The sequence below is a fragment of the Mytilus galloprovincialis genome, chromosome 6 (assembly GCF_965363235.1).
Source record: "Mytilus galloprovincialis chromosome 6, xbMytGall1.hap1.1, whole genome shotgun sequence".
NCBI classification, from domain to species: domain Eukaryota; kingdom Metazoa; phylum Mollusca; class Bivalvia; order Mytilida; family Mytilidae; genus Mytilus; species Mytilus galloprovincialis.
In genome coordinates, this window is record NC_134843.1 from 27,176,458 (window position 1) to 27,248,546 (window position 72,089).

General features: G+C 33.0%; 2 protein-coding genes and 1 long non-coding RNA gene across 6 annotated transcripts in view; 2 read left to right on the plus strand and 1 right to left on the minus strand.

Annotated features, from left to right (window-relative positions):
• Window positions 1–17,865: 17,865 nt before the first annotated feature.
• Window positions 17,866–20,457, minus strand: LOC143079290 (uncharacterized). The gene is made up of 2 exons (XM_076254537.1): window positions 19,731–20,457; window positions 17,866–18,337 (listed from the first exon to the last, which is right to left on the minus strand). The coding sequence occupies exons 1-2, from the start codon at window positions 20,440–20,442 to the stop codon at window positions 17,952–17,954; spliced, it is 1,098 nt and encodes a 365-aa protein (XP_076110652.1). The 5' UTR covers window positions 20,443–20,457; the 3' UTR covers window positions 17,866–17,951.
• A 7,536-nt stretch (window positions 20,458–27,993) lies between these two features.
• LOC143079291 (uncharacterized) lies at window positions 27,994–31,116 on the plus strand. Its single transcript, XR_012979370.1, has 2 exons — window positions 27,994–28,276; window positions 30,948–31,116. It is a non-coding gene; the product is annotated as an uncharacterized LOC143079291 (long non-coding RNA).
• A 16,420-nt stretch (window positions 31,117–47,536) lies between these two features.
• The window catches only part of LOC143079293 (ETS domain-containing transcription factor ets-5-like), a 28,647-nt gene continuing 4,094 nt past the window's right edge, over window positions 47,537–72,089 (plus strand). Inside the window, exons 1-2 of one of the 4 annotated variants that reach the window (XM_076254540.1) lie at window positions 47,537–47,683; window positions 71,070–71,330. In XM_076254540.1, coding sequence (XP_076110655.1) covers window positions 71,075–71,330 — 256 coding nt within the window. In that variant the 5' untranslated portion in view covers window positions 47,537–47,683; window positions 71,070–71,074. Of the gene's footprint in view, window positions 47,684–57,315; window positions 57,433–59,553; window positions 59,620–70,833; window positions 70,931–71,069; window positions 71,331–72,089 lie in introns of those variants that run through there. The other 3 variants (XM_076254541.1, XM_076254543.1, XM_076254542.1) reach the window with 3 other exon arrangements.

The window sequence follows — 72,089 nt, forward strand, 5'->3', positions numbered from 1 at the left end:
TATTTTCCATTAGGGTTGAATTAGTCTGTGTTAACTTGATAGGTGCAAGTTGCTGTGGCGTTTAACCTTTAAGACAATTTCACTTATCTTCTTTATGTTCTACAGCTGTTATTTGGAAGTATTCAGCCGTTTTGTTTATCCGTAAATCAATACATCAATAATGTTAAAATGTTAAATGTTTTTCCTTGTTGACGGTTTATTGAGTTCTGAAAAACTGCGCATATTGTGTTGCATGATTTTCTCTTAATAAGAGAACGTTCTTATTTTAAAAAGATATTTTGGCTAAAAAAGACAAGGCGATGAAGTACATTGTATGTTTCGTTACAGCGATTCTATTTTTTGTCGTAGCTTATACGTCTAGCAAAGAGACGGGTATGAGCTTTAGCCACAAGAGTGGTTTGTCATCAATATGTATAAATGGAAAATGTAAAACCGACGAAAACAGGGGTTTTGTTTCATTAGAATGTAAGGATGGCAAATGTAAAAAAGAATATTCAAATACAGTGTGTCATGATGGAAAATGTACCCATACTGAAAATCCCAGATCTAAAGAAAACATTGCTGAACCAAAGTTTCCAAAGTTTCCCGATATAGGAGATGCATTTAAGTTTTTAAACTTTGGTGGCATAGGATTACCAACTGGGGAGTGTAAAGACGGACAAATTGATAATATGTTTTATGTCAAGCTGTTCAACACATGTTATAAAACAATCTGTGTAAATGGATTATGGAAGGACAAGACTGTCCATGGACCTTGTTATGAAGGTTGATAACACATATGTAATGTGAGTTGTGTCACTCGTTATGTATTAAACCTTAACAGATTTGATTAGATCAAGTGGTATAAAACCTTTTTCATTTTTAATACTGCTTATATGGGTTGTTAATTCGAAGTCACTGTTATTTTATTACTTTAAATGACCTTGAGAGATTTTTTAATAAGTTTTTAAAATATTTTATTTTCTATGCTTAAAATTGGTAACTAGCAGAAGAACCAAAAACAGATTTAAACAGCTCGACGCCTTTTTTAATTTCCTTATGTGCACTTTTTTCAACTTATCTTATGTATTTAATGATTTAATTACTGTAACTTATATATTACAAAATTGGCAGGCTATTTGGATGAAATAATACCAATAAATATGTGAAATATATATCAAAATGTGAAGTTCCGTAGCCTTTTTGAAAGCTTACGATAATGTTGTTTTGTATTTTGTGATATTTTATTCACCCCTTTGTTTTTTTCTGTTGCTTTTTTGTACTAGTTTTATGGAATGAGGACATGTTTGAAGTTTTCCTTCACTATCTTTTGTTGTATAACAGGTGACGTAAATGGAAAGCTGCTTGTTGGTTTTTTTTTTTTAAATAAATGTTGTTTTTTTCTATCATGAATTTGTTCTTTTGTCATTTCGAGTTTTCGATTGGGATTTTTTGAGTGGTAAATTTTCCCGTTATTTATACATTGGATGTAATATTTTCATCACCCTGCGGAAACGAATTTTGAGATTAATATGTGAACTAGCACTGTAACACACACTATTATTCAGCTTTTCTCCTGTTTGTCTTATTTGAACACAATGAATTAGTATTGATCTATGTACACTTGTGTATTGTCATTTATTGAAGTTATGCTATTAAAACGGTTGTATTGATATATCAAATTGGTATCACATAATTATACTTATCTTTTCAGATAGAAGGACACCATATAGAGAGGAATATCGTCTATACAAGAGACAAAGATTTTCATAAATTAAAGTTTCTTTCGAATTATGATATTTGTTATTTCATGTTACAATTTCAATATCTACATAATCGAAAACATGAAACATCTGGAAGAACGAAAAACTGCAGGAAAATCGAAAAAGAGCGATTATTCTGAAATCGGAAAACCATGTGATAAAATTATGACCACGTGATAGCATTAAAATTCAAAACAATCAAAAGAACAAGCAATATGCAAAGCATTACAGGACAAAAACAATGTCATGCAAAGAAGAGGAATCGACAATGACATCAATTGGTTATATCAGATGATACAAAATAAAACAAATACAGACAAACATACAGAAACGATAGCCCAGTCATTACGATATTTCCATATAATTAGGGACGACATCAAAAGTTCAATGAAGGATAAAAAAAACTTTCATATAGTTTTTTCACTGACCCCCTTCCCCCCTCTCAACTTAATTTGGGAAAAATTGATTGACCAATAAGATGTATGTAAAATCGATGTCAATTTAAACAAAACTTGCAACAAGTTTGACCCCCCCCCCCTCCCACAAACTATTTGAATTAAGTTTTTTATCCTTCATTGACTTTTTGATGTCGTCCCTTAGTCAGTGAACAAAAGTCAGAGTCACAGCATCTCAGACAGTTTGGATAAAAATAACCAATGTTCAAATGACAATTACGTTAAAATATTTCATCTATATATACAAAAACAAACGCATTCGGTACGGTTATTTCTAACTTACCCTTACATCTTATAGTTACAAATTATTGCCAAATCTTTTGTTTGAGAAGTGAGAATAGAAAACATCTGTCCTGTTGAAAATCTTCGACATGAATTATTGTAATTCATAGTTAATCTCATCCAAACTCAACTGTAAAATTACCAATAAAAAATAATTGTTAAAGTATCTGCGGTGTTATTCATTTCATATTTGCATACAACTGACGGAAAAATGTACAGAAAAAAACTCCAACTTCACGTTCATATATATAGATGATTAGAATTACTGAATAATTTAAAGTTTGGGGACTACTATGAACGGATCTATCCCATCGAACCAAAATAAATAATACACGTCCAGATAAATAAAGGCAACAGTAGTATACCGCTGTTCAAACTCATAAATCCATGGACAAAAAACAAAATCGGGGTAACAAACTAAAACTGAGGGAAACGCATAAATATAAGAGGAGAACAACGACACAACACTACAATGTAACACACACAGAAACGGACCAAGCATCAGACAAAATCCCACGAGAATAACAAATATAACATCAAAATCAAATACATGAATTAGGGATAGACAAGTACCGTAACACGTCTTATCGCAATGTAAATTTACACTCAAAAATAAGAGAAAACAAACGACGCAACGTTAAATTGTAACACACACAGAAACGAACTATAATATAACAATGGCCATATTCCTGACTTGGTACAGGACATTTTTAAAGGAAAAAATGGTGGGTTGAACCTGGTTTTGTGGCATGCCAAACCTCGCACTTTAATGGCAATGTTAAATATAACATTGAAATGACAACATAATATTACAAGACTACAATACAAATAAATAGGAGAACGTATTAGACAAAGAAACACATGATTAATGAATAACAAAAAGCATCAGGTTTAAAATTTAATACGCAAAAAACGCGCCTCGTCCACACAAGACTCACCAGTGACGCCCAGATATAAAAGATCGAAAGCGAAAAAAGTACAAAGTTGTACAGCACTGAAGATCAAAAGTTGAAAAAGGTTGTGTCAAATACGGCTAAATTTTATGCTTGGGATAAGAACATCCTTATTATTTAGAACAATTAATGCTATTGCAAACAGTAAATTTTATCAAATGAATATAACAGATATACATAATGAAACTGAAGTATTAACTCATTACATAAAACAAACACGAATACATAATGAAAGACCAACACAGAATAGACAAACCCGACTCAGTCCAGGCCTCAACGCAGTAAATTATGAAAATGACGTCACATACGATGGTGACAAGGCAATAAAAATTACGTCACATTTGAATATATGAAATTTCTGAAACAGCAGAAAAATGACGTCACATATGAAAAACTATATCTCAAAAGTAAGATAGAATTAGGATTGATTAAAGATTAAAATAGAACTAAATACTGATATTGCATTTAAACACAATGCATATTGCAATACTTATTAATAGCAATTAACTATAATATATATATGTGCAGTTTGTTATGAATCCAACTTCAAACGTAAATTATGGTACAGATTACGTAAAACTGTTGGTTTTATGGTACAGATAAAACTGATTCATATCTTGACTTACATCAAGAAATTGACGATAAAGGACGGTTGAGAACACAACTAAAGGACAAAGAAATCATTTAAGCTTCCCAATAATGAATTTTCCATTTCTATATAGCCACATTCCTATAGTGTTTGCATATACAGTACATGTCTCTAAACATATATTATATTACAAAGCTTAGACTTTTGAATGAAAACGGGGGGTTTGTAAATCAGACCTCAATCCGATTAAGAGAAGAAAATAGCCAGCGCTATTATGGCTCTTATAAATACACAACGAAAAAATCCCACACCGGAGGCGAGTTTCGGCTGACTCGTGAGCAATTAGCTATTCAGCAAAGTAGCACCAAACAAAAGTCCGAAACATATAAAAGAACCAAAACCAGAATGTTTTTTTTTTTTTATTTTTTTGTCCTTTTTCCCCTTTACTGACAGTTTGTTTTCAATATTTCAGTGTGGCTATCCTTTTGGTATATTCCGTCTCACTTATATAAATAACCCTCTGGTATAATTAAATTGGCTTCTTTTAACAATAAGCCTTGTTAACTAATGGGATGTGAGTAACTAATTCAGAGATGAGATGAAAGACCTCTAGAAGTGTGATTTTACTTGACGTTTTTTTTTTTTATAGAAAAGGAACAGAAAAATATAATTCAATTTTTTTTTGGTTTGTATTCATTAAAATGTAGGTGTTCAAACCTGTGTTTCTTGTACAAAATAGTTCATAATACTAACCAAAGGTTTGTAATCATAGGCTATGAAAAATTGGAATAACAATTCTTGTTTATTAAATATGTGCCTACTGAGTGCTATTTCTAGTTTACTTTCATCGGAAACGCTCAAACCCAAGCAGCTGAAAGCTGAATTGAAATTTTTTAAAAAGAGCTTTAAAATATTTTTAAAAAAGTGAAAAAAGATGTGTTCAATCTGACTGTGTTTCGAATTGTTTCAACGTTTAAAATAGTACTTTTACAGAAAATGACAGGAATAATGATATTTCATGCCAGTACAGTAGTACTGACTCCTGGGTTATAGTGTTTTTATTTGTCTTTGTATATTTTTAACCTGTACTACTCACTGACAGTATATCTTTGGTCATTTACTTTTGGTATTTATAATGCATCGTGACATTGTGTTATTGTGCTTTGGTCAGTTTTTGTATACTTTTCTTTCTTTTATGCTTATTTTATTTGTCTATAGAGTTATTATCTGACATTTTGTTGTAAATGTTCTTTGTTGACATAGTTGTTTGTTTTAAGTTAATAAGATTTTTAAACAATGTTAACTGCTGTTCCCCTATTTTTGACATTTTACTATGTGATTTTCTCAAACACAGTTGTCAATATAATAGAATTATATGAGACTGTCGTACAATTGAGAGGTTTAGCTGGAAATAAAACAAGGTTTAATCCACACTATCTGCAAAAGGAAAAAGAAATAATGCTTTCTTAGTTAGTCGACATCAAATGTTTTTATAGAAAATGATAACAAGAAACTCTCAAGTTTTAAAAACAAATGGAGGTTTCGAAAACAAAGTTGTATTTGATCGGTGCGATGCATTCTATTAATTCAACAGAAGCAATTATAAGGTCTAATGTGATTGTTGTGAGATATTTTGAAATCTTCACCAGACAATAACCGTGTTTGACCAGATTGATAGGTTATTATGCAATGAATTCTAATTACACGACCGATACTCAATATTGTATCTGGATTTGATTTTCTTGAATTGAGAGACTGAAGCTACGCTGTGCCGGGATTGTCTGTACTTTAGTAAGTGCATTAGAACACAGAAGTTTGCCAATGAAAAAAGTTAGAAGAACTTTTTATTACAACTGTTGTCATGTAATCAGGTTATATTTAAAAAGGAAAATCAAAAAAATACTAAACTCCAAGGGAAATTCAAAACGGAAAGTCCATAACCAAATGGCAAAATCAAAAGCTCAAAAACATCAAACGAATGGATAACAACTGTTACATTCTTGAATTGGTACAGGCATTTTCTTATGTAGAAAATAGTGGATTGAACCTGGTTTTATAGCTAGCTAAACATCTTACTTACAGTCGCATCAAATTTCAGTATATTGACATTATATCAGACACTCTTTTTATAAATATATGTACACTGAGTGTTTTCAACGTATATTAAACATTTTGATTCCAGGCCGTTGGTTTTTTCATCAAAAAAGCAAGACGGGTTATGAATTATTTAAGCAATGATAATATGCCGGTGATGTACAGCACAATACCAGCTGCATGCCCACACTATAGAAGAATACTACACGGTGTTTTCTTTTTTCGACATAGGCAAACACATTGTTTTTAAGACCACACTCCTACATGTATCAAAATTTGTCAAACTAAGATGGATTAGACATTGACAGGTCTACTGAGATGTGAAGATAATTTTTTCGATGATATGTATGTTCGTAATTGCATATGGTGATCCCAATACCCAAAGTGAAGTCAGAGTTATCTATAAGATAATTCTTTGGATAAACTACCATCATCTGTGGCATCGATCAGACATTCTTAGAGATTTTCTGCTGGAGGAATGTTCATAATGTCAAACCATTAGGATTACATATGGAATATGGATGCAGAATAGGGATAGTTCTGAAAGGAATTTTTGAGAGTTAGGTCCATTCGGAAATTGTTGGGGTTCAAAGTTACTGTTAAGGAAAAAAAAATGTAAACACCCTATATTCTTTCAGTAAGCCTCGCCAGCGCTGTACGGTAAAGTTCGATACCGGACATGGCTCAAATGAAAGGTAATAACTTGGGGAAGGCCACTCTGAAAGGAATATTTGGGAGTTAGGTCCCTTCGGAAATTGTTGGGGTTCAAAGTTACTGTTAAGGGAAAAAAATATGTATACACCCTATATTCTTTCGATAAGCCTCGCCAGCGCTGCACGGTAAAGTTCGATACCGGACATGGCTCAAATGAAAGGTAATAACTTGGGAAGGCCACTCTGGAAGAGATTTTTGGGAGTTAGGTCCATTCGGAAATTGTTGGGGTTCAAAGTTACTGTTAAGGACAAAAAATATGTATACACCCTATACTCTTTCGGTAAGCCTCGCCAGCGCTGTACGGTAAAGTTCGATACCGGACATGGCTCAAATGAAAGGTAACAACTTGGGGAAGGCCACTCTGAAAGGAATTTTTGGGAGTTACAAAAAATGTAGGTCCCTTCGGAAATTGTTGGGGTTCAAAGTTACTGTTAAGGAAAAAAAATATGTATACACCGTATATTCTTTCGGTAAGCCTCGCCAGCGCTGTACGGTAAAGTTCGATACCGGACATGGCTCAAATGAAAGGTAATAACTTGGGGAAGGCCACTCTGTAAGGAATTTTTGGGAGTTAGGTCCATTCGGAAATTGTTGAGGTTCAAAGTTACTGTTAAGGAAAAAAAATATGTATACACCTTATATTCTTTCGGTAAGCCTCGCCAGCGCTGTACGGTAAAGTTCGATACCGGACATGGCTCAAATGAAAGGTAATAATTTGGGGAAGGCCACTCTGGAAGAGATTTTTAGGAGTTAGGTCCATTCGGAAATTGTTGGGGTTCAAAGTTACTGTTAAGGGAAAAAAATATGTATACACCCTATATTCTTTCAGTAAGCCTTGCCAGCGCTTTACGTTAAAGTTCGATACCGAACATGGCTCAAATAAAAGGTAATAACTTGGGGAAGGCCACTCTGAAAGGAATTTTTAGGAGTTACAAAAAATGTAGGTCCATTCGGAAATTGTTTGGGTTCAAAGTTACTGTTAAGGACAAAAAATATGTATACACCCTATATTCTTTCGGTAAGCCTCGCCAGCGCTTTACGTTAAAGTTCGATACCGAACATGGCTCAAATAAAAGGTAATAACTTGGGGAAGGCCACTCTGAAAGGAATTTTCGGAGTTACAAAAAATGTAGGTCTATTCGGAAATTGTTGGGGTTCAAAGTTACTGTTAAGGAAAAAAAATATGTATACACCCTATATTCTTTCGGTAAGCCTCGCCAGCGTTGTACGGTAAAGTTCGATACCGGACATGGCTCAAATGAAAGGTAATAACTTGTGGAAGGCCAGTCTGAAAGAAATTTTGGGGAGTTAGGTCCATTCGGAAATTGTAGGGGTTCAAAGTTACTGTTAAGGACAAAAAATATGTATACACCCTATACTCTTTCGGTAAGCCTCGCCAGCGCTGTACGGTATAGTTCGATACTGGACATGGCTCAAATGAAAGGTAATAACTTGGGGAAGGCCAATCTGAAAGAAATTTTGGGGAGTTAGGTCCATTCGGAAATTGTAGGGGTTCAAAGTTACTGTTAAGGACAAAAAATATGTATACACCCTATACTCTTTCGGTAAGCCTCGCCAGCGCTGTACGGTAAAGTGCGATACCGGACATGGCTCAAATGAAAGGTAATAACTTGGGGAAGGCCACTCTAAAAGGAATTTTTGGGAGTTAGGTCCATTCGGAAATTGTTGGGGTTCAAACTTACTGTTAAGGAAATAAAATATGTATACACCCTATATTCTTTCGGTAAGCCTCGCCAGCGCTGTACGGTAAAGTTCGATACCGGACATGGCTCAAATGAAAGGTAATAACTTGGAAAAGGCCACTCTGAAAGGAATTGTTGGGAGTTAGGTCCATTCCGAAATTGTTGGGGTTCAAAGTTACTGTAAAGGAAGAAAAAAATATGTATACACCCTATATTCTTTCGGTAAGCCTCGCCAGCGCTGAACGGTAAAGTTCGATACCGGACATGGCTCAAATGAAAGGTAATAACTTGGGGAAGGCCACTCTGAAAGGAATATTTGGGAATTAGGTCCATTCGGAAATTGTTGGGGTTCAAAGTTACTGTTAAGGAAAAAAATATGTATACACCCTATATTCTTTCGGTAAGCCTCGCCAGCGCTGTACGGTAAAGTTCGATACCGGACATGGCTCAAATGAAGGTAATAACTTGGGGAAGGCCACTCTAGAAGGAATTTTTGGGAGTTAGGTCCATTCGGAAATTGTTGGGGTTCAAAGTTACTGTTAAGGAAATAAAATATGTATACACCCTATACTCTTTCGGTAAGCCTCGCCAGCGCTGTACGGTAAAGTGCGATACCGGACATGGCTCAAATGAAAGGTAATAACTTGGGGAAGGCCACTCTAAAAGGAATTTTTGGGAGTTAGGTCCATTCGGAAATTGTTGGGGTTCAAACTTACTGTTAAGGAAATAAAATATGTATACACCCTATATTCTTTCGGTAAGCCTCGCCAGCGCTGTACGGTAAAGTTCGATACCGGACATGGCTCAAATGAAAGGTAATAACTTGGAAAAGGCCACTCTGAAAGGAATTGTTGGGAGTTAGGTCCATTCCGAAATTGTTGGGGTTCAAAGTTACTGTAAAGGAAGAAAAAAATATGTATACACCCTATATTCTTTCGGTAAGCCTCGCCAGCGCTGAACGGTAAAGTTCGATACCGGACATGGCTCAAATGAAAGGTAATAACTTGGGGAAGGCCAGTCTGAAAGAAATTTTGGGGAGTTAGGTCCATTCGGAAATTGTAGGGGTTCAAAGTTACTGTTAAGGACAAAAAATATGTATACACCCTATACTCTTTCGGTAAGCCTCGCCAGCGCTGTACGGTATAGTTCGATACTGGACATGGCTCAAATGAAAGGTAATAACTTGGGGAAGGCCAATCTGAAAGAAATTTTGGGGAGTTAGGTCCATTCGGAAATTGTAGGGGTTCAAAGTTACTGTTAAGGACAAAAAATATGTATACACCCTATACTCTTTCGGTAAGCCTCGCCAGCTCTGTACGGTAAAGTGCGATACCGGACATGGCTCAAATGAAAGGTAATAACTTGGGGAAGGCCACTCTAAAAGGAATTTTTGGGAGTTAGGTCCATTCGGAAATTGTTGGGGTTCAAACTTACTGTTAAGGAAATAAAATATGTATACACCCTATATTCTTTCGGTAAGCCTCGCCAGCGCTGTACGGTAAAGTTCGATACCGGACATGGCTCAAATGAAAGGTAATAACTTGGAAAAGGCCACTCTGAAAGGAATTGTTGGGAGTTAGGTCCATTCCGAAATTGTTGGGGTTCAAAGTTACTGTAAAGGAAGAAAAAAATATGTATACACCCTATATTCTTTCGGTAAGCCTCGCCAGCGCTGAACGGTAAAGTTCGATACCGGACATGGCTCAAATGAAAGGTAATAACTTGGGGAAGGCCACTCTGAAAGGAATATTTGGGAATTAGGTCCATTCGGAAATTGTTGGGGTTCAAAGTTACTGTTAAGGAAAAAAATATGTATACACCCTATATTCTTTCGGTAAGCCTCGCCAGCGCTGTACGGTAAAGTTCGATACCGGACATGGCTCAAATGAAGGTAATAACTTGGGGAAGGCCACTCTAGAAGGAATTTTTGGGAGTTAGGTCCATTCGGAAATTGTTGGGGTTCAAAGTTACTGTTAAGGAAATAAAATATGTATACACCCTATACTCTTTCGGTAAGCCTCGCCAGCGCTGTACGGTAAAATGCGATACCGGACATGGCTCAAATGAAAGGTAATAACTTGGGGAAGGCCACTCTAAAAGGAATTTTTGGGAGTTAGGTCCATTCGGAAATTGTTGGGGTTCAAACTTACTGTTAAGGAAATAAAATATGTATACACCCTATATTCTTTCGGTAAGCCTCGCCAGCGCTGTACGGTAAAGTTCGATACCGGACATGGCTCAAATGAAAGGTAATAACTTGGAAAAGGCCACTCTGAAAGGAATTGTTGGGAGTTAGGTCCATTCCGAAATTGTTGGGGTTCAAAGTTACTGTAAAGGAAGAAAAAAATATGTATACACCCTATATTCTTTCGGTAAGCCTCGCCAGCGCTGAACGGTAAAGTTCGATACCGGACATGGCTCAAATGAAAGGTAATAACTTGGGGAAGGCCACTCTGAAAGGAATATTTGGGAATTAGGTCCATTCGGAAATTGTTGGGGTTCAAAGTTACTGTTAAGGAAAAAAATATGTATACACCCTATATTCTTTCGGTAAGCCTCGCCAGCGCTGTACGGTAAAGTTCGATACCGGACATGGCTCAAATGAAGGTAATAACTTGGGGAAGGCCACTCTAGAAGGAATTTTTGGGAGTTAGGTCCATTCGGAAATTGTTGGGGTTCAAAGTTACTGTTAAGGAAATAAAATATGTATACACCCTATATTCTTTCGGTAAGCCTCGCCAGCGCTGTACGGTAAAGTTCGATACCGGACATGGCTCAAATGAAAGGTAATAACTTGGAAAAGGCCACTCTGAAAGGAATTGTTGGGAGTTAGGTCCATTCTGAAATTGTTGGGGTTCAAAGTTACTGTTAAGGAAAAAAAATATGTATACACCCTACATTCTTTCGGTAAGCCTCGCCAGCGCTGTACGGTAAAGTTCGATACCGGACATGGCTCAAATGAAAGGTAATAACTTGGGGAAGGCCACCCTGTAAGGAATTTTTGGGAGTTAGGTCCATTCGGAAATTGTTGAGGTTCAAAGTTACTGTTAAGGAAAAAAAATATGTATACACCCTATATTCTTTCGGTAAGCCTCGCCAGCGCTGTACGGTAAAGTTCGATACCGGACATGGCTCAAACAAAAGGTAATTTCTTGGGGAAGGCCACTCTGGAAGGAATTTTTGGGAGTTAGGTCCATTCGGAAATTGTTGGGGTTCAAAGTTACTGTTAAGGAAAAAAATATGTATACACCCTATATTCTTTCGGTAAGCCTCGCCAGCGCTTTACGTTAAAGTTCGATACCGAACATGACTCAAATAAAAGGTAATAACTTGGGGAAGGCCACTCTGAAAGGAATTTTGGGAGTTACAAAAAATGTAGGTCTATTCGGAAATTGTTGGGGTTCAAAGTTACTGTTAAGGAAAAAAAAATATGTATACACCCTATATTCTTTCGGTAAGCCTCGCCAGCGTTGTACGGTAAAGTTCGATACCGGACATGGCTCAAATGAAAGGTAATAACTTGGGGAAGGCCAATCTGAAAGAAATTTTGGGGAGTTAGGTCCATTCGGAAATTGTAGGGGTTCAAAGTTACTGTTAAGGACAAAAAATATGTATACACCCTATATTCTTTCGGTAAGCCTCGCCAGCGCTGTACGGTAAAGTTCGATACCGGTCATGGCTCAAATGAAAGGTAATAACTTGGAAAAGGCCACTCTGAAAGGAATTGTTGGGAGTTAGGTCCATTCTGAAATTGTTGGGGTTCAAAGTTACTGTTAAGGAAAAAAAATATGTATACACCCTATATTCTTTCGGTAAGCCTCGCCAGCGCTGTACGGTAAAGTTGGATACCGGACATGGCTCAAATGAAAGGTAATAACTTGGAAAAGGCCACTCTGAAAGGAATTGTTGGGAGTTAGGTCCATTCTGAAATTGTTGGGGTTCAAAGTTACTGTTAAGGAAAAAAAATATGTATACACCCTATACCCTTTCGGTAAGCCTCGCCAGCGCTGTACGGTAAAGTTCGATACCGGACATGGCTCAAACGAAAGGTAATATCTTGGGGAAGGCCACTCTGGAAGGAATTTTTGGGAGTTAGGTCCATTCGGAAATTGTTGGGGTTCAAAGTTACTGTTAAGGAAAAAAAATATGTATACACCCTATATTCTTTCGGTAAGCCTCGCCAGCGCTGTACGGTAAAGTTCGATACCGGACATGGCTCAAACGAAAGGTAATATCTTGGGGAAGGCCACTCTGGAAGGAATTTTTGGGAGTTAGGTCCATTCGGAAATTGTTGGGGTTCAAAGTTACTGTTAAGGAAAAAAAATATGTATACACCCTATATTCTTTCGGTAAGCCTCGCCAGCGCTTTACGGTAAAGTTCGATACCGAACATGGCTCAAATAAAAGGTAATAACTTGGGGAAGGCCACTCTGAAAGGAATTTTCGGAGTTACAAAAAATGTAGGTCTATTCGGAAATTGTTGGGGTTCAAAGTTACTGTTAAGGAAACAAAATATGTATACACCCTATATTCTTTCGGTAAGCCTCGCCAGCGTTGTACGGTAAAGTTCGATACCGGACATGGCTCAAATGAAAGGTAATAACTTGGGGAAGGCCAATCTGAAAGAAATTTTGGGGAGTTAGGTCCATTCGGAAATTGTAGGGGTTCAAAGTTACTGTTAAGGACAAAAAAAATGTATACACCCTATACTCTTTCGGTAAGCCTCGCCAGCGCTGTACGGTATAGTTCGATACCGGACATGGCTCAAATGAAAGGTAATAACTTGGGGAAGGCCAATCTGAAAGAAATTTTGGGGAGTTAGGTCCATTCGGAAATTGTAGGGGTTCAAAGTTACTGTTAAGGACAAAAAATATGTATACACCCTATACTCTTTCGGTAAGCCTCGCCAGCGCTGTACGGTAAAGTGCGATACCGGACATGGCTCAAATGAAAGGTAATAACTTGGGGAAGGCCACTCTAAAAGGAATTTTTGGGAGTTAGGTCCATTCGGAAATTGTTGGGGTTCAAACTTACTGTTAAGGAAATAAAATATGTATACACCCTATATTCTTTCGGTAAGCCTCGCCAGCGCTGAACGGTAAAGTTCGATACCGGACATGGCTCAAATGAAAGGTAATAACTTGGAAAAGGCCACTCTGAAAGGAATTGTTGGGAGTTAGGTCCATTCTGAAATTGTTGGGGTTCAAAGTTACTGTTAAGGAAAAAAAATATGTATACACCCTATATTCTTTCGGTAAGCCTCGCCAGCGCTGTACGGTAAAGTTCGATACCGGACATGGCTCAAATGAAAGGTAATAACTTGGAAAAGGCCACTCTGAAAGGAATTGTTGGGAGTTAGGTCCATTCTGAAATTGTTGGGGTTCAAAGTTACTGTTAAGGAAAAAAAATATGTATACACCCTATATTCTTTCGGTAAGCCTCGCCAGCGCTGTACGGTAAAGTTCGATACCGGACATGGCTCAAATGAAAGGTAATAACTTGGGGAAGGCCACTCTGAAAGGAATATTTGGGAGTTAGGTCCATTCGGAAATTGTTGGGGTTCAAAGTTACTGTTAAGGAAAAAAAATATGTATACACCCTATATTCTTTCGGTAAGCCTCGCCAGCGCTGTACGGTAAAGTTCAATACCGGACATGGCTCAAATGAAAGGTAATAACTTGGGGAAGGCCACTCTGGAAGGAATTTTTGGGAGTTAGGTCCATTCTGAAATTGTTGGGGTTCAAAGTTACTGTTAAGGAAAAAAAATATGTATACAACCTATATTCTTTCGGTAAGCCTCGCCAGCGCTTTACGTTAAAGTTCGATACCGAACATGGCTCAAATAAAAGGTAATAACTTAGGGAAGGCCACTCTGAAAGGAATTTTTAGGAGTTACAAAAAATGTAGGTCCATTCGGAAATTGTTGGGGTTCAAAGTTACTGTTAAGGAAAAAAAATATGTATACACCCTATATTCTTTCGGTAAGCCTCGCCAGCGTTGTACGGTAAAGTTCGATACCGGACATGGCTCAAATGAAAGGTAATAACTTGGGGAAGGCCAATCTGAAAGAAATTTTGGGGAGTTAGGTCCATTCGGAAATTGTAGGGGTTCAAAGTTACTGTTAAGGACAAAAAATATGTATACACCCTATACTCTTTCGGTAAGCCTCGCCAGCGCTGTACGGTAAAGTTCGATACCGGACATGGCGCAAATGAAAGGTAATAACTTGGGGAAGGCCACTCTGAAAGGAATTTTGGGGAGTTAGGTCCATTCGGAAATTGTTGGGGTTCAAAGTTACTGTTAAGGGAAAAAAATATGTATACACCCTATATTCTTTCGGTAAGCCTCGCCAGCGTTGTACGGTAAGGCTCATATTAGTTATGAAAAAACTAGATATTTCTATACACATTGACACCAACATGCCGGATTTAGAAACCAAGCTAGTGAGTGCTTTCAGTTACTGACGTCATTTGTGTTTGTTTGTTCAACGTTCACTGAAGGCTGAACATCTGTGGTCAATTAGACGTTAAAGAATAATACATATCGTATTGGTAGCTAGAATTTTGAAAATGTGGCTGCTACCAATATTATTGGTATTTGAAACGGTCTGAAATCCTCTGAGAATCACTACAAGCCGTGAAATTGTCGAATTCCGCTCTTAAATTACATTTAACTTAGATTTTGAGATTTTTGGAACGTTCGAGTCTGTTATAGTTTTTGGGTTTTTAGACATATCATCAAAATTGGCAGCTGGAAAAAAGTGGCTGCTATCTTGATTAGCTGCTAAAAGTGGCTGCCAGCTTGAGTCTAGTGTCCATATCAGTTTCACGACTATTTCGAGGCCCTGTTCCATATGTCTTGGTCCAGAGATTTTAAATTAATAAGCAATGTTGCTGTACATCGGAATGTCTTTTTACGAATATTTTGTCGAATTATAGGCGAGACATATCTCTTTGTCAACAGTTTGTTTTCTTAACCGTCATCTTACTTTATTAAATAAAACAATCCATCTAATGTAAATCTTTTTTATAAATGTAAATATAACAAACATAAACTTTTAGCTACTTCTTTACAAGCAGAACCAAACACAATGAAAGTCCCAACTATGTACTGGCTTCCGAAGCTGCACAAAAAACCTTACAAATATAGATTTATTTCATCTTCTAGCCATTGTTCAACTACTAAATTGTCTGTTTTACTTACTAGTACACTTGGTACAATAAAAAACCTGATAATAAATTGTTCAAATAAGGCCTTTGAAAATAGTGGAATTAATTACTTTTGGAGTGTCAAAAACTCGTTGGAAGTACTTGATAAATTGCATGCATATATTGGTGATTTTGAATCTGTTCAAAGTTTTGATTTTTCTACCCTATATACCACTTTGCCTCATATTCTTATTAAGAAAAAATTCACATCCCTAATTAACTGGGCATTTAAAAAGTCGGAATGCGAGTACATATGTTCAAACTCTTTTAGATCATTTTTTAGTAGCAATAAACAAAAGAACTATGTCAATTGGACATGCTTTGATACTATTTATGCACTTGAATTTTTACTTGATAACATTTTTGTTCGCTTTGGAGATTCCGTATATCGTCAAGTTATTGGAATTCCAATGGGGACTAACTGTGCACCACTTATTGCGGACCTGTTTTTGTATTGTTATGAGTTACAATTTATGACTAAAATTAGCAAAGACCCATCAAAACAACATTTGATACAAAAATTTAACAATACTTTTAGATATTTGGATGATATATTGGCTCTAAATAATGACGACTTCAGTATGTATACTAAAGAAATTTATCCTGTAGAACTTACTTTAAATAAAGTTAATGATAACAATGACCACTGCCCTTTCCTCGATCTTGATATCTATATCATAAACGGGAAGCTTAATACAAAAATTTATGATAAAAGAGATGATTTTTCATTTCCTATTGTTAATTATCCATTTTTAGATGGTGACGTTCCCTTGTCACCATCTTATGGTGTTCATATATCTCAACTTGTACGATTCGCTCGTGTATGTAACAATGTATTAGATTTTAGCGAGAGAAATTTATGTATTACTGAAAAATTATTACACCAGGGTTTTCGATATCACAAACTGGTCAAAACATTTACTAAATTTTATCACCGGTATAAGGAAATAATTCGTAAATATAACTCAACATGCAGACATCTTATACGTTCAGGTATTTCACATCCAAAATTTTATGGAAATATTCTTTATAAAGCACAAAAATGTCAGTATTCTCCTCAGAAACTAACAAAACCTTTAAATAGACTTATTAAAAGGGGATATAGTTACGATACTGTTGTCAGGTCATTAAAGATTGCATATTTTGGCTTTAACATTGATTCACTGATAGGGTCTTTGCATCGGAACTAAACACATTTATTCCTAAAAAAAACAGTTGTTGGCATGACACGGGTTATGTTCTTCTCATATATTTTATGATAGTATGATACTAAACCCCTAACGGGAGGGATTGTACCTGATATTCATATGATGAAGACATAATCTTTCAATCAGTTTAATTGAGGTCTGGAGCTGGCATGTCAGTTAACTGCTAGTAGTCTGTTGTTATTTATGTATTATTGTCATTTTATTTATTTTCTTTTGTTACATCTTTTGACATCGGACTCGGACTTCTCTTGAACTGAATTTTAATGTGCGTATTGTTATTCTTTTACTTTTCTACATTGGCTAGAGGTATAGGGGGAGGGTTGAGATCTCATAAACATGTTTAACCCCGCCGCAATTTTGCGCCTGTCCCAAGTCAGGAGCCTCTGGCCTTTGTTAGTCTTGTATGATTTTAAATTTTAGTTTCTTGTGTATAATTCGGAGTTTAGTATGACGTCCATTATCACTGTACTATTATGCATATTTTAGGGGCCAGCTGAAGGACACCTACGGGTGCGGGAATTCTCGCTACATTGAAGACCCATTGGTTGCCTTCGGCTGTTGTTTGCTCTATGGTCGGGTGGTTGTCGCTTTGACATATTCACCATTTCCTTTCTCAATTTTATAATATACGAGTTGCTTGGCATTCATGTGTTATGACATAATGTATAGATTAGCCAATAAGCAATAAGTTATGATATAATTTTCAGAGAGAAAATATTGGGCTGTTCAAAGTCAAAAATATTGGTTGCCACAGCATCATAATTTTTGTTATGTTTTGACGAGTGCTTTTTATAATTTGAAGCTTGTCATCGAGTATAGGCTTATGTCAATCGTTGTTGGTCTTTTTGTGTCTATTTGGTTAAATATGTGTGTTAATGTTGCTATTTGCATGATCTTTGCTATTTAGAATCGTACGCATGTAAAGGTTTTTATTAAAAATGCATTCTTTATAGCATTATTAAAGAAAAAGACCAATGAAAAATAGTGTCTGTTCGACGTTAATTCAATTTAACCTAAATGCTGAAAATGATGACCACCTGTCGTAAAGTTCAACGCTTCCATCAACATTTCTAACGTTAATAGCATCACCAACATGAAGTTCAACCACCGCTGTTCCTGTCGCTGAATCGCAACCACTTGACGTATGGCCTACGTAATATTCCATGAATTGCCAATTGTTTCTATAAATTGCAAATCTGGAATCGCTGCTTGAACAACTCATTACTGTAACAAGGATTATATAAAGTCCTTTCTTCTCACAAATAAAAGTTCCAGTATTCTTAATCGAAGACACGTTAGATATTCCAAATGAGGATTTGATGGCAGGGAATTTAAGCTGGTAACCAGCATATTTACGTCCATTTCCTGCACCAAATGCTGTGAAACCAACTGAAAAAGGATATATCATAGTAAATTAACTACTTCAAATTGAAATAGTAAATAATCAAATTAATTCTTGTTTTCAAATAAACATCTAAGGAATTAAAAAAAAATACCTGAAAAAAGTTCTAGAATTCTGAATTTTACGTTACCCATATAACAGTACCATAAGGAATTTTTATCATCGGATATACATGGTAGTTGGGACGTTTAATCCGATGTCCTGTTTAGGAGATAGTCGCCCTATTTACACATATATATAAGAACCCCTCCAATAATTTTCAAAGGCTTCCTTTTGAATATTCTTAAAACAACTGTATACATTACCAAACTTTCTTAAAACATAATTATACATTACCAAACTTTCTTAAAACATTGTTATACATTACCAAACTTTCTTAAAACATTTTTATACATTAACAAACTTTCTTAAAACATTTTTATACATTAACAAACGCACCATTTTTGCATGTCAAAGTCCAAAGGACAAGGTAGAACCAAGTTACATAGGTTTTTAAAATGCGGTCCTATTTATTCAGCAAAAATGGATTATTGCCTGATAATGTTACTTATCAAAATATTCAAGTTTAGAAGAAATATGTTATAGAAAATAAGATTAAGCCAAGACCTGATGACATGTATGTTGTTCTTGACGACTTTTGAAGAAATGTATTTTTTTTTTGCAAAAATAGGATAATCGTTAAATCAACATAGAGCTTACTGCAGGCGTCGCAAAAATATTTTCTTGCAAGAGAAAAGAAAATACAAATTACACAAGCCTTTTATTTAGTTACGGTTGTGCTCGATTTGATAGTTATGCATTAGTCCGATATTACTCAAACGACTGTTTTGCCAGACAATCTACGACCCCATAAATGAAAGTAAAAAAATACGATTATTGCAAAATGTTGTCAATTACTGTCATATGATTATCTCGCTTGTATTACATTGGAAAAGGCTTTTTTGTTCACCGAAAGTTTCATAAAAGTACATATATTCAAATTTTAATTTTTGAAAAACCGAGATAGATTGATATATATATATATATTGAATAAATAGAGCAAAGTTGTCCCACATCGAAATGTACTTTTTCCTTTTGCACATTTCTCAACGGCCTACCCATTATTCATAACAGTGAGTGAGACCTATTTCATTTACTTGTTAGTATTGTTAGTTTGATCTCTTACCGAAAATTAATACAATATTTGCAACTGGACATTGAAAAAAAAAATACCACCACTAACTAATAAATGTTTAAACCTCCATGTATCGCTACATATCGTATTAAGTTATCGATAATCCTTAAATGTGACAATATCTTTATTCAAATTATAAGCTTTTTCAAACAATAAAATGCATCTACCTTGTGAGAGCTCTCAGTACTAAAGATCTACAAACTTACCATATTCGTTATATTTCTGAATCTGTCGTGTATTATTATCAATTTTGGCTATTAGAGTTTGCTGACTATTGTCAACTAATACCTTCATACTAGCCATTATAAGGCTCTGATTATTTTCCATAGATTTAGCATTGCTCTCCAGTACGATAATTCGTTGTTTACTTGTGTTTTGGTCATTATGCATTGCAATCAAGTCCTGGCTACGGGCCTGGTTACTGACAATTACGGATTGGATATCGGCTGTCAATGTTTGAACCTTCTGTTTAACGTTGCTTAATGTCTGAAGTTGGTCGATAGATTTAACTTGTTTAAGATTTATAACTTCCTGTTCCAACATCGAGGTCTTATTTTGAGTAGAAGCCAACTCCTGCTCTAATTTTAGTTTCATGGATTCAAATTTCGAAGTAAGCTCCTGATATTTCGCTTCCAGTTCCTCTGTCTCATTCTTTGGTTTCGTCATCGGTGGTTGAGTGGACACGCTTTGACAAGTGTTGCACTGCTGCGCCAATGTATCAAATTTTGCCTCCAAATTTAAGACATATTGTTGCAACTGCATTCTCGTTTTTCTTTCATCAAGAAAGAATCTAAATAATGTTTCGTAGTGATCATCAGTCATCAGTCCATTTTTAGGTGGTAATGATGTACTGGAATCAAGCAGAAAAGCACCAGAAACGGAGAGTACGCAAGCTAAAAGCAGAACTTTCATGAACATATCGATAGGTATATCTCTGTGCGTACAAATATTTTATCAGTATGTTTATATTTAGAAACCTGCATTGATAACCTTTTTATCTCAAAGTACAAGGTTCACTTGTTAAAATTCTTGTCTGTAAAGGAAATCAGTTATCCAGTATTTTAGTTTAAAGTATAATTATATAGAAAAGGAGAGCGTTGGACCTTCGATAGCATATTAAACTCTGCCTGGAATTTACTGACATTTAAAGGGGCATTTAGCCATTAAATTTATGTTCACCGACTCAAATTCTCACATTTGATTTATGAAACACTGAAAAGTATATCCAAACAATAAAAATTTAGCCTAAAAACAATTAACAACGCATGGACTCTGTGATATGTATCAACACTTGGTGTGTATTTCATTTACGACGCCATCTACTTTACTATCGAGATGACCTACTAAGACTTCCCGATATAAAAAACGTAAATATACATAGATATTGATCACGTACAGTATTGGATTTTTCTAGGTCTGTTTGATTTCATGTTACAGTTGAAGAAATGTGTTCATCATCGTTTTTACCTGTATAAGAATGATTTTTTGTGTGGATCGAGTTAGTCAACGAAATAGTTCACCCTTGTTTCTCTTACAAAGTTGAAATTATTATTCTTTAAATAGCTAAACACGCCTGGTACATGCGTTTTCAATGTCCAGATAAGGGAACATGAATACAGATTCACATGAGGTCGAATCATTGCTTTGCAAGCCAATAATTATATCAGCGATATTTTTTGTATGTCATTTTCAATTCCGAATTGTCTTCTCATAACGAAATATTGCAAAACTCCGCTTTTATAGATTCTTGAAACAAAAAGAATCCGATGTTACATTTTTGTTTCATTCGTAGCTTATCCCCCCTACAATTTTTTTTGTTTAATTTAGTTATCAATCATTTGTGCTTGATAAAATGATATAATACATGTATGTAGTATGTGTATATACGCTTAAAAGTAAATACATACTTAAAATCATGTACAAACATAATGGCAATTTAAGCTGTCTCCGTGATTTTATCCAGATGTATGATTGTTGTATTAAATTTAGTTAGTGACAATGGTAGTTCCATTTATGATGGAAAAAGAAATCCTTGAAAACTTAATTTAAAAGTACTTTAAAACCATTTAGGCGCTTAATGATTATTACAGTCAATTGGTAGTAATCCTGACTTCATAGCAAATAAGATTTCGTAAAACGGAAATGTGTGAACTTTGATTCCAATCATGGAAACAACAAGTAAATTAAAATTTCTTCAAAATAATTCATCAGAAAACGTTCTAGCTTCAAAATGTGTTATTAGAAAATTATCTAATGGTAATTCTAAAGTTCTTCCATCCCCTTTTCCCTCCTTTTTGTAGTAATAGTAGAATAAGATTTACAGGATCTCAAACTAAATAGATGCATAATTTATTTAAAGCTATTTATATAAACAAAAACACAATTCTGCTATAAGCAGTTTGTTAAATACGCCACAGCTGTGATTTACATGTCTTTAAGCCGATATATTCTTAAATCAATAAAGAAACGATGTTAAAAGAACTGCTTATAAACGGTTAGCTGAATACCAACAAAATACGCAAATATGACTTTGAGTCATTTTCTTGTTTATAAATGACACGTATATGATACTTTTTTAAAGAAAAAAAACGAAGTAAAGATGCGGTACGGTCTTTGTTATATTCTAGTCATTCTAGCCGTTATTGCTTGGACATCCGGTTACTCAAGCAGTCAAGGTAGCAGTAGTGGATCTTCTACCAGCTGTGTCAACGGAGTATGTAACACTGTAGAGGATAAAGGTGGCGTACAATGTGAAGGTGATGATTGCAAAAAGCAATATTCCAATACTATTTGTCATAATGGGAAATGTACCCATACCGGAAATGCTAATCCAGGGGATTTCCTTAAAGATAATTTCAAGGATATGAACATGGACGATATGGGTTTTGGTGACGATGACTTTGGTGATGATTTCGAAGATTTTGGAATGGATGATTTGTATTGAAGATATATACATAGTAAGTTGTTATATAAAAAAAAATATGCGGTATGATTATCAATGAGACAACTCTCCACCAAAGACCCAATAGAAGGTTAGCAACTATATGTCCCGTTGGACCGATAAAACTCGCTATGAAACAGAAGAAACAAACTTTACATTTCCTTACAATGTATGAATACATGTATTATATAATTTCAAACAGTAGGATCCGTTTATGTTTTTCAAAAAAGTTGAGGATGTTCGAAGTGTTTGAACACTGTGTAACAGTATGTTTCGTGGGTGCGATTTGGATCGATTTATACGTAGAATTTTTTTTTGTCCTTTATAAAACCGACATTGTTTTTTTTTTTATCTTAGTGAAAGTGTACCAAAGTTTGAGTAATCTATCTTAATGCAAGAAAATCACTGTAGCACAGTCTACAAAAGTATAATACTTATACTGCCATTAAGAGATTGATCATTATTTCGAAATAAATGTGAAGATAAAGCCTAAGTGTATTGGGTGATGTCTGATATACTGTAGATGTTTTAAAAAATAATCGGATATATTTGAAAATAAAATCTTATGCACCTTTATGTAAAAGATGCAATGTTTTGTCGATACGTGTAATTATTTGAAGTTTAGGAATATAGAAATGATATAAAAATAAAAAAGATATGGTTTCCTTGTAATAAGACAAATCTCTACAATTGTACACAAACTGGTGTAGAAGGGCATCAGATAAATTTCACCGTTGACTTACTATAAAAACAACGGAAAATATGGGACACATATGATACCCCGCTTGCATATAACATTATAAATGGACATAATTAGATACATGTAACTGTACAAGTGACGCCACCCCAAATTCATTATTATCTGTATTGTATGGCAATGAGCATTGTGTATAAGTTTTATAACATTTATTGAGACAAACTAAAGTTAGATCACGGAAACCAATTTTGGGATGGAAATTTTGACGTGTAACACTCAACATGAGATTGGCAATTACTGTTCGAGTCTCCTCTGCCTGAATAATGCACCGCTATATAAAGCTGCTTTCCCCTTCCGAAGCACCTGAGATTACCCTCAGTTTTGTGTGGGGTTCGTGTTGCTTAGTTTTTAGTTACATGTATATCTATGTTGTGTTTTTTTAAATTTATTGTTTGTTTATTGGTATTTTTCTTTTATAGCCATGGCGTTTTCTGTTTATTTTCGACATAGGAGTTTGAATGTCCCTCTGGTGTCTTTCGCTTCTCTTTTTATATTTTACTAGTATTTACATTTATAATGGGCATGCAACGTTTATTTTTAGATAAAGAAGACGTCAATGGATCAACACATGAAAAGATGCAAAATAAGTTATTACCCGAAATAAAATATGTCTTCAACTTTCGTACTTGTCTTGAAAGTGACGTGTAAAGTCGAGACAACTCTCCACAAGGGACCAAATGACACAGAAATTAACAACTATAGGTCATTGTACAGCCTTTAACAATGAGCAAAGCCAATACTGCATGTCAGCTATTACAGGTCCCGAAATGACAGTGTAAAACAATTCAAACAAGAAAACTAACGGCCTGATTTGCATGTATGTACACATCAACAAACGACAACCACTGAATTACAGGCTCCTGACATGGGACAGGCACATACATACAAAATGTGGCGGGGTTACAGCCGATTTTAATAAGTATGTAGCTAAAGGTAATATCTTTTGTTAGCTTGCTTGCTAGCTGAACCATGAAGTCATTGTCATTATGTAATCTACCCTCCTTTAAGAGTAGACTAGTCCGACAGATAAACAATCTATCTGTGTGTAGGACTAGGCTATTTTGAAAGGAGGATAGTATACCTAACAATGATTGCACGGTTCAGATATTGCCTTTAGCTACATACTCATCGACTGAGAACATGTTAGCGGGATCCCAACCCTCCCCATACCTGGGAAATGGTGTAACAGTACAACATAAGAACGAACTATCGAAATCAGTTGACAAGGCTGCACTCATCAGATGGTTTCAAATAGAAATACATCTAACAATAACACAGAGTAGAAGTTTGTTACAATCAGCTAAATTGGTTGATCATTGGTGTTTGCTTCAAACCATTTAAGCGCAATAGGCTCTATCGCGGTGACAGTTATGCCTTACATAGTCAAGTTTATGGCAATGATACTTTAAAGACGTAAATTAAGTCATATCAAACAATACAGTAAAACATAAGACCTAGAAAAAATACTTTAGACTTAGTAAACACAGTTCTTAACGAAGGAGGAGATCATTTATCAGGAGTGGATCCAGGGTTGTAGTTGATATTTATGCCTTGAGTCAACCACTGATACTAAAGTTTTTTTTCTGTCAACACTCTTATCGTTGTGCCAATAACCGTAAAACATCTCCAAAATTTACCACGTCATCCTGTTCAACAAATAATCTTGCTGGTGATAATTCGTATGTTAAACAATTAACAGTCGGAGAAGTCTGTCGAATTGAGGCCTCTCAAACAAGGCTAAGTTGCATCAAATTTCTAATACAGCTTACCACAGTCTAGTGCTTTATCATTGGCTTGAGAAAAAACATCAATCCCTTAAAAAGAATAGAAAAGTTTAAATGTGCTATGATTTTTACACATGTATATTAAACATAAAAATTTATATTTAATTGGCATGTTGTAAAACACAGTTAGTGTTTTGATCTGTCGTATCTAGAATAAATTGTTTGTAAGTGTTTTCATTGACATGTATGGGGAAAAAAAATCAAGTTGAGAATCGAAACGGGAATGTGTTTAAGGGATAACAACCCGACCAAAGATAAAAAAAAAAAAACCCATCCCAAAACCACCAAAGGGTCTTCAACATAGTGAGAAAATCCCGCAGCGGAGGCGGGTTTCAGCTGAACCCTTACCAAAAATTTGTACTAGACTAACAAAGAGCAGATGCTCCTAACTTAGGACTGGCAAATAACGCGTCGTGAGTTAACATGTTTTGTGAGATCTCGCCTCTTATACTTCTAGCCAATGTGGAATTAACAAAAGAAAAAGAAAAGTTGGAATATATTATCTGTCGGTTTCATTCCTTTGATAGGTTCCATATTAGAATAACTCAATTTAGTGTATAAAATTGAGAAAGGAAATGGGGAATGTGTCAAAGCGACAACAACCCGACCATAGAGCAGACAACAGCCGAAGGCCACCAATGGGTCTTCAATGTAGCGAGAATTCCCGCACCCGAAGGTGTCCTTCAGCTGGCCCCTAAAATATGTATACTAGTACAGTGATAATGGACTACATACTAAACTCCGAATTATACACAAGAAACTAAAATTAAAAATCATACAAGACTAACAAAGGCCAGAGGCTCCTGACTTGGGACAGGCGCAAAATTGCGGCGGGGTTAAACATGTTTATGAGATCTCAACCCTCCCCCTATACCTCTAGCCAATGTAGAAAAGTAAACGCATAACAATACGCACATTAAAATTCAGTTCAAGAGAAGTCCGAGTCCGATGTCAAAAAATGTAACAAAAGAAAATAAATAAAATGACAATAATACATAAATAACAACAGACTACTAGCAGTTAACTGACATTCCAGCTCCTGACCTCAATTAAACTGATTGAAAGATTATGTCTTCATCATATGAATATCAGGCACAATCCCTCCCGTTAGGGGTTTAGTAACATACTATCATAAAATATATGAGAAGAACATAACCCGTATCATGCCAATAACTGTTAAAAAAAATAAATGTGTTTAGTTCCGATGCAAAGACCCTATAAGTGAATCAATATCAAAGCCAAAATATGCAATCTTTAATGACCTGACAACAGTATCGTAACTATATCCCTTCTTAATAAGTCTGTTTAAAGGTTTTGTAAGCTTTTGAGGTGAATACTGACATTTTTGTTCTTTGTAAAGAATATTACCATAAAAGATTGGATGTGAAATACCTGAACGTATAAGATGTCTGCATGTTGAGTTATATTTACGAATTATTTCCTTATAACCGTTTCTTACTCATTGCATATAAACACATTGGTATATGAGTAGACTAAAAAATAGGGGTAGACTTTTGAAAGTACATAAAAATACAATTTACAATAATTTGTTTGCCAAAAAAATGGGCCCCTTGCCAGCCCGGCTCCTACACTAATGAAATTATGATTTCAACTTAACATTTCAAAGGATAATGCACCTTATGGCGCCGCAGTAGATTGTTTTTGTCTTTCGAGGGAAAATGGAGCATTAGGGTATGAAATATTTTCCACTAGTTTCTTCTTCACTTTATAAACGATGAATTTGACCATAAGCTCTTTTTTCTTTTGTAAAGACCAAGACGCCAATTTTGAATAATAAAGTTTTTATGACTTACGGTTTTCAAAAAAAAATTGTTGACACATTTAGACTACTGCTGACAATGATGACAGGAACACCTGATAATAGTAAAGGTAAATTGAATTTCATTTTATTTTTATCTCGAGTTATTAACAATTGTGTATTACATTTTTGTCATATTCATTAATACTGTTACAGTTTAATTATCCTGACTTTTTGTCAGAAAACAAATACTTTTTTTTCTTTTTTTTCTATTTTGATGGCAAATTTTGTTCATTCATTATATTCTTTATTTTTAGAAAAGATTATTTTAAAAAGTGTATGTCAACATGTTTTTGTTTTCCTGGAGAAGCTGAAATAAATAAACTAGAAGATTATTCCAAAACAACCATTTAAAAAAAATCTTTTTTAATATGTTAATCTACAGTAATTTGAGTTGTTTTATAACTTTAATTTTCCCTCTCAATGCTCATCCAAATATAAAGCATTTTTTTTACTAAATTCCTTTAAAAAAATCCGACAAACCTCTGAAACAGAACAAGGCCATCACAGTAAATTGCTATTTTTTCTACACACATTGTTTAATATTTCATTATGTATAAATTTATAATTTTTAATAAACTTAGTCATTCAACAAATGGACTAAAATATATATAAAAAAAAGAAATCTATAATCATGTTTTCGGATATGAAACTAGACGGCAAAATGCCAGTCAGAATCTTCAATAAATTGACAGTCCCAAAACATAATTCATTATAACGGAACATTTCCAATTCAAGCGCCAAATAGTTTCACGTGCATATTTTATACACAAACACGAGTGTATTTAAACCCGAAATAATTGCAAACCCGTTTTACAACTGCTCTAACTGGTTTTGCACATATAAATAGCAAGCTAAATTTCAAATTAAAATACAACGAAATGATTGGCTGAGAAATATAAGAGGGTCTAGAATGGGTTTGCAGAATAGAGAGAAATGGACCAAAAGGCAGAATAAAGACAAAATACAAAAAATAGAGAGAGAATAATAAGGTGCTAAAATATAAAGAATAGAGAATAATGGGCAAAACTTAAAAAGAAAACAAAAAAAATGTGGCCTCCAAATTTAAAGAATTCAGAAATTGAGGACCCCAATCAGACCCTAACATAATGTGAAATCTGTTTACAAACTGGATATATAAATACATGAACACTTTATAGTACATTTAGCAGGAACACTTCATAGCACGTTTAACATCAGGGTATATTTCGACCGGCAGACGATGGACATGAAAACTTTCGCTGTGTTGGTTATATTTCTTACCATGCCATTTAAGTCTATCCAGACTGAGACTGTATGTGAAACAGGAGAGTGTCTGTATGAAGGACAATGCTGGGAAAACTATCGAGGAATACAAACAACCGTCGAAAGGAATGTCCGTACCGGATGTCTGAAAGTTCTTGTCTGCAATGAAGGAATGGTCAAAGTACGGAATGTTTGTAGACATTGATGTAAGTAAATTTCCATTGACTCAGACTAGGTTAAGTGGGAAGCGTTTTACATATCAAGTCGTTGTTTGTCATCACTAATGTAAGTAAATTTCTGTTGACTCGATTAAGTTACGCGGGAGGTTTTTTTTTTACATGTATAGTAACCCGTCGTTTGTACTGAGCGCCAACTACAATACAGTGTATTGCTTAAGTTGCCATTGGTAACTCTCCTTGTATTTTTAATATTTGGATAAAAGATTTGTCGTATTTAGGACATATGATATATGTGAAAGGCAATTCTTGGCACTTTTATTAAGAAATGAAATGACTTATCATTCTGAATTATAACTTCTTCAAAATGTGCAAAAGCAAAAATGAAATATAGAAATTATGTTTTTATCGTCCTTACAGCCTTACGCTCCTTGTGGTCGAAATATAATTGCCTTTCTTCGGAGTTCATTGATTCTATAATGTTTTTCATTTAGTGTGAAACGCGCATACCTGGGAAAAAAAATAGTTGAAAACCAAAAACTTGACAAATCTATCCTACATTTTAACACGTAACTGGATATTTTAAACAATAGTTTAATAGATTATACTAAGAACGGCAAGTGGTCATAAAAAAAATCAGTTAATTTTCTATTACAGATCATTACATGAATAATCATAACGAAAAAAAGGCAAATTTTCTAAAGGGGAAAAGCCTATTTCGCGCTGGTTATCCCTATCCTGTTTTACTTTTAATGTGTATGAAAATAGACGAAACATCTTTTCTGCATAAAATCAAACGAATAATTGTTCACTGCTTGTGCAACTTTTTCTAAGTGATGATATACCAATTAACGTAAATTATATACTCTTGCTATAGTAAACGTAATTTAGGTGGTATGGGAATTGCCTGCATCTTGTGAACTGTAAACTAACAGAACACAATAGGTCTAGATGTTCAATCAAGTCGGACTTTCCCTATCACTGTGCCTAATGTTACGAAGTATCAGCTATTTCATACTGTTCTTCATCTCATTTTCTTACTTAGTAAACGCAATTTAGGTGGTATGAGAATTGTCTGCATCTTGTGAACTGTAAACTAACAGAGCACAATAGGTCTGGATGTTCAATCAGACTTTCCCTATCACTGTGCCTATTGTTACGAAGTATCAGCTATTTCATACTGTCCTTCATCGCATTTTCATGGTTTTAGCGACATCTTAACTATTCCGATGATTATGATATTTAAGCTGGTTCTCCGCTGACTACTACACTAAGCGTAATATAAAGAGATTCCAGTTTATGATTATGATCTAGTCACCTCCTATCCGTCGATTAAGCCAGAATTTGTAAAAAAGTATATTAAGATATCTATTCATCGCGGCTTTTATACGCCCGTCAAAATTTTAATGGGACGTATTATAGTATACAAATGCCCGCCCGGCGTCCGTCCATCTGTCTGTCTGTCCGGCGTCCACATGTCGCACCGTAACTTTAGAGCCATTTATCCAAATTTTATGAAACTTAACATATACTTAGCCAAAAAAGTTTAGCAACAAAAATGTGAAATTTTATTTTATTACAAAATCATAACAACATATAGTTTTAATAATAACAAAATGGAATTACGACATGGCAGAAGCATTCATTAGGATTTTCTTTGTATGGAGCGCGGGAGGGTTAAAATGCGGAAATGAGTATAGTGTTATTCAAAATCAATTTCTCAGCCATGCCCTAAGTGCACCATTGCAGGATTTGCAGTCACACCAGCAGCTGCCCTTATTCAATGCACTACATTTGTGGCCGGAAAAAAACTTATCACGTGTTGACGTAACGCGAAGGTAGCGCTCCTCCCTTGACGATATTTTTTTTTGGTCTACGAGATATCGACCTATCCTGTGCAGTTGCAATTCGTCGAAATCTGTTTGTTAGTCTCTAAACTGTTGCTTTATGCACATTGAATTGAGCCACGATGTCAGCAACATTCATTCCGGCATCAATAATTCCAAGAGCTTTCTGACGGTCACTTTTGGGGAGGCCTAGTTGATGCCCTATGCATTTTTTTCAAAAGTGTATGTGTTTTTCTTACCAATGGTGTGTTTCTGAACGTTAGTGAAAAAGATTTTTTTAATATCGTTTTTAAAGTACAGGAACAGAAGGTAAAACATCAATTACACATGCAAAGCTGAAATGGCGCGAAATCGATCACCAGGAAAAAAGTTGGACAGTTTCGAATTACTGGTAAAACTAAGGATTATATCAATGATGTTTAAATAATTTTTTTCCAAAAACAACAACAACAAAAAAAGTGTTGCTAAACTTTTTTGGCTCAGTATAGTTGTTTCTGATGATGCTAATCAAACGATCTGTATACTTTTGGTAAAAATAAGATTAAAACTTTTTGAGTTGCGGGACTTTATAAAAAATAATAATTTTAGGAGTATCTATTGAACAAACGCATTTATAACGAGCGATGAGGAATGTTATTTTGAACTCGATATCATGATGTCTGCGTTTTATCATGTTTTTAGATCGGTTACAATCCAAACCCGAAAGTTACGTAATGGAAATCTAGTCGACTGCAATACACCGGAATGCTCTCACGGTCATCCGATGTAAAAAGTATTTGTGTATTAGTGTGAGTTCCTGTATTTCAAAAATATTGTATTTAAAGTAAACTATAGTGTTAATTTCTGTATTTTAGATATTCCTGATGTAGCCTACAATGATGAAAGAAAATAACAATACTAGAGAAAATACGACACAGACTTTAGCAGTGCGCTCTTGTTGTTTCAACCACACAACTATTTATTAAAGTAATAATATATGTAATGAACGAAGTATATCTGTGATAATAAACAAATGTGCTACGATTTTGAATTAATTTTCTGTAAGGTCCAATATTTTAGACTGCGAAGATTGAAAATAACAAATGAAAAATGAAAATAATAAATGAAAAAGAGTAAAACAACATGTTTTAAAAAAAAGAGATGAGATGTATGTTAGAGGATTCAAGCCATGAACCTCTATAGCCTTTGTTAGTGTTGTGTATTCATTTTAGTTTGGTTTGTGTGTATGCTTTGGAGTTTAATATGGCGTCCATTTTGCTGAACTAGTAGACATTTTTATCTTTTTTTTTCCGGGTGAGGGATTTTCTCTGTTTTGATGACTCATTGGTGAACTCAGGCTGTTTTCTGTTCTTGTGTGAAAGTTGCCATCTATACTCATTGACACTTTTTTCGTTTGCATTCTCTATTCTATGAGATTTAACGTCAATCAATGAGAAAATACACCAACGACAGTTATAACCAAAATACACTCGCATGGGGCTGGCAAGCTAACAGTTTTCAGAAATGGACCAATGTCAATACAAAATATATCGAGCTCTAAATCGTCACAAGTCGTAAAGTTGAGGTTATATATGTTGAGCTCGTCAGACATACCGATAATTGAATAATGCGCTGCCCATCATTCAAATGCCATTCAACCTGGCTCAATTTCTATAGACAATCTCCTTTATTACACAGAAGAAACCAGACTGGGACTGTCTTCAATGTCTAGAATATGTTGTCAATTACGTTCTAAATCATTTCTTATCAAACAAAAAAATCAAACACCAGACGTAAAAGACGCGTTTCGTGTACAAAAAAAAAATGATTAGTGATGCTCGATAAAAAATAGTCAAAAGGCCAAATAAAATACGACGGTGAAGAGCATTGAGGACCAAATATTCCATAAGGTTTTTGCCAATACAGCCAAGGTACTGTATACCTTCGTAGAACAAAATCCTAGTAGGTATTATGAAAATGTCTTGTAAACCGTTTTTTAGAGCGCGTATTGCTTTTAGAAAATTGGGTTAACAAAGAACTTCCACGAATAATTCGGGTCAGGTGAGCTAACCATTACCACTCAGTCCAAGTATCTAGTCAGATGTCATTTTCCTCATCTGGTTTTCTATATTTTTTGTGTGCTGTTTTTTGGGTCTTTTTGTCGATTTTTATTTTTATTTGGTCATGGCATTGTCCGCTTGTTTTCGACAGATGAGTTTTAATAGTTCTTCCGCCTCTCCTCTAGTACCTGCTGTTATAAACTGATTTTATAAACCAATTTGTAATTTATAATAACAATTGGAATAGTGCACGATTACATCAATTACTAGATACTATAAAGCTGGTTGACTGGTATCTATCGAATGTATTCTCACCTCAGTAGCAAGTGCTTCGGTACCGATTTATAATATACACATTTATAATTTTCCGTTGTTGATAACGTGGTTTTTTTTTTACAAGAAAAGGTTCACTCCCTCAGGAAAAATAAACATAAAACGAATTATTCTATAAGTCATGTAAGTGATTGATTATTAGTTGTGAAAGTTCCTATAAGTCATGTAAGTGATTGATTATCAGTTGTGAAAGTTCCAGTGGCATATATTTCATACATAAAGATTGGTAATTGCAAATTGAGGGTATATTGGATAGTTAACGTCCCCATTTTGATCGGACGTGGCTGCGAATTTGTACATCCAAGTACTAGTAGAGCTTTCTTACAAATTGACGAAAGGTACGAACGAACGTAAGGGGAGCGTGTATTTCATTTCCACGATAACATTTGGAGTCTATATTTTATCCTGAAAAAATGAGATTTTTACTTAATAAATTTTATCCTACACAATTGAAGCATTTCACAAATAAAAAACGCATGTTGTATCTGAAATAAACGAAAATTGTTTGATACGTTGTTTATGTTCATCACGACAACACACATTTGCGCGGGAATTTTCAAGCATGAATTTTAAAACATAAATACAATTTACAAATTGTTTAATGAAATTCTTGAAGTATATTACTTTAAATTGAAACACAAAATTCACAATTATTTTAACATTTATTAGTTTAAGGCTATGCTAATTCGCCTGACAACAAATCTGCTCGTCGCTGTGCCAATCCTGCACACAACTCAACAATTGAACTGAGTTTCCATCTTGGATGACGAAACAGGCTGATAACACTCTACGGTTTCTGTGTAAAATGTTAAATTTTCTTCGAAATCTTTTCTCAGCCCTTGTTTGTCTTATAATTTCTACAGATTTGAAGGGTGTTACAAGTGGATATCCATTTGGATAAATACTGTCAGCCAAGATGTAACACTGTGGTGGTAAATCTAGTGCGTCTCCGGGTCCAATCGGGCCTATACGATGATATGCGTTAGCATCATTGTCATGTCCGAGAAAACCTGAGTGGATATAACAGATTTTTTTGTCGTTGTCACAGATAACCTGCAAACATAATAAATGGGTGTAGTTTTTAATTTATTCGTCAAAAATGGAGAAAAAATCCTATTGTATGGCATCTTTATTGTTATTTAAACATTATACATTAAAGATTATTTATTAACATTGAAGATGACCTTAACCTTGTAACTGATTGATCTTACATTCCTTTCCGCTTGAACGCATTTGACGGTTAACGGTCTGCTCGATTACTAAATAGTGATATATACAGTATTCGTTGCTGCACAAATTACAATCTGAATGATCAATGGTAAGTGATGAAAACAATTATTGAATGTATTTCGATATTCTGTCATCTTTTATTTATTGTGTAACATATGGCAATATATCATTTCATTGGCGGATCCAGAAGGGGGGGGGGGGGGGGTGTCGGCAGTTGGAACCCTCTTTTTTTTGCCGATCAATTCCTTTGAATCGGAGCATATAGCTGGAACCCCCTCCCTTTATAAAATGGCTGTATCCGCATTTTGTCATAGGTGGAGAGTTGTCTCATTGGCAATCTATCCCACATCTTCTTGCTTTTATAGTATGGTGGAAAGGATAACCCCCATCAACGTCTAAAACGCGATTATGGTGTATTTTTGAATACAATAGATTTGCCAATGAGGATTTTTCTGTAATGCAAGCATACCTGAGTATGGATACAGTGGTATTTTCTGTGGCCACTATAGAAATCCTGCTGCGGTTCTGTTGAGGGAATCAGGATCTCATGTGATGTTCCATCAATCATGCCAACCACATTGGGCATCTCTGGCCATTTTCCTCTGCGGTTCAGCCATTCCTGTCTAGTTGGCCACCGAACGTTGGGGGCACATATCTCCCACAAAATAATCCACATTTTTTTAATAATTAGTCCAACAGTTGCAATACTGATACCAAAACTCATAGACAGAAGTGTATACGTGGGGTATTGTCTCAACCAAATAAGTGTCAATAAAATTCGATTTTGAACTGAAGTAATTTCTTTTCCATGCAAATTTAGGTTTTGAGAAACGTCGATGACGATGTTCTGAAAAGAAGTGGTCGATTCTCCGGTAAGTATCCAAAATTCATACGGTCGTTGAATAACAACAGAGTAAACATCATTTACGATAAATTCGTCTCCATCAGCGTTATCTAAAATTCTACTTCTAATACTGAAATTATAGAGGATCGGTGGTCTTCTTCTAGAAATCAAATACTGTCTAAAGTTTTGTAACAAAATAAGAAAGTACATATCATCATTAGCGTTGAACAGTGGAGGTGGACATGCGGTAAGCGATTTATATCTCATATAAGTCATCAAAATTAACATAAAACTTCTGCGTTGTTGTTCATTCATTGTATTTGCTTATGTAACTTATTATAAGTTTATCAATCAGACAGACCTTTTTACCTATATGTATATCAAACGTTGGTTTCGCGCACGATTTCGTGCACACGTTGTGTTCGATTGGTCAGCACATACATGTATCATATAGCATTCAATTACAAGCAATGGCAGGGCGTACACATATAGACATTTCTCTGATTGAGTTGACAGCAATAGTTAAAGGATATAGACAATTTGGCAACAACTGGGGATCAGTGTTAGCAGACGTAAAGAACAGCGCTGATTTACCCATGGCAGCCGCACAACTTTACCAGGACGGCAAAATAGAAAAGCTCAAAAGACGCATGAGCGACCAAATCAAGAAGGTTTCAAGGGACAGTTATGTGCCAGCTAACAACGAAATAGCCACAATGATACAGGAAATCAAACAAAACAATACCAGATACCAGCAGAAAGGGCACCCCTTAGAAAAGAAACAACCGGTAATTTAATTTATTAAGTGAAACAATATAAATCGCTTCATCAATCAAATTTAAAACATTTTTCATACATACAAAAACTAAGCATTTTCAAAAGAGTTTCAATGTCTAAACAGCACCCCCCCCCCCTTTTCCCCTAAAAAAATCAGAGAAAAAAAAACCAGAAAAAAGACGTGCTGATTGGAAATAGTAATTATGAATTATATTGAAAATTAAGCAATGATTTTACAAATAAATCCATATACTTGATTATTTAGAATGTAAATAAATCCTAGATTACGCAAAAGTTTATGTTGTGCTAGTCTTTTTGTTGTTTACAAAAAATCGAGTGCACCTTACAATGTTTTATTTTAAAACTTGTTTTAGGGGGGAATAATTGCTCTAGATTCATGCAGAAATCTTTAAATATTAAGTTTAGAAATAACAATATAACAGATCATGCGTTAAGACTGTAGATTTGTAAAATGTTCATATAGTGCATTTAAAAATATTAAGGAAACATAATGCTTAAGGTGCTCTGTACACGCAAAAATGTGAAAAAACGGAAAACTTTACCGTTATAAAGCTGTAATAATTATGAGTCGGAAAAAACATGCTTGTGTATAACAAATAACAGTGAGAAAGATGTTTTAACTATATGTGTGTCCTAATTTATATTCCAGTTAAAGACAGTTATACCTCCAGCAGTTGATGTCCGGCATCAGATTGTGGATGTCGATTATCAAGATTTGCCAGACTTGCACGCTGATGAGACAGACGCACATGATAATGATGTCATCCGCGTTGACAATATCGCACCAGAGAACAATATTCCAGCACACGAAACTGTACTAGGAGAAGTTAATGTACCAGCAGCGGCAAATGTACCAACAGTGGTAAATATACCAGCAGTGGCAAATGTACCAGCAGCGGCAAATGTACCAGCAGTGGTAAATGTACCAGCAGTGGCAAATGTGCCAGCAGTGGCAAATGTTCCAGCAGTGGCAACTGTTCCAGCAGTGGCAACTGTACCAGCAGCGGCAAATGTACCAGCAGTGGTAAATGTACCAGCAGTAGCCAATGTACCAGCAGAGGTCAATGTAGCTGGGGAACAGAAAGACGAGGAAGAGCCCCCAAAGAAAAAAAGAAAGTCGGTCAGCGAACTAGCAAGAGAGTCGTATGAACAATATTTATCGGGCTTAGAAAGAGGGCGAGAACTTGAAACGAAAATGTTACAATGTATGGACAAATTTATGAACAATTAAAATACAGTTAGCAATAAAAGTTTGATTAAAAATATTATTATCCGTTTGTGAACGACAATTTCAGTATGAGGTCATGTGGTTATCGGTTTCTTTTCAGCAATAATATGCAAGTTTCCCATTTTTATAAGAAAAAGTCATGATTTTTTTTTCATTGATTAAACAAATTTTTAAAGACCGAACTGAGGTTAATTCAAAAATTGAGACAAAACAAAATAAGTATGAAATTATTCTGTTTCCTAACTATTCTCCAAATTATTTGCACGGTTTGTCTTTGCTGACAGTTATATCTAATTCGTCAGTTAATGCCAGAACTAATTTGTTCTCATTCTTTTAAACGTGACTAATTGGTTTTAAATTGCTAATTATTATTGATCGATCAGTGGTGGATTTGTTTATACATGTTTTTCCTGGTTTGAACACAAGCAAGGACGCTGGTACCACATGTGTACATGGATTACCGTCGATCATCCCAGTTTTCGTTTGAGTTCGTATTGCTCTGTTTTTTAGCTTGTGTTTTCTTACCTGTTTTTTTGTCTTTTTGGTTTTTTTCCATGGTGTTTGTCAATTTGTTTTCGACTAGTGAGTTTAAATGATATATTTCACCCATTATCGTTCACATACACACACACACACACACGCGCATTTTTTTTAAAACAAGTAGTTAGATATAAGATAAATGTCCAGGAGACAAATATCCAACAAACAAAGATATGGAAATGAAGATCAACGAAAATATAATTGCTGTAGTCTCTTTAATATTAACGTACTATTTTATATATATGGCATACTACATGTATATAGAAAGTTTCAAATGGTCAAAAACAAAAAGGCGAACAAGCACCCAGTTATACTGTGAAAAAAAGCGTTTCAAAAATTTTAACGGTCTAAGTGAAGCAACGCATTTTATAGCCAATGCCCGGAGCCAATGGCTATTTTGAGATTGCACACGTGTAAAAATATTGTGATATTAAAGCATTCAAAAGTCAATCATTATTTTATGATAAACACGTCAGGCAGCAACCATTTGATTTTCGGGGGGGGGGCTATGGGTTTTTTTTCTGGGCAAACTTTTTTTTTCGCCTATGGCGAAGAACAATTTATTTTTTTAGCGACAAACCGAAAACATTTTTTTTTCTTTCAATTTTAGCATTACATATAGTGGCAGCTGAGGGTGAAACAAACAATTTTTTTTTCTCGATGTCCAAAACAAATTATTTTTTCACCAAAACCTGGAAACAAACTTTTTTTTCCAAAAAAAACAATAACCCCCCCCTTCCCCCCCAGAAAATCAAATTGTTGCTGCCTAAATGCAAGGTGGAAGTCATATCCGACTGTTCAAGGGCTGTTTAGCCAGTCAAGGTCGTTCAAAACTTTCATCGTCGTCACCTGTGCACTTTATCGTGGGATCACGTGTTATCATGAATAAAGGATCCCTCAAATGTGTCTTACGTATGATTCGTCAATCATACGTACCTTTCGTCAATTTGTAAGAAAGCTCTAGTACAACAAAGACGTCCAATTTTACATAGGATTCAACTATGATAATCGGTCGGAAAAAGACAGAAATAACGATATTTCTATTCCCTGCCACCTTTTGAGGGAACTCGGCTCTGCTTTTACGTGTAAATATCCTTTTGGTAGTTAGTTTCTACTTATTTATATATATATATATATGGCTTTCAAATGTGAATGTTGTAGCGTTCCGTATGATGGTAAAACCAGAAATAAAAATGCTTCTGACGCACGTATTTAAAAAGTGTTATTTTCACTTAAAAAAGTCATTAGATATTTTCTTGCTTGTGTTCGATTAGAAGATGGCGTATATTGTCAAGATTGTTAGCATTACATGTATGGTTTCTATCTGGTTCTTTTTTCGTAGATTCGTTCTTTTTCTTTAGTTATTGGCTAAAATTTATGTGGTCCCATCAAAACTCTACTTGATTACAACAATACACGTACCTACTGATATTGAGACAACTTATGTTTTGTAATCATTCCAGCTATTTTCGTAGTGTGTCAATTTATCTCCAAGCTGCTGTTAGGGCACACAGAACTGTTTGTCTTTTTTATCCTTGAATACGATATTACAATGGCTGCTTGCTCGATGCGCACAGTGACTTCAAAGATTTTAATGATTTGTTTTCCTTAAAAAAAGGCTACTGCATTCATTATTGGTAAAACAAAATTGCTATTTTTTTTAATAAATTATTAAGATTTTATTGAGGTTATAAAAAAATTGTATCCGCCACCATTGATCTTTTCATCGTTAACGTTTTCCTTTTTATACATCAATGTTCCAGTAGTACATGGATACGGCGTACATTGAACGATACTGCTTGTTGTAACTCTCAGAACTTTTGTGAACGATAGTGTGTGTCTGAAGGCAGAGGCAGATTTAGGGGGAGGGGGCAGGGGGACATTGGTTGATTATATAGGGAATCCCCGAGGCACGACTGGAGCAGGCATCCCCTCCAGGGCAGTCAGTGGGCCATCCTTATGAAATTGTCTGGATCTGCCACTGAAAAGGAAGCTACTGTTCATATGGTTCTTACTGATAAAGCAGAAAAGGTCTTTCTTCGACAGACATTTAATCTTGATCTGGTTATAGTTACTGAATACATGCACAAGAGATGACAATAAAACATGTACCTTATGCCGAAGCCGCAATCCTACTTACTTTATCATATCACTACTACATGTAATAGTAGTAATTACCAAACCTGTTCTTACAATGGTCAACTAGACGGGTGCGATAGTGGAGGCAGGAACCTATAAGCCATTCCAGAGCACATTGGTCAACACTAAGTTTTTCCTCGTGTTTCTAATGCTCAATTTGTGCATCAATAGTCAGCAAGGCTTTGAGTTGTCTCATATTATTTTTGTACAGCAAGACAGTTGTCAGCGAAAACTCTGGTGTTAATTTATGTATATGTATTTTTTTAAGACTAAATTGTTCCCTATGGTTCTACTGAAAAATCACTTTTTTTGAAGACACCGTCTTGAAAAACCTGCTGAGGTGAATGTTCAGCGTCTTAAATTACATGCATGATACGGAAGAAAATAGCTAAAAGATAAAACTGCCGCGAAAAATTGCCTGTTTACAGTATATTACTGTAATTCGAGTGATAATTTATACCGTCCATAGAATACACAGAACTTGTACCCCTCGGCTTTATTCTCACCTCATTAACGTACGTGATTTACAACATATTTAGAATACATACGTCTGATTTCAACTCTTGATAGAAAAAATAGTGTCATATATCATTCATGCCATAACATGTACGACGCATGTCTGAGACACATGTATGCCACAACATCAATTGAATACTAGTACTATATACATATTCAATATGTTATGCACCAAGTGAACTGACAGTGTCATTCCTCCTTCTAGATCCATTCACCATCACAGAGTATCATGCTGGCATCAAGTGCAGAATGAGATGTTTGTGTTTTTTAATCACATGCCTAGCCTAATAATGGTATACCTGCTGCTTCGTAGTGGTATGTGTCAACCTTGGCCTTAAATGCATCAACTATTTGCCGCTGGACCCTTATTTACCATCAATCAAGACAACCGACATACATTATGGTTTACTTAATAAGTTTTGTAACTATGATATATTTGATACATATTGAAATGTACGATCGAACTTATTTCTATATGCAATATCTTTTAAATGATTGATATTTTTGTCGAGGATCTTTACCCCACTTAGTGCTATGGCGATATTTCATATACACCTTATTCGCCTTTCTTTTTGTCTTTTTGTCTTACTGTTACATATTATTTCTGACGCCTTTTTCTCGTGAACAACTGAATACAATTACTTTATATTTAATCAGCAACTTGGTAGTGATGAATTGTAAAGTATGACGACTTTTTGTATCTGTTGGATATCTTATTCCTGTATGTCGACATTATGATTTTTTCAAAATTTTGATTGAATTCAAAATAAAAATACTACATTTTTCTTAGTTACTTTTAAACCTAATGACGACATGTTTAGATCACAGCTTTAACGATAATGAGTTGATGATATGGTAGATACCCTGTTTTCTGAAAGGAGTAGGTTCAGTAAGACCCCATTTTGGCCCCAAAATATAGCAGTTTCTCAAAATTGTGAAAATGTAATCTTTTAGCTATTTATTGGAAAGTATAATGTTTCTGCTACACAAATATGGGCTGTTTTTGACAGTACAATAGATATAGAAAGATGTGGTGTGAGTGCCAATGAGACAACTCTCCATCCAAATAACAATTTATAAAAGTAAACGGTTACCATTATAGGTCAATGCACGGCCTTCAACACAGAGCCTTGGCTCACACCGAACAACAAGCTATAATGCATATACACGGCCGACACTCGGCTAACCGAGAGATTGGTCGGTTAATCTATATTGAGTATACGGCTATATGGGCGATTGGTCTGTTAATCGGGTTGGTTATACGTCTGTTAAGAGTAAAACTCTTTTAAATTTAATGTTAAACTCTATTAAATATACAGATTTTTGGCATGTTATAAGAACCAAATCAAAAAAAGAAAAGTGTCTGACAAAATGATATCTACAATAGAACATTTTGCACTTGTAAAAACATTTCTTAGTCTGCACAGTATTCAGTAAAACTAAAAGGCGTCGCGCAAGTATGTAGTATATATGCTTATACGCATAGCAATTTTTTAAATAAAAGGCGAAACAAACAAATTTAAATATCATTTAAAGGACAAAAAAATAGTACTGTGGTTCTAAAAAATAAATTGACATTAGTAAATATTTCATAATTGTAAAATATCGTGAATAATACCACGTTTTAGTGAAAATAATGGGAATAAAGTCTGTTAATGGGTTGGACAATTGAAATTTTGTCAGTTAAGAGTTATTTAGCCACGACAATAATTGTGCTACCTTTATATTTTCCCCTTGAAAATTTTAAGAATGAGATGTTCCTGAGTAAACAAAAATGACAATACGGTACCACAGTATCATAGAAAGAGTATTTTTATTTTGAGTTTCTTTGCATTTTATTGAAGGGTGTGTCACTTCTAAATAGCGTGATATGGATTGGCCTCTGGAATATGCATGAATTTTTTATTGACGTTTTCAATCGACCTTAATTTCTGTGTCTGTTCGAAGTAGCACGTTCTCAATTCCGACTGAAAGTGTCTTTTTTATACAACACAGGGTACATATAACGTGTTCTGGTCACATATAAACATGATATTTGTCACTGGACGTTAAACCCTAATTCGTCAGCATCATCCAATTGGTTCTTTTTTGCTATTACTTAGTCATATGTTGTTTACAAATCACTCTAAAGAAATAAACGGAAAAGAGCGAATGCAGCTACATTTGGTTATTTTAAGTTTCAATTCATTTTATTTCGTTTAGTTCCTTTCTACTTAAGTGCAGAGGAGAACTACAGTTGTCTATGTTGGCCGGTGAAGTCCATTTCGCGTTTTCACGATTTCGCCTTTCATATTCTAAAGGGCGAAATGCGAAATCGCGAAAAGGCGAAATCGCGAAGTCAAAAACGTAAAAACGCGAAGTTGAAAACAAGAAATCGGTTTCGCGTTTTCGCGTTTTTCGACTTCGCAATTTCGCGTTTTCGCCATATAGAATATGTAAGGCGAAAACGCTAAAGCACTAAAACGCAAAATGGCATTAACCTGCCACCATAGTTGTCCGCATGTAAACTTCTAGAATTTGTCACCAATATAAGTACATCGCAATCCGTAACTGTTTCAACAGCCATCGGTGTTTCATGTGTGTATTCCTAAACAAGTATTATTTTTCTCTCGTTTTTAGCAATGTATCACTCTCTACTGTCCTTATATATTATTCTATAGTCTGCGTTTCCATCCAGATTCTCGTGTATACCATGTGGGTCCGGATTGGGGGTATTGTTTTCTTTGAATTGTTATGTCATTTTTTCTACATTTTATTTATTAGTCATTATTCTTTCTTTATTTTTCATATTTTGTCATCCCAATATATTTTACTTACTGATTTTTAGTTACATTACGATGTTTATCTCTGATTTATATACTGGTTACCAATGTAGATGACAAATTTGTGTCATTCATTACAATTAAACAGAATCAACATGATATATGCGATCATTCTTGGATGAAATTAATATAACTTTAATATTACACTTTTTGAAACCACTTTTATCAATTTTCCATTTCATGTGTTCTTTCCGTATATGTAATGTTTCATTTCTCTTGTGTTGTTTTCGTAAATTTTTGCCGCTCGTCTTGAGCCTACTCATTTGATCCGATAACACCTTATATAGCAGTAAAATATACTTTTATTGCCATCCAAAACTCTTAACAGACCAATTAACAGACCGGGTTTTATACATCCGACCCATTAACAGACCAGGTTTTAAATAAAGATTGATTTATGTCACTAAAATACAGATTTTCGTGTAGATTTTTCACACAATGATATCAATATGGTTAACAAATATAATGCCTTTCTTTTTTCGATGTTAAAGATATTGAATGCAAGTAAATTTAACCAATGTGTCATTTTGTGTACATTATATGTGTGTAAAATGTGTATAAATTTATTGATGAGTAACCCGCCTTTTCATTTTATAGATCGTACATCGAAGCTAGAAAAATAATAATTACACCACTGAATTCAGTACATTGAATTGTTTTGTTAGACATGAATACTTTTTATGATGAAAATATATTTAGAAAGTTGTACAATGAAACATGCTGAACTTTCAATGATTTTCTCGATAACACCTGATTAACAGACTTTAGCCAACCCGATTAACAGACCAACCGCCGATATAGCCGCATACTCAATATAGATTAACCGACCAATCTCTCGGTTAGCCGAGTGTCGGCCGTGATATATATCGGGTACTAACATCATTAAGTCATGCTAAATTACTAAAATCTTCACAACTTGAGCATTTAAGTTAAAAGTGGACGCATTCGTGTTCATTCATAATGAATAATGAAGTATAGGTTCCATTTGATGATAATACATAACATATATAAAGGTTGAGGATGAACACGGCTGCGGACTCTTTCATCTTTGACAAAAACCATCTGAACAGTGACGATTTTTTGCATATTTGATAGATTTTTCATATTTTAGCCTGAATCGGAGGGTTTTTAATGACTTAATCAGTTAAAATCTGTCACATAAACTATTTGAATCAATTGAAATAGTCACTTAAGTGTTTAAAAGTGTCCAAAATCTTATGTTAGATGAACCTGAAATTTGAGGCCAAAATCGGCCCTTACCGGACCTACTCCTTTTACATTTTTCATTAGATTTTAGACAATAAAGTGTTTTTTTATTGAATTAATGTGGTTATGCTTATCACGCTTGTTTTCACGTGTTCAACGGGAGATAACCCCATTTGAAAAATATAAAAATGAAAAAAATTGTATGATTGCAAAGGTAAAATTCACTAGCAGAGACCAAATGTCATGAAAATTAACAACTATAGTTCACTGTACAGATTTTAACAATGAGCAAAACCGAAACTGCACAGTCGGCTATAACAGGACCTAGTGTGATAAATGTTAAACAATTCAAACGAGAATAGTATGTACAAAACAGTCCTGATTTATGTACCATGTGTACATACATGTATATCAAAAAACGAAAAACAAAAATGATATACAGCAACAAACGTCAGTCAGTGAATAAAAGGCTCGTGACCAGGAACAGGCATATGTGTAGAATGTTGCGAGGTAAACATGTTTGCACTACCTTTCATTGTCCATGATACATTGTCCATTACAAATGCATGATGCAACTTATACATTTGTACTTACGTAAAGAATAAATTAAGTATAAGTTATTGTTGCTTTTCCGCACGTCTGTAATATACGAGACCTAGATCTAGTACAGCATGTGACACTGGTTTTTATCTTTAATGGATATTGATAACACATCAAAACAAATTGTATTACGCCAAAATAATGGCAAATAAAATTGTATTACGCCAAGGTAATGGCAAATTGTAGTTTGTTGATTGGAAAAACACATGCATGCATATAGCCATCTTAAGTTTAAAATTGTCTTATAAACGTGTAGTTACTGCATGTACATGTACCGTGATACACCTAAAGACTATGAATATAAATTATCAAAAATATACTTGCATTCAACAATTATAGGTGTGCATAATAAAATGTGTTTTGTTTCCTTTTTATTTCTAACGTTTTGAGATATGTTTAATGGTTAAACTGAGCAACAAAAAGGATGGAATAAGAAACGTAACTATAAACTGTTAAAAACTGAACACTTATTATTTTACATGATTTCCTTCGTACGTGCAGTATGGCAGTTCTTGGTAGCAGAAAAAAATAAGAAGTTTTCGAACGGAGCAAAATTGTATGTCTCCAAATTGAAAATTCTTCCATCTTTTTATTTTATTTTAAGGTGTTATACTACTATAAAATTGAGAATGGAAATGGGGAATGTGCCAAAGAGACAACAACCCGACCATAGAGCAAACAACAGCAGAAGGTCACCAACAGGTCTTCAATGCAAAGAGAAATTCTCGCACCCGGAGGCGTCCTTCAGCTGGCCCCTAAACAAATATATACTGGTTCAGTGATAATGAACCCCATACTAAACTCCAAATTGTACACAAGAAACTAAAAGTTAAAATGATATAAGACTAACAAAGGCCAGAGGCTCCTGACTTGGGACAGGCGCAAAATATATAGTATGTAAATGTTTTCGGCTGCGAACAAATCAATGAAATGGCGTGAATTATAATTAGAAATCTGAGATAATAAGTATTAAATATTCTAGATATTTGTTTAAAACGATTTTGAATAGTAAGATCTTGTTTGGACACAACCACAGTGACATGTAAGTAATACATATTACATGTTTGCATAAGTTAGTTATAGATATGGACCGATGTTTATACTAGCATCTGATTACATTGTTGGAGTTCTTTAGTAGTTTGATATCTTTTGATTTCAATGATAAGTACTCAAAATGACCCTTTTTTAATTAAATGAAATTAATTCAAACTTATTCTTCTAAACAAAAATTTATAAAAAATGTTAAAAACAAAAGTAGAAATGTACACGACAGATAGGATGGGTTTGTCATGTTTTTATTTTTAATTCAGATCCTGATTTCATTTTCCATTTTATTCATTATTAAATATTCTAACTATTTGAATTATTCTTGTTAACTACATGTACTGTGACCTTGGAATTCTTTTGATCTATAAATTATCCGTCATACGTCATAACTGTATAGATACATGTCTATTATATATACAGATCTGTAATAATATACATTCTTTTAATGGTTTGAATTGTTTTGTCATTAACTAATATGACATGTATGTGATCTTGAATTACTTAACGTGGTAATACATTTCTCACGCCAATAAATACTATTTATGAATGGGATGAAATACTTCATCTCAAGTATAAGCACACTCTTGAGACAAGTATAGGAAAGAATAATTTTATTGTAACATCAAAATAAAAACTTTTAATCTTGTGTTCTTTTATGTCATGACGTACAACTTTAGATTATATAACAACTCCTTATGATAACACGAACCTTCAAAAATAAAGTGTCAAGACTAGACTTTTATATGTATTCCCCGGATCATAGTAATTTGAAAATTCTCGTTGACTTTTATTAAAACCTTCCAAATTACACTGTCGAAATGCGTCAGTATATTTAGATAAAAACCAACCAGAAACAGATTCAGGTTTCTGAAAATAGGAGGAGAGAGGGAGGGGGGGGGGGGGGGGGTAGTACACCTTCAAGGTAACGTTTAGGAGTGAGACCTGTAAAAAGTATGTTTAACGGTCGCTGTTTCAAGGCCACAAATAGATTTTTCTCGAAATGTTCATAATGGAGGGTGCAGTCATTGCCAAAGTGGGGACCCTCTCCATTCATACTTCAGTGATTTCTTTTATAATCAACCATTTTTTCCCACCAAAGGGGGTCGGCACCCTTGTCCCGCCGCCTAAACCCGCTTCTATTTGTGTATTTGTAGCTTAATGGGTTTTTGTCTTAGACCTTTCTTGAATTCTTCATATCTGGGATTGATATCAAGTTATTATAGTCCTGTGTCTCTGGTTAATACTGCAAATGGTTTCGAAGGAAATTTTTATTCATTTTCATCTACATGTATTTTTAAGCCAAAGCACATGAGGCAACTGCTTGATATATTTTTTCGCGTTATTTGAACTGTTGACTACTAAATCTTCGACAGACAAATATTAAACTTTGGTGGTCGATTCAAAAATTAAATTTCAAAAGTCAGATGGAGTTTATATTCCCCAATAAGCGATAGTTGCTATGCAGACACGTTTCACCACGTTTGACAACTACTTCTTACTTTCTTCATGTTTTTTCTCCTTCAGTTTTACCCCAAAAGATAAGGGAAATTTTTCATTTTTCCTGTTTTCATGAAAAGAATTATTTTTACTCGATCAAGGACATGTTTTTTCGTGTGTACAATTCGTAGTAAAATTTCCGTAAATGTAAAGTACTATCATTTTACTATTTGAGGTTAAAAGTATAATTTTCATAATTGTCGCCGTTGAATTGTTGATTGTACTTATTTTGTAGATAACAAAAAATCAATTGAGTCACCCATTTATAAAACCGCAATATGAACTTTAAAGTACACTGGAGTACTAGCTTACCTCAGATCAAGATAGACAACTCTTCTTTGAATTTACATAAAAATGTATTGCACTAAATTAAATAGTAAATATTTTTCGATATTTATTTTATGTCTTAACGGCTTTGTTCAAGTACAAATTCCAGCAAGAAAAAAATATATTAAAAAATTGTGAAGTGCATTTGATGCATTGTAAGTCAAAATATTTTCATATTAATAAATAAACACATAAACATACAAACCACACTCCTTTATTTTGGACACTTTGACAAAGAGAAGTCACTTAGTGCAAACAGTACTTGTTTAGTAAACACTTGAAAATTTATTTCATTTATTATTTCAACTTAGTAAATGTAGCCTTTGTATATAACTGTGGTGAAGAAATATTTAATAGTGTTGGCTGTTTTAAAAATTTGTGAGAAAAGACATTGAAAAATGCTGGACTTTTACCTGCAACGAAGGTAAATACTTTAAAAAAATATTATTTATATATATTTTATTATGAATATATTGTTTCTGCATGTATTTGATTATTTATTTATATATATATATATATATATATATATATATATATATATATATATATATATATATATATATATATATATATATATATATATATATATATATATATCATCTTTCAGAGGAAAAAACTATTTAATCTTATAGCAATATAAAAAATTAACTAAAAGATGTATCGTAAATATATAAAGCATGTAGCAAACAAAATAGAAAATTTAAAAATATTAATTTTCAAATTTTATGAATATTATTCAATTGTCCTTTTTAACCAACCAATTTGTTTGTGTTTGGTTGATTTTTATATGAAACAATCAACACTTTTATATGCAAGTGAAAAACTAAATATTAAGAGTAAAGATATGATTCATCCGCGAGTATTTGACAATGTAGCTAGTAACAATATCCAGTCAAACGCAAAGTAATACACGTGTTCTCCCAATTGAAATTTAAGTAAAATTCTAAGATAGCAATCACAGGAATTTTATATATTTATATGGGTAAGAATTTGAGAACAAATGCCTGCATATCAATTACTTATAATGTGTACATTCTGTAAATACCTTATATGTATAAATTTTAATTAGTTTAATGGGCTAGACAAAATAATGTCGATTTAATTATTTTTATTGATATTGCCTAACCTGCATTGATAGGATAATAGATATCCTCATTTTTTTTAAATATGTAACAGACAACTATAATGAAAAAAAACTTGGAACAAAACGAGAAAAAAAGTAATGTATTAATTCATTTTTTTTTCCGGTGAAAAAAACTAAAATATTAGGAAAATATATAAATGAATATGATATATATGAATGAATACAGAAAAGAATAATTGAGTTTTCATTTATTCCGTGAATTAATTATATATGCAACACAAGAAAATACAAAAAATATTCAACATTTCGTTTCATTTTACTTTTCCGTAAAAATATTGAATTTTTATTTATTTTAAGATAAATCCCTTCCGTTTTTTTTTTGCGGTTTTATTTGTTTACAGTCTCAACTTTTTATACGGTTCTTTGCTTTTAATTAACTGAAAATGAAACCTGTTAAAATATACGCTTTTGTTTCCATTTCGTAGTTTTATATTTCCAAATAAATCCACTTATTTTTTTTAATTACTAGCGAATTTTTGTAATGCCCTATATTAATACAAACTAAAAAAAAGGTAGACTGACTTATACATTTTGTAAAAATATAATAAAATTTCAACAACAAAAAAAAAGATATTTGCGGTACAGACACGGGCATTAAGTGAAAAGAGAACAGAACATGTTCTTTAATGGTTTTCGAGTTCGTATATTGTAAGTGAATTTTTCTGTGGTATTTCCATTTCATAAAACATGTCATTCTAGCTTTTAAAATGTTTGCAGTAAGAAATGCCTACACTTTGTGCTATTCTTGGCCTACATGCCTATGCGGTCAAGCAGATTTCTTTTAAAGTTAGCTTGAAGCATAAACTTGATCTTACAAGGCCTTTGAACGACCGATGAATCACTGTCAAAATCATTATTACCAAATCGAATTAATCCTCTTTTTAAATTGTTGTAATTTTGTCTTTTGATGAAAATTAGAAGGAATTATCTTTATGTACAAATATCAACACTTAAAACAAAAATATCGCGACTGAGAAAAGAGAATTCATTCAATAGTTAAAAATTTTACTTAGAAGGACAGATGAATCACTGATGAATTATTCTAAGTGAACTTTTAGTACCAAAAAGGCATCGTTTGTATCTGTTTTGTTTCTTAACATTTACATTTACGTTTGGTTAGTATTGGAATCTGTAATGCTGCTATATATACACTGATATTTCAATTTTATCTGGGGAGTCCGAAAACATTGTTGATTGTCTTTTACAGAAATTCAGAAATATTTTCTAATATTCTAATATTCGGATTTTTTTTTAAAGCGCGAGGTTTGGCTAGCCGCAAAACTAGGTTCAACCCACCATTTGTTTCTTAAAATGTCCTGTACCAAGTCAGGAAATTCAATTGGCTATTGTTATATTATAGTTCGTTTCTGTGTGTGTTACATTTTAGAGTTGTGTTTCGGTTGTGTCGTAGTTCTCTTATATTTGATGTGTTTCCCTCAATTTAAGTTTGTTACCCGGAGTTTGTTTTTTTTTCTCAATCGATTTATGAACTTTGAACACGGTATACTACCGTTGCCTTTATTTAGACATGAGGTAGTCTCTTAATAATGCCAGATAGTAAACTTTAAAATTTATACATTTTAAGGATATTTTATTGTTTTGCTTGCTTGTTTGGTTCTTTTTCTGTGTTTTTTCTCACTCCCTCCTCGCCACCCCAAAACAAACGCGTTTGTAATTGGAAATGTATCTACACATCAAAACATAAAAACAACCTAATGGCACAAGATACCATATTATTGTATAGCAATATAATACTTCCCACAGAAAGTAACCAAAAGTTAGCGTGCAATAAATTCCAATATTGCACTAGTGCAATATATCTTCAAAATCCATGACGTCATCAACTTTAAAATCTTAGATTAAACCAAAGTTTTACTTTCAAATATTAAATTGATATAGTATACAATTAAAGGATTATTGCATGTAGACCTTATTTAAATATTTACTGCAAAATTTTTCACAAATATTTTTATTTATAATTCACAAATATAATGTATTTCTGAATCTGATTGTACCATTCTAATGTATCATTTGCATGTTTTGAAACTATTATATTAACTATATCTACTAATGATAAAATCTACTAATGATAAAATGGTGTGTAATCAAAGTTTCTCATATATATTTAATTTTCAACTAAACAGTAATATACAAAAGAAACCACACTATATATTATATACATACTGACCGGTTATGTATTTTATAAAAATGTCCTAGCTTTGTTACATCTTTAATATTGTTGGTCACTTTGTTACTTTAAAATTTCACACCGCTTTTTGGTCACCACCAACTGATAAAAACCCAATGCAGGCGCCATGAAATGTTTGAAAGTTCGTGATCATTTTAATGTTTTACCATGAGTAATGGAGGAGCATACACACAATCGTCGGATTTCGTCGCATACACATATGATGTGGTTTTAGAGGAAAAAGCAATTAAAACCTTAGCTTATCAATGAATTAATTTACTTATGTTAAGTGAAATCATAATCATTACATATTTTCGTCCTGTTTGAAACAAATAAAATAATATAACCACAAAATGTTAAGTTGTGTTTAAGTTATTTTTCAATTACATTTTCGTTCAGTAGGATCATGCATGTTCATATTTTGTTAAGCTTTGTTCATTAAGTTTATCGCTAACAAATAGTTTGACAATTTACAGTAACACTTATGAGTTGATGAAATATTGCTTAGATGTTTGAAGATGATATTAAAATGACCAAACCAGTTCAAAATTGTTTAACTGGTGTTAAATAAACAAATTTCCCAAATGAGTTTCAAGATGCAGTTTGTAAAATTAAAATGATATGCTCAGTAACAGTCTAGGACCAACCTCAAGTAGTACTCTGAAAGAACAGTTAGGTTACTTGTCTAAATCTTTAATTTGCCTCCGTATTTGCAAACTATTCAGATGCAGATCCAGGATTTTAAAAAAAAGGGGCCTCAACATTACACAATGTTAGGATTAGAACTCCTTGAGTGGAGAGGCCCGGGGCGGTTGGCTCAACAATCTGTCTCTCCTATCATCTTAACATCTTGGCATGGATATATTCTAAGATGTTATATATACGAGGACTTGATTTTTACACGTTATATAACTGCATGTTTAGAAAAGGTTGTTATAGTTCCTTTTCGAAAAATTTAATTTCTCTTTTCTGAGTACTGCATTTACAATTCCCACACATACGGTCATGGAATTTCTCTTAAGTTTGGTTATTAATGACTTATGTTATAAACGTGAACAGTGACTTCCTAAGTTAGTAACATTGCTGAATCAGCTATATTTGCATCATGTGTCCTGTTTTATTATTAAATGCGTCAACATCCAATTTGATAAATCACACATTGGATATGAGGTTAGGTTTCCAGTATTAATTTTGTCATCAAATCTGAATCAACTATTTTTCATTGATTCGGTTTTTATAAAAAATTAAAGTTTATTTAAGGAATGACTGTAATATTTTTTCTGTCTATGAAGAAATAACATAAAAAAATTGGTGCACACTGAATAACGCGCGTAGCGGGTTATTTAACAGTGTGCACCACATTTTTTATGTTATTTCAAATAGACAGAAAAAATATTACAGTCATTTCTTATAATTTAATTCTAAATTCCATTTTAAACCGTAGAAAACCATGAAAAACGTTGATGACGTTACGGTCACATGACTAAATTATGTCTATGGGCTCATAACAAAATAACGTCAGCCAATCAGAAGACGCGTTACATCCAAAATTAAATTATTGTCAAATATATCTGTTGGTATAAATATCTAGATATTCATTTTAACTTGTCTTTTCTTCTTTCATATGTATCTTCTTTTTCTTCAAGGTGTAATTGTTTAATTGATTATTAGAAATAACCATTTTAGACAGCATTACAGCCCATGTGAAACGTACATTCTCTTGTTTATAATGCTGAAGTAAAATGACATTCAAAGCAAAAGTGTCGGACAAAAAGCAAAATTATCGGACTAAAAGCAAAACGGACAAAAAGCAATGGACAAAAAGCAAAAGTATCGGACAAAAAGCAAAAGCGGACAATAAGCAAGTTGCGGACAAAACGCACCGTATCATGCTGAGGTATCATGGGGTAAAAATGAAAAAAAAAATAAAAAATGATGTTTTGTTAAAATAATTTTGAATCTATTACCAAAGGTCGAACAGACAGCTTTGTTTTTCCATAGCATATAACCTTTTTCTTTTATATCAGGTCTTAATTTCATTCAATCGTTTTAATGAAATCATAATAATATTTTCGAAGATATGTACGATTGCCCATGAGACAACTTTCCACAAGAGACCAAATGACACAGAAATTGACAACTATAGGTCCGAATATAAATCGTCGGTATATCAAGCTCTTTTTTTATCTTTTGATTGTATATTTGGTGTTTTATTTAGACAAAAGGCTCCTCATCCCCGAAAAAAAACCACTGTACACAATATTGTTTATAAAGATGAGTAAAAAAGGAAGAATATGGGATAATTTTAAAAATATAAAAAATATTAAAAGGAACACTTTGAATATCAAACGTTGATAAGTTTAAAATGTACCCGCAGCTATATTCTCAAATATTATATATTTTCAAAATTGATATTGTGTTACTGTGCCTTAAAAAGATAAATGATTAATAAGTTATTGGGCTGAAGTCGAAAGAACAAACCATTCATAGAAAAAGTGAAGCATGTGTACAGTACTTCAAACACAGTGTAATTTGAGACACGTAGTAGATTTTCTTTGAACTATGAACTTAAAAACGAAAAATAATAATGCATAAATATAAGTCCCACTCCTTTAACCAAATTATTTCATGCTTCAAAGCGAAAAAGGAGATTAACAAAAAAATAAGTCAAACTTTCCTTCATAATACTATGCCTTTTTAATATGCGCACAAACACTCTTTTCAATTTTTCAATATTTGAACAACAGTAAGAAATAATCATAATTGATAGAATTTGTCACACTTGATAACCTATATTAAAAAGGGACAGAATATACCACGAGGACTTTGAAAATCCTAAGTCGAGCGAAACTGGCAATGTCATGTCAAAGAGACAAACAATTTCATAAAGCAATAGCACAGAAAACTAAAGACACAGCAACACATACCCACTAGAAACATGGATGAATTCAGGTGCTCTGGAAGAGTAAGCAATCCTGCTCCACTAGTGACACATTTCGATGGAAAGTCTCATTTTTTTTGTTTTACAAAAGAAGATTAATAGCTAATGCTACTTAAAAAAAATCATATAATTTCATAATCGACTAAATGCAATAGTTTTCTCAAATATAAAAGTTTTTGCCACAAATTCGACTGATTATTATTTATTTTTTGGCTGTATTTAGAATTTATTGTGTAGATTAATTGTGTTCTTGTGCGGTTGAATTCAACCCGATTTTCTCTTATTGAGTTTTATTTTAAGACCAAATCGTGTCTTATAAAATATTCAACTAGTAATAAAACTACATATCCAATTTCTGACAATTTTGTAAATACTATTTTGAATCAAATTGACCTTTCGTATAGATTAAATTGACAACATGCATGAAAAGTGCATATTTTCAATATACATGTATGTATTAAGTTTAGTGAATTCTCATGGCACGTTTTAAGTTTCAGAATTATAATAACTTCTCTACTCTTTCGGCCATAAACAATTCCAATGTCATTCTAATAGTACAAGAAACCAAATAAAAGTTTTGCCGTCAAAACAAAATCACCGAGGAGTGTTTCGCAGACGGTGACATATAAACTGATAAAAACGAGTTGAGAACCAGACATTAAGTGGTCAGACGGGGTCTTTTGTCGTTGTTATTATGTGTGACATTAAACACACCTTGTTGTAAACCAAAGTATCCTTCATCATTTTGAGTCCATCATTTATTCAGTACAATAAAATATCCACAAATACTTTTTTCAAATATTATAGTGCTAATAGTCAGACTTTATGAAATATGTAGCAATAGTTTTTTTTTAATTGTTCTATATTTGTTTGAAACATCAATCTATGTTTCGATTTAAATCTTTGATGTATTTGCAATATCAAAATAACAAAATGCGTTTTTGCGCTTGTGAATTTTTATGCTTAAAAATGCGTATCATACACAGTTACCAAAATATAAAGGCGGTATACAAAAGTTACTACAAAATTAACAAAATATCAAAGTAATGAAATATGTTTATGCATTTGTGATTTCATAGAATGAAATTCAAAACAGTGTGGCTGTGGCCATTGATTGACACATTAAATTCATCCATTGACTGGGACAATTTACGTGAACGTTTGTCTGTAACGACCACTGTTCACGACGTACCTACGATAGACATTTAAACTGTGGGGTCACCAAAGGTTTCTTAACGCCTTTAATTATAAAATAATTCAAAAAATTAATCAGGAATAACCTTTATGTTTTGATTTATATAATTGATATAAATCAAAATATCGTGTTATTTCTGATTAGTTTTTCGAATTACTTTATTAAGGTGTTGAGAACCTTTAGTGACCCCATAGTTTAGGTGTCTTTAAAAAGTACATAATGAGCAGTAGTTGTTACATACAAACGTTCAATAAATTGTCCCAGTCAATGTATGAATTTAATGTGTCAATCAATTGCCACAGCCACACTGTTTAGAATTTCATTCTAGTAAAGCAGATATAAAAATGGTATATAAAAGATGCTTACAAGTTTTAAATGCTATAAATTTGGAAGAGAAAGACATATTTATAATGCAATATTTGTATTGCTCGCCATGCGTTCCCTTTCTCGTTTAAATAAAAGTTTGCTTATTTAATCAGTGACCAGTCAGAAGAGAGGTTTATTGGCAACGTATAACAACCGTTCAACACAACCGCTAACCTAGCTTTTTGATAAAACATTGGGTTCACCTAAGTGTCCGGTGGGGTTTGTGTTAATCCTGGGGAAGTGTTTTTGTTGATATGTTGTTTGTTAGTTATTTTTTTTTTGGTCATAGTTTTGCCTGTTTTTCTTCAACTTACAATATAATTTTGAATTGCTCTCTTTGTATCTTCTCTTCTGTATTGTACACAAGTAAAGTGTATTTTAGTATAAACTATTCTCTTATTCGTCCTTGTTTCAGTAGACAAGTGCATATTTGAAAGAAGTATTCTAAACCAATTTTAATGACCTCCGTGGAAGCGAGCGAAGACTGCATGCTGGAAGCACGGCTTTCGAACCTCTAATGGATCCAATCAAAGGCTTGGAGATTGATATATTCAGCTTAAGGGCATACGAAACAGTTTTGATCCCGTATTTACAGTTTGATGAAAATGTCCATATAGGATATTTTTTGCCTGATTAAATCAAATATGTAATAAAAATATACCTTCATGTGCTACTTTTTAAGTTAAATGAGGTCGAAATTTTGTATATTTCCTCAAAATTCCGATTTGTTGCCGTATTCTTTCGAAAGAAAGAAATAACTTTTTTGTTTTAAAAGATAAACACAAATTGTTTCTTGTTCATAAATTTGTAATTTCTGTATTTTATAAGTATCCTTTATGCATTTTTTATTCAGAAATAACTCATATTTTTCAAATGGTCATAAATTGAGAAAAAAAACGTCATTTTTGCTGTATATTTATCAAAATTTAAAAAAATTGCACTATTTACAGTTTTATAAAATTTGATCCACATAATCTTCCTGCAAAATGAAACAAAATGTCGTTTTAAAAGATAGGGGTCCATGTACTCGTTTTCAAATAAAATTAGTTTGAATGATAAAAATCAGTCGAAAAATGCATCTTGTCCCGATATGTCACAGTTTACGTTAGCAACGCCATTACCTCCCCTGTAACTGTATCGTATACCCCTTTGAACTGGCACTGGTACGACTATGCTTATGATATCTAACTTAATTCAAGATAGTAAACGCATGGTTATGTTGATTTGTAAAACATCAACTTGTTTGCACCATAAATAGAGAACAGATATTTGTTTTATGTTTTACAACCTTCTTATATCAAATGCGAAACATAAGGATTTAGAAAGCTACTAAAATACAAAAATGTAATTTAGCACATGTGCATAGATATGCGCTTTATCTCTTTATCTCAATAATTCGAACATAAATGTGCAACTGCGCCAAATTAAATCTATGACACCGGAAATGAAAAAAGTAAGATGGAAAATATTGTTTATTTTGAAAATGCAAGGTATACAAGTTAATAGCTATCAACACAATACCATATAAAGTAAAACATCATATGACAAATCTGCATTATCTGTTAGTCAGGTGATAATGTATTTTAATCTGAATTGAGTCGGTTCTAAATGTGGACACGTGCATGTTGCGGTTTTGTATTAGTGTGCATCTAATGTATAGGTGTGATATATATTAGGTTTAAATTACTATACTATGTGATTCATTATCAATTTATATAAGTTTAACCATAGCATTTAATACTTGGTCTCAGACCTCCCAAAACCAATAGATACCATTTAAGATCACTAACCTAGTGTCTAGCGTAAAAGGTTAAATGGGGCAGCAATTACCTACATGTATAATTATTTTCAATACATAACTACTGGTGAAAAGGTACTAAAATTGTTCTTAAGGTTCGTGAAATATTTAATAAGATTTTAATTAATCGTTAAAACAACTATTAACAGTACTGCAAAAAAGAAGAAGAAAGTAAGAGATAAAATGATATTTTGAAAAAGAAATACCATTCTAGCAGGAAATCACCTTGTTACATTTATCTACATCAGAAAGTAATAAAACACCAAATAACCGCAAAATGTAAAACTGTTATCCCGACTCCATATTTTTTGTAATCTTCAAAGATAGGAACACTTTTTATGATTTAACTGAAAAATGAAAGCCTATTCACCCGAAAAGAGCCCCAAATATGATATCATTTGGGGATATACCGAAAAAAGTGTGAGTCAACGTTTAAACAGATACAAAAAGATTCAAATGTAGTGACCTCACTATTTAAATACTAATGTATCTTTATACTATTCTATACTGTATGATAATCCATTGCTACTGGCTAACCAAGGTAAGTAGTGTGTACTTAAAACTTTTAAATTAGCAAAATATATCAAATAGCAATTAAAAATTTACAAATTTGGTTTCACTGTCGAAGAAAATAAATATTAAATGTTGGTATATATGTGTATATATGCAGTGCATATGCGCACTCCAAGATTTAGCAAGATTGATTTTAGTGCTATTATTATTTTTTTTGCTATTTCAAACACGTTATATTTAGATTTCTTACAACATTGGTATTTGAAATAGTAAAATAATCGAAAAGAAGCTGACATATATATAAGATTAAACAAAATTTAATTTGATGAATCTTTATCAATAGAATTTTTGATTTGCATCGTTCTTGTTAAAAGTGGACTTTTGACATACAAATTAAGTAACTGCTAATTGAATAATGCAATTTTTTTTAAAATTTAATTTTTTTACTAATAATTGATAGATTTGTTTACATTCATTTCTCGGTGGACTTGGTGCAATTCAGAGTGATTTATCTTATTTTGTATACTCCCCCCCCCTTTTTTTTTATTTCATTGCAGATTTTTCTTTTTTTATTATCAAAAAGAAAAAAAATATTGTTAGATGTTTTCTTCTTTTCGATTTTCAATTTTGATATTTTTCTTTACCTTCTTTCCTTTTTCATATTTTATCTATCTACGACAATAGTCAAAATTAAAAAAAAAAGTTATTGTATTTTTTATGAATGCTGTCATTGTTTTAATTCTCTTTTGGTGGGTATAAATATTTCACATGCTATGTTAATTTTAAACATATTATACATTTGAAATGTAATTTTTAATTTGATCTCTTAGCTACCTCTTTAAATAATAAAATATAAGTGTTGCATCCACCCACAAATTTAAGATGTCTAATTATTGCTTCCGTCAAATTACTCAGATGAAAAGCTTCTCTTTTTTCAACTTGTTATTTTTTTTTTATAATTTTGCGTAATAAATGTCTTTTTAATGGTCTTATTTCGTCTAAAGGGAACCAGTTACAAAAATATTTTTAGCATATGATATATTTGAAGAAAAAAAAAACTATTGAACATTATTCAAGTTGCTTTTGAAGTGAAAACAATAAGTAACAGTTTTTTTTTTTAATTTTGAAATAATAAATCAGCAAAAATAAAAAAAAATATATATGTGGATAAAAGTTATCAAAATATCACTTCCATTATTATTTTTTCGTTGCTACTATGCTTTTTTGTTGTTGTCATAGTTTACATAGTTAATTTGAGTAAGTTTCTGTCCTTTGACTTTTAATGTATTTTGCAATTTCCATCCGATATTAAAGTATGAAACTATAATATACTTAATATGTTTTATTCTCTATGTATCCAAGAATGGAAAATAGCATACATAAAGTGTATACATACTGTTGACTAAAATATTACATGACTACCAGATATTTTCCTACGTTTTGACAAAAAAGTGTTCGAATTACAAAAAAAGTAAATTATACCATATTTTTATTTTAAAAGCAAAGTTTCTCTAGTCCAAAGTGCAATAGCCTCAACTTGAAATGAAGTTTTAAAATATGTGACAATTAACTAAAAAATGTTTACTTCATTTTGAGAACTTTTAACTTAAGATTGAAATATAAGCTCTGATAAGTCCAATAAAAATTTGATCTTACTTCAAAATACTAGCTTTAAGATTTTCCTTCGAATCTTAACTACAACAATAAAAGTTTGTATAGAAATTAAGCATTTTTGATAAAATTAATGACTATAAATACTATCTATAATAGCCATTGAATTAAAAACAGAACTGAAAAGACGTCAATGCTATTTTGTTGGAAAGTTCGGAAATCGTTGAAACTCACGCTTTTTGTTCAACAATTTCCAAATCCTATATATATTTTTAAAAAAATGAGTACAAAAGTCTTGAAAATAATATAAATCGAAACGTTGTTTTAAAGTATTGTTTAAAATTTGAATGATTTTTATTTGAAATTAAATCCCGATTATGCCTTTTTTGCATTACATACTGTTAAATAAGGAGATGCGGTATTATTGCCAATGAAATAACCATCCACTAGATGCATTCAATTTCAAATTACATTTTTATTAATTAATACAAATTGAATCATGAGCAATATGGTTTCCTCTTAGGGAATCGAACACAATAGGTCGAGAAAGAGAACGGCAACAAATTTGCATTCTATGAGCTATCAAGACCACGTGTATATGAAGGTATATATCTATATATATTTTCCCGCTTCTTTTGAAGAAATTATACAAATATTTGATTCCATATGCAGTTGTATCATAGTAAGGTATCTAATAAAAATAAAACACTGTGAAACGATAAATCTAAATAAAATAATAAATACATCGATTTAACAGAACATTTATATCCTTATATAATAATGTTTGGTAGGATTGCCAAAGACACGTTTTCTCAAAATACCAAGTAATGTCAAATCTAGTTACTATCGTTCAGCGCACGGACTTCAAATATAAACAAACCATAGCAAACAAAAAATGCCCCTAAAAACAAAATGTATAACAATTCAAACGAAAAAACTCGCTTGTTTAATTGCAAGCAAAAATTACCAAACATAGGTATAACAACTGTTGGTTCCATTTAGTTACACATATCTGCATTTATTCAAGCATTTTGCATGCTTCAACTTTGTCCTTGACCGTTTCTTATAAAAGTAATCGAACAACATATTGATCAAAGAAAGGTATGTTTTTATTGACCCATTCCACTGCTAGAGGACTATAATATTAATCCACAAGTGGAAAACGCAAGAATAAAACCACCCGTCTTACAAAACTTTGTCTATTTTTTAGTGTCTCGTTTGGTTCAGCACAGATTTTAGAATGACCTTCGTCAGGAACGCGCAGAGTTACTCATTAAACAAAAAAGTCATTAAATGAGCAATGTCAATACACATAATCATTTAATAAATCATTGCCAATTTGAAACATTGGACTGTTGCGGTGGTAAATTTATTGACCCTTTGTAATGCTTACAGTAGTCATAATCAGACCAACTGAGAGTATAAATATCACCAGCAAAGAAGTTATAAAGTAATTTAACTTTTTAAAACTATTTGAAAGATGAAATTAAAAAAAAATTTTGTTTGAAAACTAGGTTTACCTAATTATGTAAACTGAACTGATTTTGCAACAAACAAATTGTCGAAAAAAGTTTGCATATTTATCTCAAATAACAAAAATAGAATTAGTTTTAAATTTCGAAAGAAGCTACACGTTAATATCCTGTAATTCTCAAAAAAAAAAAGAAAAAAAAAAAAAAAAAAAAACACTCAAAAACCAATTCTTATTATTTTCTTTGTTTTAAATATAGGACCTTACATTAAATATTTTCTCTTTTCTAGAACGAAAGGCATACTATTTCAACTTCTTTGTTGGAATTTTTGTTTTAATTGAAATCATACATATCGAAGAAATTTGAAAAGAAAAAAAAAATGATATAGGATGTACATGTGTCTAGTAAAATCACCCAGACTCAATCTAAATGTTAGCCTTTATCAGTAAAAAACGAAACATTGATATATCAATATTTTAAAAAAATTCTCGGGAAATAAGAAAGATTCTGTCTAAATTTCATAAAATTCAATAAGGGTTCGACAAAGTTATTTATGTCAACACAGAATGACGGAATCTATGATTGCCATTTCTCGCTTTTGGGACATGAATTTCGCAGGCTGGAACTTTTTTTATATCAGTCATAATTCGGTAACCTCTAGTTATATCTGGTAAATTACTATAGTATAGTTTACGCATATGTATTTTATAAACCATTGGTAAATTGATTTGGCTTGCTCAATCTTCGATGGAAATAAGTGCAAGCATATTCATTACGAGAACCAATAAATTATTGGTACAAAAGGTTCTGCAAAGTCGGGAGACATAGAGGAAAAGCTGAAATTAGAACGGTCACTAGAAAATAATGGTATATATAGTGTATACGGTTAGACATTTTCCCTAACAACAGGACTCCTACGAACCTCTCGGAAATTTGTTGTAAGCGTGTTTTTTTTTATATGCATGGAAAGTGGAACTCAGCCTTAACGATGCTACGAATTATTAACGGCCTCATTATATAAACGGAAGTATTGTTCATCCAGCACAGTCAAACGGACGCTAACCTTTAGAAATTAGGGTTATACTGCCAGAACATGCATGGGAAGTCCAGTGATGAACCCATACCCATTATTTGTTTTCTTTAACAGCCTCGTAATGTAAAACAAATTTACATAACACATTGCTCATCCCAGATGCAACTTTCTCACGCCTTTCGTCCGTAGTGACGACAGTCTTTGAAAATGACCTTCAAAGATCGGTTGTTTCCCTTTTTTCAAGCTTTTTTTAAAAACATCATGGGTTCAACAGATACGATGTTATTTTACATTAAAATCTGTTTTGTTTTCAACAAGAAAGAATGAAAATATATTTGTTTTTATACATTTTGTAAGTGTTTTCTGGACTGTTGTTGTTTGATGTGTATCGTTTTGATTTATGGGCGTGTCTTTGGATTGTGGATATTGATTCAACATTTCGAATCAGTGGCGGATCCAGGGGGGGGGGGGGGGGGTTCCGGGGGTGCGCACCCCCCCTTTATTTTTGCCGATCAATGCATTTGTATCGGGACATATGTTTTGCACCCCCCCTTTGCCCTGGGTGCCCTGGGTTAGCACCCCCCTTTCGAAAATTCCTGCATCCGCCCCTGGTCGCTTTCGCCTCGTTTGTTGACAACCAGAAATTATATTTTCAAATAGTCTAGGTAAACTCATGTTTTTACGACTTAATATCTTAGAATTGACTTTGGCTGTTTTGAATTCCTGTTGGTGTTCGTGTCCTTACATGTTTTATGTTTTAACTTTTACTTTTGATCCAGAAGCTTTTCAAGAAACACCTATTTTATGAACGTAGCTTTCTGATGTAGAATTTCTGATGATGCATTTTCAATGTTGTATTTTAAACCAATAAAATAACAGGAAATAAATGTTCGGACACGTTTATATCTATTATACACGGGTTCGTGTGCGATAGAAATTCAATAACATTGTGCATGCAAGCTGGTGTACTAGGGTTGTGTGAATTTTATGTATCTTCGCCATTGTCGGTAACATTAATTTTGGAAGCATTTGTGATGCTTCTTGCAACCAAATCTTGAAAGAATAACCGAATACTTTTTAAAGGTTTTATTCTTATATGAGACCACTCAACGTGAATATAAACAACTAGGGATAACCGTATGACCTTCAATAATGAGTAAAACCAATATATCATAGTTAAATATAAAAGGATCTGACATCACAAAATGTTAGTTTTAAATTTTCCTGACAAGTTTACATATATGTCATCGAAATGTTTACTATTTTATTAACCGAATTAATTTCATGGAATTAAAATAAAGCAATTTTTTGGTCTAGTTTCAATTTAAAAAGGCCATGGCAGGTGATACATGCAAGTTTACCAGTTTGACAATTAAATGCAAATCATAACCAGCCTAACCATTATCCCCCCAAAAATAAATAAAATAAGAAATAAAAGGGAAAACAGGGAAAACAGGGAAAACAGGGGAAATTGTTTTTTTTTTTTTTTTTTTTTTTTTAGAAAAACAACAATGTTAAGCAGAGTTTGCAAATTAGTTAATGAGCAAAGAATGTCTTATTGTTAGGTCTAATAGTCTAGAGTCATTTTATTATAAAAAAAAAGAGAGCGCTGTGATTGTCATAACAACTAATCGTTAGAGTCTAAGTGACATTGGTATACGCAAATATAGGTCAGCGTATGACCTTCAATAATGAGCAAAACACAAACTGTATATTTCAGCTATAAAAGGTTAACATAATGAATAATCATGACCAGTTTTTAAAATATAATGTCTTACATATTGAGAGTATATAAGTCTACAATGTACATGTCACGCATATTTCGAATAATCTAAATACTTGAATGTAACCTATCTGACTTACTAAATCTTTTGTCAATTTTAATCACTGATAATTCAACAAGTATCGAATAATCTTGGACAGAAGTAATACTTTGTGGTTGTACATATTGCATATAATCTAAAGTTACATGTCGAATTATTCGCACTATTTAAACATGTCTTTGTTCTTTAGGTGTATAACTTGAGTTGTGTAAACTATGGAAAAATTGAACATATTAACTCTTTATAATAAAGGCTATAAAGAGAAAAATGACACTTACAGAAATGTTAGAATTGAAACCACACACGGAGGTGTGCCAAATGATGTCTTAGTTCAGGAAAACATGGTCTATTTATTAGTTTAGTTTCTGACAGTAAGTTAACTGGGTACTCTCAGATGGACTATACATTTTTTTTCAATGATTTTGGAATTTAAAATTTGATTTTCATAATGAGCAAGATAATTATACTCACACTTTTTGCGCGAAACTTATCCGATTCCGATTTTTATATTTCCGACTATTTATTTAATTGAAGACCAGTGAATTTTCAGAATCAGTTACATCTTTTTGAAGCGTTATATAAAACTACAGTTCCCCGTTCGCTAATAAGTAAAGCCTCCCTTAAAAAATGATATACAGAAGATAAATTATCTTTTGGATGGGTATGCATACGATAAGTACATTGTACTATTAAGTCAACTGATCAGCACCTCATTCTTAAATATTGAATAATGGAATTTAGGACAAATTGTTAGCTAAATCGTAAAAGTAAAAGTATGGTAACACCTTTTCTTACACAAAAAGAAAATGTTTCCGTAAATTTTAAATTTCTAAACTTTGCTATATTAGGGGAGATAACTCAGAAAAGGAATTATTTATAAAGAACTGAAAAATACAGAAATAACACATGTTCTTAATAAACCAGTTGTTGGCATGACACGGGTTATGTTCTTCTCATATATGTTATGATGGTATGATACTAAACCCCTCACGGGGAGGATTGTGCCTGATATTCATATGATGAAGACATAATTTTTCAATCAGTTTAAATGAGGTCCGGAGCTGGCATGTCAGTTAACTGCTAGTAGTCTGATGTTTTTTATGTATTATTGTCATTTTCTTTATTTTCTTTGGTTACATCTTCTGACATCAGACTCGGACTTCTCTTGAACTGAATTTTAATGTGTGTATTGTTATGCGTTTACTTTTCTGCATTGGCTAGAGGTATAGGGGAGGGTTGAGATCTCACAAACATGTTTAACCCCGCCGCATTTTTGCGCCTGTCCCAAGTCAGGAGCCTCTGGCCTTGTTAGTCTTGTATCATTTTAACTTTTAGTTTCTTGTGTACAATTTGGAGTTTAGTATGGTGTTCATTATCACTGAACCAGTATATATTTGTTTAGGGGTCAGCTGAAGGACGCCTCCGGGTGCGAGAATTTCTCGTTGCATTGAAGACCTGTTGGTGACCTTCTGCTGTTGTCTGATCTATGGTCGGGTTGTTGTCTCTTTGGCACATTCCCCATTTCCATTCTCAATTTTATCCAAATATAAACAGATGTCCTTACAAACCACGGTTTTAAAATCAAATCGGCAAATGATTATCGAATACTTATATCTATTATTTCAGGTTTAGTTAGAATCAAACTACTTTTTCAATAGGGTCGATGTGAATCAGCCGTGATTAAAAAATACAAATATATGCTTGATAAAAGATCAACCTCTTTAAAAATGAAGCAGCATCAAACATTAATTTTGATTTCTCCAGTCTTAACAAACACATTTGCCACTATTCACACAAATACAAGTGGTGAATCTTTATGGTCAAACAAATGGACATACTTGAACTATAAATTCCCTGTAAAAACTTTGAGATTTTTCAAAATACTAAGGGTTTCTATCCTAGGTATATTTTTCCTCAGCTTTTTTAGGGCAAAACCTCTCTAGAATTTTGAGTCCTCTATTCTCTTCAACTTCGTACTTGATGGTGCGTTTTAACGAGTTGAATCGAGCGTCACTTATGAGTCTTACATAGACCGGCGTAAAAACTTCGAATCCATGATGAGTTTATTGTTTCATTAAAACGAATCAGTTACATATATCTTTGTCATTTATTCAATTGATTAGTTGTTGTAATTTCGTATTAATTATGTATTATTATTTCATATTAAATATGAACTTTTATGTCAAATGTTTTATTTGCAAGGTGTATTTTTTTGCATTTTATGATTTTGAATAAATAACCTTTTTTCGTCAGTTTAGTTTTTATATCATATAGCAAATCAAGCTCAGACTCTGGCATGTGTATACATAGTATGTTTCTGGAATTTAGCTGTCTGTCTTAAAACCAATTGTATTTGCTAATTGAAAATTAATTAAGCGGAATTAATAATTTAGGACAGCAGAGAAGATAATTCTGTTTTATTTAAGAATTGAATGCTTCTTTTTGTAACTTCATTGTGGTGTAAAAGCGTTGTATGAAGCGCGGAAGCGCGTGTTATCACGGAATAACACGTGATATGCAGTAAGCCAATCAGAATAAAGTATCATAACGAAACATACATCTTATGTAATTATTTGGTTATAACCATAGATGTATTACATCTATGTTATAACTAACCGACTTAAATAAAAGAGTGTGCTATTAATACTCTAAATGTGTGATGTCTCTAGTCTGGTCAAAGGGTCAGAGAGTCCTACTTAACTAAACGATAAATTGTGGATAACATGTTTTCACGTGCAGAGAAATTTCACTTATGACCAAGGCATGATTGGATTTCATCTTTCTTATTGGTCAATGATCTTGCTGGTCAGCACGAGTTCACGTGTAAGTGCATTATGGTCACTTCCTTTTATCATCAGCATTTGATGTGTTAACTTGTGATTCTTATCAAACAATTTGTTCAAAATTCCCATCCACATACCTCCCTTACTGTTATCTTTTGAAGTAGATATGTATATATGTTTATTTATGGGGCAGATTTTTCTCCCAACCTTTGCTATTCTTTGTCATTTATTCAATTGATATGATATTAGTTGATGTAATTTCGTATTAATTATGTATTATTATTTCATATTAAATATGAACTTTTATGTCAAATGTTCTATTTGCAAAATGTATTTTTTGCATTTTATGATTTTGAATAAATAACCTTTTTTCGTCAGTTTAGTTTTTATATCATATAGCAAATCAAGCTCAGACTCTGGCATGTGTATACATACTATGTTTCTGGTATCTAGCTGTCTGTCTTAAATATATATATACTTTCCATTTAAGAAAGGGATAATCAAACTACATACATTACATTTATTGTCTCTCATTACATTTATTGTCTCTCATTACATTTATTGTCTCTCATTACATTTATTGTCTCTCATTCTAGCGAAACCTTTTATGAAACTGATAGTAGAAAGAAGTTTACCATTCCATATCAGCTCTATTTTATTTTCTTTATTGGCATTTTGTGTTATTTAGTTATTCAGTTTTTAGGGAGTGTTTTAGGCTGTTTTTCTATTCATTGTTTTTTCCTTCTTTTTCCCATTTATAGTATTGTTATTACAACATCATCAACGGAAGCCTATCCTCATAGTACAAGTATCCAAAACAATTATTATGATGGTGAAAATAAAGATCTCAAGAACTCTTACCAAGTATTGAAGAGTCGAATAGTTCTATACTAATCTTATTTAAAAAAAAAATATCTTATGCCTCGTTCACACTCGTATTGAATTCGAACCGAATGCGATTCGAATTCACTTATCGCGTTCACACACTCGTCTTTTTTTTTAATTCGAATTGATTCAAATTGGCTCATTCGGATTATCCAATTCGCATTAGAAATACGTTTTTGTTTTAAAATACGATTTAAAAGTCGTTAGGACAGTAAAGCGGATTTGACGCTCATTGCAATTCGAATTAGAACTGACGTTAGGACGTAAAACGTTTCGAATGCGAATTGAATGATTTGAATAGTTAATGCGAATAGAATTCGAATTACGTGTGAAGTCAGCATAATTTAGTTTGTTAGTATCTATCTGCCGGTTTATACACAAGGAGTCCGTTAATTCCTTTGGCTTGGTAATTTAGACTACTAACGAACAAACCTTTCAAATAGAGTCTGCTTAATTTTCAATTTCCATGTCATATAAATACTTTTTTCTAATTATAGAAATATTTCCTTCCCATGCATACATTTCACACTCAAAAACATTTTCAGTACTAACTTTTGATACAAAATGCTTGTTTCCCAAAAACAAGCGCATGCAACTATCCTTTTTTTTCGCCAAAAAATCAGATGCAGAAGTCATTAATTATTTATAAAGAAACACATCATTTTTGAAAATGCTGTTTATTTTGAATTTCATCGTCGAAAATCATTATTAGAATATATTTTTTTTTAAAATGCACTTAGTACAAGGTACCACATGCACTTACGATAAATGCTACAGTACTTTTATTTACATGTAGGTTCATAAGTATCAGTATATCTATTTCACAAAATTAATTACTCGTTGTAAAAAAAAGACATGTTCTGTATTTTGATACTACTTTTTTTTTCAGAAATATAACACTAAAAATATGATATAAATAATCTCAATTATAAAGTAAAGGAACAGGATGTTCATTATAGAAGTGTGTTGATTTAAATGTTTATTTATGTAAACTTCAGCACCATATTCCTTTCAAACTTGTAATTTATGAGATATATATGTTGAATTAATTATTCACCCAAAAGTACGGAAGCAAAAAAATAAATGGATTACACTACAGAAAAGAAAAGAAATGCTCTAACCACATTAATATAATTTCATATATTAGAAAATAAAATGGGCCCTATCTTCCTATATTACATCAACAATAGGCCGATTTAAATAAACTTTTATATATTCACTCAAATTCACGATTTCACATTGATGTGTGTACTTTTAGGTTTTTAAAGTATTATGTCATATATCTGAGTATGTATATAAAGACATTATAAATACACGCGCGAATCAGGAATTTGATGTTAATCTTTTGTTATATAGCGATTAATTGATTGATGGATGGTTGCTTAAAGTCTAGTGGCAAATATTTCATGCATATTCAGGACGAGTGTTAGCTAGACCTCTTCTACATGTTGTTTTTAATTTCCTGTAGCATGACCTGATTACAAAGCAGCTTTTAAAAACAATAGTGATTGATCTTCGTCTTGATTAAGGGGTCCTCGATGGCCTTAGTATAATTGATTCATCTACATATACAGTGACCTCAAGACTGTCAATGCTGTTCCAACCCCGCTCGTGACAAGTACTTAATTGGCTAGGACTGCCGATTTTCCTGCCGATGGTCGATATTTAGGTTTTCATGCTTTTTCCACCAACAAAAAACTGTACAATGATAAAACATAGTTTGCTGAAAGTGGCGTTAGACACAACCAATTGAACAATCGTCTTGACTTCTGTAGATTACTTTTTCCGCCCAAACATACTGTTGCTTTAAAATGTATATAATAAACCAGAAATAACTGAATCAGTCAACAGATGACACGCTTCTGCTCACCCTTCGATTAGTTTTCATTTGTTTTCCATTTAGTTTTAGTTGGACAAGTTCTACCTGGTAATGGCGGATACTGCAACAGTTACATGTATAGAAATTTTACAATATATTATATATTTTTTAAACAAAATGCCGGACGTAGTCCAAGTATCTGATTTAAAAAAAATATTAAAAAAAAACTAAGGTTTGATCTGTTCCAGGCTATTAAACCGTAGCTATATTTGTCAATTTCTTGTTGATTTTTTTTTTTGTGGCATTAAGGCCTGTTTGTGGCCTAAGGAAATACAGTTTTTAGATCTTTTTCAAATTAGCACATTATGTTAGTAAATGCATAAGGTCAATAAAGAATTGCATAAGATATTTTTTCTGATTTTAACGCCAACTTACGTCATTGTATCCACCTTTTTCATGAAAACAAAGAAAACTGATAAATGTGTGAAGTTTTCAATCCATATGTCCTTTGTTGAAACATCGTTTGCAGTCAAGGAAAACTTTATTACAGCTATTTACATTATATCAGCAAATGTAGTTAGCTTATTCTTGGTGCGCACGTACTTTTCAATCCAAACTTTACAGTAAAAGCTGGGGAAAAATGCGTAAAAATTAAAAAAAAAATGACAAATGAACAGAATTTGTCAGATTTTATTGCCATGGTAACTTGTTATGTGTGAATTTTGTAATTTAGATTTTAAACACCCTGTACGTACCTCAGCTCAGAAAAAACAACTTATTGAAAACATATTTTACTTCGTGTTGCTTAGTCTTTAGTTTTCTATGTTGTGTCTTGTGTACTATTATTTGTCTGTTTGTCTTTTTCAGCCATGGCGTGTCAGTTTATTTTCGATCTATGAGTTTGACTGTCCCTTTGGTATCTTTCGCCCCTCTTTTATATTATGCCCTTATATTTGGACAAATAAGGGCCGTGTGCTCCATCTCCTTTATTAAATTTTATATACCAATATAATTCCATATATTAATCATTACATAGATAAATATGTAATCAAAAGGTCACGAGACATCTATCTACGTTGAAACATTAATTTTTATATTTTTCATATATACCTTTTTTTTTAAATTGTGGAACACAACTTACCAGTATGTCTTATATAAAATTGAGCATTGGTAATTGTTAAAAATCGTGACTTCAAATAAAGAATGCTCAACTCCAGTCTTTGGACTGCTTTTTTCAAATTGTATTTTCAATAAAACATTAGGAATAATTATATGATAGTATCAATTGAATTAAAAACTAAAAAGAAGCTTTGTTTGCAAAACTAATGTTATTCCGTACAGTCTGTCCTGAAAAGAGTTGCACTTAAAGATTTGGGAAACCCTCGATATATTCTAAAGTTTTGGATTTCCAGTTGATCTATATTTAGATTTTAAACACTTCGTGTACTTCGTGAATACATTAAACGAATCTGGGACCCTTAAAATCACCGAAGAATACCCAACTGAAGTATGATATAGGCGGCTCCAGTCTTCCTATATCAATAAACACAAACACCGACGTTATCACAGTCATATCTTTTTTGACATTTGTGATCACATTTGCGGTTTCTATTGTTTGCTTCAGATAATACAGTAAATCGTTTACCATTAAAATAAAATAATGAGGTGTATTGAAGCGAAATGACGTCTAATTTTCACAGGTGCATTTATCTAGGCCGAGTGTATATCTGAGCCTAGATAAAAACTCAGACACAAGTACACAGCTGTTGACAGAAGATGTGATTATACATGCACTTTTCTTGGTTGTTTATATATAATTCTTCCTACACACTGTTGCTGGTGTACTTTGTATGTCCGATTTTAACACCTATATTAAGCCATGAATAAATTATAATTATAGATTTCTAAGACAAACCTTTTGTATTTGTACAAACAACCGATTACGTAGATGCAAACTATAAAAAGGCTTGGAAATTTATTAAAAACCAAAATCTTTCACCTTCCTGCTTGACGCAACAACTTATAATAATACCGGGTTTTCTTAAACATTTTAATTCTATTGTTTTCGACGATATTCATGTCCTTGTCTAAATTTGTCTAGTACGTAATGCAAATATCGAAACAATATTAGTCTTGAGTAGTAATATAGTTACTGCATAATATTTGGATTTATTTCATCTTCACGAATTTTGAAAAGGGGATTTAAATTAATGTTTTAATTTTTTATACAATTTTACAGACAAAATGATAAGTAGTATTGAGAGACGAGGTGATAGCTGTAACAACCTTCAATTACCATACCTGCCAGCACTGTTACAAACAGAAATCGAGGACACAATGGCAAATCATAGAAAGACACCACCATCTTACGAGGAACATATGCAAAGATCACGGTCACTGTCTGGCGGGAGCAATGGTGTAGAGCAAGACGATCAATCTAGTATACTAACAGACATCATGGAATGTATTGGTTCAGATAAACAAATTATACCTTCTGGTGGTAAGCTTTTTTTGCACAATTATAAGTTTGCATCTTCGAGCTTGTGTACATTGTTTATTATTTTTTTTTTTAATTGAAACTTTTACATCATTTGGTAAATATGATGAAAATATATATAAAAAAAGATAGCCCACGCTGATATTTCATTAAAGAGATCCCCACAAGAAAACTTAAAAGTCAGACAAATAATAATAAACGAAACAATCAAAATCAATCAATAACAAATTTGGACTTCACCGTAAGGTGTGTTATGTTCCTTAAACAGTCATGCTTTTAGATCAACTTAATGAGATGATAATATCGTATTTTTTTGCAATTTGATAATAGTACATATCTCGACTAGAGTTTATTTATAGCTTTTAAGATTTTAAACACATATTTTCATGTATTCATTACATTACCAAATTATGTTATTAGATTGCTGTCTTATTGACTTAAAATATCTCGTAATTCTTTTCATTCAAATGGAATTGAAATTGAAACTCAAGTTCAAACTATGGAACATTTCGAAGTCATTGATAAAATTGAGAATGAAAATGGGGAATATTTCAAAGAGACAACAATCCGACCAAAGAGCAGATAACAGCCGAAAGCCACCAATGGGTCTTCGATGTAGCGAGAAAATCCCGCACCTGTCGGAGAACATCAGCTGACCCCTAAATAAAAATCTGTACTTGTTTAGTGAAAATTGATATACATATCATTTAACTTCTAGTACATGTACTTGATCTGTTTTTTTATTTGTTTTTCCTTACATAT

Coding starts and splice junctions, on each gene's coding strand:
- LOC143079290 (XM_076254537.1), bottom strand. CDS start 20,442: ATGTTCATGAAAGTTCTGCTTTTAGCTTGCGTACTCTCCGTTTCTGGT. Junction 18,338..19,730: donor TCAGAAATATAACGAATATG/GTAAGTTTGTAG, acceptor ATCCTTTTTCAG/TTGGTTTCACAGCATTTGGT.